The sequence below is a fragment of the Mauremys reevesii genome, linkage group 4 (assembly GCF_016161935.1).
Source record: "Mauremys reevesii isolate NIE-2019 linkage group 4, ASM1616193v1, whole genome shotgun sequence".
Classification (NCBI taxonomy): Eukaryota; Metazoa; Chordata; order Testudines; family Geoemydidae; genus Mauremys; species Mauremys reevesii.
In genome coordinates, this window is record NC_052626.1 from 18,552,727 (window position 1) to 18,611,256 (window position 58,530).

The 58,530-nt window shown below is 43.3% G+C and overlaps 1 protein-coding gene across 3 annotated transcripts; it reads left to right on the forward strand.

Moving 5' to 3' along the window:
- The first annotated feature begins 25,580 nt into the window (after positions 1-25,580).
- TMEM179 (transmembrane protein 179) lies at positions 25,581-54,995 on the forward strand. 3 transcript variants are annotated; one of them, XM_039538480.1, is made up of 5 exons: positions 25,581-25,708; positions 26,315-26,554; positions 33,450-33,587; positions 35,336-35,414; positions 44,398-45,865. In XM_039538480.1, the coding sequence occupies exons 2-5, from the start codon at positions 26,388-26,390 to the stop codon at positions 44,575-44,577; spliced, it is 564 nt and encodes a 187-aa protein (XP_039394414.1). In that variant the 5' UTR covers positions 25,581-25,708; positions 26,315-26,387; the 3' UTR covers positions 44,578-45,865. The 3 variants fall into 3 exon arrangements, 2 of the variants coding, with proteins under 2 accessions (XP_039394414.1, XP_039394413.1); XR_005598409.1 differs by lacking the exon at positions 25,581-25,708 and adding an exon at positions 53,696-54,995 and having other exon boundaries at positions 26,253-26,554; positions 44,398-44,649; XM_039538479.1 differs by lacking the exon at positions 25,581-25,708 and having other exon boundaries at positions 26,253-26,554.
- Positions 54,996-58,530: the final 3,535 nt, after the last annotated feature.

Consider the following 58,530-nt stretch of genomic DNA (forward strand, 5'->3'; position numbering starts at 1 on the left):
GGAAAAGTTTGAAAGCTTAGCCCCCTTAAGGCTCCAAAAACCAGCAAGCAAATAAAAAGACCCTCAAATTATTATTTTTTAAAATCTCAGGATTTGTAAGCCAGTCTCATGATTTTGATGAGGAGGTCTGATTCATGATTTTGGAATGCTTGGGGTTTGTAACACTGCTAACCGCTCTTATTAGAAGGATTTAGGCTATTTACAATATTCTCCATTTTATTTGGAGACCATTTCCTCCAACCCAACCTAGTTCATGACTGAGAGAAACTGGCATCATTCGAGAGGGTTAGAATTCCTTCCTCACTAACTCTTCTTCCAAAGGAGGAATGGAAGACTAGGAGAGGAAGAGGGGCAAATTCTAATCCCATTTGTGTTGGGGTAAAAGTTTCAAAAGTACCTAAGTCCCATTTTCAAAAGAGACGTATGCTTCTAAAGGCTTGACCTTCAAAGGTATTTAGACACTTAGCTGCTGCTTTAGGTGCCTAATTCTACTATTTAAGCACCACTGGCATTTTGAAAGCTGTTGCTTAGCTTCCATCTAACCCTACAGGTGCCTAAGTCCTATAGGCACCTACATTTCCACCAATCGTCATTTTCAAAGCAGCCTCAGAGCTGCTGCTCACAGCTACCAAGGTGCCCATAGGCCTAGCTCAAGACAAAGCCCAGAGGCCCTGAAGCGAGATTTTTAAATGGGGTGGGGGAACACCTGTCTCACCAGCAGGGCCTGCTCATGTAGGTGTGCTCTGAGCCCCACTAATGCCTGCTACCTGTCAGCCTGCAGCAGGAGGGTCAGATGCAGGCCACTGAAAGATGGGGGACAGGAAAGACAGCTGAGGGAACACAGGGGAGCATGAGAGAAGTATGATGCGTGAGCAGAAGAGAGAGAGAGATGATTTCAGCTGCTAGGGGCTGGGCTATCTAAGTGACTGACCTGGCGTAGACACCTAACTGCCAGAAAGGGCTTATGGCTGAGTATCCCCCGTGGAGGGAGGTGCCTCTCTCTGGCCCATCAGCCAGGTGCACCAGGTCAGTCACTTAAACGCCTAATGCCTCTTCTCTGCCCACTCCTCTCCTCTGCATTTCACTCTTGGTTACTGGAGATGGCTCCCCCTTCAGCTTGCTGCCTTTGGAGGCTCAATTGCCTCGGCACCTCGCCTCTCACAGGGCTGAAAATGCCACTGGGCGGCAGAGTGCCTAGGTATGAGGCATTGCTACACTGAACAGAGCAACACCTAGGGACCTTGTGAATCTGGGCCTAAGTGCCCAAGTCACTTCTGAAAATAGGACATAGGCTCTTAAGACACTCCACATTTTTTACCCTTGGCTTAACTCCCTGGAGATCAATGGAGTGACATTGATGTAACGAAGATCAGAATCTGGCCAGGAGGGCTTTAAGTCAACATTTGCTTTCCTTGTAGACTGGGGAAGTAAAAAGGGGGTGGGGGGGTGGAGGGAGGAGATGACAATTGATGGAAGACGAAATGCACCTCTCTCAAGTTTGCCTTCAAAAAGAAAGGGAAGGAAGAATAGACCCTGGTATTCTTAAGCGTAAAACACAATGAAATATCCCCTGGGAGGTGAATTTCAAGTTTCCCCTACCTCAGAGACCTTTTCTGTTCCAAAACAATGCCTAAGGTTTAGAACAACTGTTTATATTCTCTCACTGGGCTCTGGCCTATGCTGTGAGACTGACAGCCAGCTCTGGAAAGCAGAGCCGGCAGCTGCGTTCTCTGCGCCTGGGTGAGGAGAGCGTGAGCACTGCTGTGTGAGGATAAAATATTGATGTGTTTTAGAAATGTGTATTTCCCTACGCACTTACCTGGGGTCAGGCTGTGTGCTCAGTTACAGCAGCATAGATCCCACGTCACTCCATGAACATCAATGGAATGGCCAGATTTACATAAATGATCTGGAAAACGGGGTAAACAGTGAGGTGTCAAAATTTGCAGATGAAACAAAACTACTCAAGATAATTAAGTCCCAGGCAGACTGCGAAGAGCTACAAAAGGATCTCTCAAAACACGGTGACTGGGCAACAAAATGGCAGATGAAATTCAGTGTTGATAAATGCAAATTAATGCACATTGGAAAACAATCTCAACTATACATATAAAATGATGGGGTCTAAATTAGCTATTACCACTCAAGAAAAAGAGCTTGGAATCATTGTGGATAGTTCTCTGAAAACATCCACTCAATGTGCAGTGACAGTCAAAAAAGCAAACAGAATGTTGGGAATCATCAAAAAAGGGATAGATAATAAGACAGAAAACATCATATTGTCTCTATATAAATCCATGGTACGCCCACATCTTGAATACTGTGTGCAGATGTGGTCGCCTCACCTCAAAAAAGAGATATTGGACTTGGAAAAGATTCAGAAAAGGGCAACAAAAATGATTGAGGGTATGGAACAGATGCCGTATGAGGAGAGATTAAAAAGACTGGGACTTTTCAGCTTGGAAAAGAGACAACTCGGGGGGGTATAATAGAGGTCTAAAAAATCATGACTGGTGTGGAGAAAGTAAATAAGGAAGTGTTATTTACTCCTTCGCATAACACAAGAACTAGGGGTCATCAAATGAAATTACTAGGCAGCAGGTTTAAAACATACAAAGGGAAGTATTTTTTCACATGATGCACGGTCAACCTGGGGAACTCCTTGCCAGAGGATGTTGTGAAGGCCAAGACTATAACAGGGTTAAAAAAAATCCTAGATAAATTCATGAAGGATAGGTCCATCAATGGATATTAGCCAGGATGGGCAGGGCTGGTGTCTCTAGCCTCTGTTTGCCAGAAGCTGGGAATGGGCGACAGGGGATGGATCCTTTGATGATTCCCTGTTCTGTTCATTCCCTCTGGGGCACCTGGCATTGGCAACTGTTGTAAAACAGGATACTGGGTTAGATGGACCTTTGGTCTGACTCAGTATGGCCATTCTTATGTTCTTATGTGTAAATGATAGTGAGGAATCTGACCCCTTACAGCCAGAGGCTGTTGGCTTAGGAGGAGGCCGGCATTAGCAAGCTCAGGGGAATATTTATAAATATATTTTTAAAGTGCAGTTCTCCTCTGAAACGTGACTCTAAAAATAGCTGTGCGCCATTGTGTTCCAGCGACTGCTGTATCACATGCTCCCACTTTATAAGGATAAGATATTTTTTTCTGACTGCCAGCCTTAGAAGCTCAATGCCAGATGTGAAAGTGACCGGTGTCCTTGCCTTCTCACATATTATCACTAGTAATGAGTCTGAAGCCCTTGGTGACACCTCTACGGCAAGAGTGAGCAAGCTACAGCCCATGGGCCGGATCCAGCCCCTCAGCGCTTTGGATCCGGCCCACGGGATTGCCCCCCATGGCGCCGTGGGCCCAGCGCCGCTCTCAGAAGCAGCTGGCACCATGTCCCTGTGGCCCCCAGGTGGGGGGGAAGAGGGCTCCGTGTGCTGCCCTCACCTCCAGGCACCGCCCCCCACAGCTCCCATTGGCCAGGAATGGGGAACCGCGGCCAATGGGAGCTTCGGGGGAAGTACCTTGAGGCGTGGCAAGAGCAGTGCGTGAAGCCCTGTGTCCCCCCTCCCTGAGGAGCGGTGCGGGGCTGGGGACAGGGCAGGCATGCAGGGAGCCTGCCCTGGCCCCAGTGCATGCCACTGCCACCCCAGAGCCACTTTAGGTTAGCAGCGCCTGGACGGAGATTGAACCCCTCCTGCACTCCACCCCCAACTCCCTGCCCTAAGCCCCCTGCCTGCACCTTGCACCCTTCCTGCACCCCAACCCACTGCCCTGAGCCCTCTGCCACACCCTGCACCCCTCCTGCACCCCAAGATTGGGTCCCAGTCCCATTGATCTCAATAGGACCCTCACAGTCTGCTTCTCAATGTAAACATGGCAGACTCTGGCCCTCACTGATACCCCAAATGGCAGTCTAAATTGCACATTGGTGAGTGGGCATAAATAGGCGTAATTTACCAGCTGATGGGTAGAATGGGAGGGAGAGCAGGGTGGAAGGGGAGGTTATCTTACACTAGGGATAGTCAATTATTTTTTGTCAAGGTCCAAATTCCTTGGCCAAGGTCCAGAATCCAGAGAAAATAACAACAATATTGATAACAATAAGTAAATAAAAAGATTTCAGGGTCCGTTCAAAAGCATCTGGCAGTCCAGATTTGGGCCCCAGTCTGCATATTGACTACCTCTGTCATCATGTTGGTTTCTCTTTATGGTTAAAACTAATCTCTATGGGCTTGATTGTCTCCTGAGCCTGAGCTCCACTTGGTGCAGGAGAGGGGAAGACTGTGTCAGGGTCAGCCCTGGCCCAATAACAGCTAGAGCTGCTGCCAGGAAGCTTTGATTTGAGCCACTGACACTGGACCTACCACAGGTATTGTGGAGCGGAGCTCCGTCATGACCACTCCCCGCTCCCTGCCTGCCCCTGCCACGCCACCTGTACCAGCACATCATCACTGTATTCCAGGTTCCGATCAATTCTCAGCGTGTTCCTGTGATAAATGTAACATTTATTTATCTTTGTATATTGAAAATGTGGACGTGATCTTATTATGAACAAGCGTGTGATAAATCAAGTGCGACAGTGCGGGGACTGTGATAGTAGAAAGCAACAGGGCTAAAGTACAGGTCCTTGTTGGAAGGGGTGAGATCCTCAACTCTGTGCCAGCCCCTGTATATGGGGTAAAAGGCTCAATGTGGTGCAAAGGGTCTCTACAAGCTCCGAGTCCAGCCAGGAGAGGCTTGAGCTGGTGCAGACACTGGTGATGACAGCCATAAGGCTGCCTTCTAAAGATGTCCTCTCAAGCCCTGGCTTAGGAGGTGGGCCACAGCACACAGCCCTGTGGAGGTTCTGAGCAGCGCTGCGGCCTATGGACAGCTGGGGCAGGCTGCTGTAACTTAGACGTGGCTATCTGTATTATTCCAAGCATTGCAGAGCAGCCCAGGATTGGGAAGGGACAAAGCCACCATACCCCAGTTCCCCTAGGCCTGCAAAGTCTCTTAGATGTGCCACATGGGCTCTTACCCAAGAGCTTAGGTGGTATTTAAGTTGTGCGTTGGGCTTTTGATGGCCCTTAGCACAGAGCTGAATTTTACCCTGGTAGCTCTAGGATTGCGTAGAACTTTGTGATGTGCACCTAACCCTGGTGGGAGGGGGCTGAATGAGTCAATGTGCCTTTTTATTTCTAGCGGGTTCTTTGATGACAGCCATATGGCTCTAGACTTTCACAACACTCCTAGATCTGCAGATGACTTAACATTAACATATGTTCTCTGGATTAATTAAAGATGTGATGATAAACACAGTTTATGTTGCAGTTAGACATTATCACCCATGAATACACCTCCTCAGTCAGTGTTGCAGGGCTGGCTTCTTCTTGCCTGGGTCACCTGCCCCTAAAGCCAGCCCTGGATATAGACATACATATATGAATATAACTTAATTGTTGAGTAATTTTTTTTCAAGTCTATATTAATATTATTTTATAACCTGCTTAATGTTTGTATCATGTTTTTTGCAAGCTTCCCTTTTTTCCTGGTGGGGACCATAATAAGAGAATTATTTCTTAAACTCCGTGTAGAACAAGGGGAATTTGGACTGAGAAGCAGAAAGAAACAAACAAAAAAAACAAAGCACCATTTCAATCCTAAACTCCAGTCTTCACAGCTCAGGCCCATCCTCTTTCTTCAGTGAACTAGTACAGGCTACTAGAGTGATTTTTCTCTTCTTTTTAATATCTGATTTTATATTTATCTCAACCCTATGTTCAGATCCCATGTAACAAAGACTTGGTTAAAATGAAAGCTGTGAAGAAATGACCCATGTTTGTGTGTGTGTCAGGTTTGCCATTGTGTTTTGTTTGTGTTAGAGCTGATCAGAACGTGTTTTTTTTTTCTCCATAGGAAGTTTTGACAAAAATGAAAACATTTTTGTGTTGGTCAAAAGGTTTTTATGGTTTGACTTTTTGTTGAAAACCTGTTGTCCCCGCACTTCCCTGTAAAACAAAACAAAAAAACCCTCTATAATTTTTCAGTTTTCAGCAACCAAAACCCAAAACATTTAATCCAGCAACTGCCAAAAACTGAAAATTTTTTGACCAATCCCCCGACATTTTTCAATTTTCTGCCAAAAATGTTTGAGTTTCAATTTTCCAAGGAAGATTTTTTTTTTGAGGGAAGCCTACACTTTCCACAAAATCTTCCATTTAGTCAAAAATCCAACTTTTCATTGGAAAAAAATGTTTCAACAGGAAATTTTCCTACCAGTCCTAGCTTGCACATTTCTCCAGTGACACTGAAGAAGTTGTGATGCTGCAGAACACTTCACTAGAGTTAGTAGAACGCTGACATGCGCAATGATCCTGCTAGCATGTAATGAGAGGTATTGCAGCCGGTGTGTACTTCTATCCAGGAGGCAGCCTGCTAGCTCAGCAAAAATTATTTACACTTGAATGCATCCTGTCTCACAAGGCATATGCTGCAGAGAGATACCTTAAAAGTAGTTTTAATACTGTTCATTTTCTTTTTTCAACACATGCTACAGTGCAGGTGTCTCATGGGGTATCAGTTTTATACCCTGGCAATAACACAGAAATGCAATGCTTGGCAACAAGTTGTCTCATTGAAAGCACAATTCAGCCAACTTAAAGAAGGAGCCCTTGACTGCTGACCAGGCTGTGGATGAATTGTAGAGCTGTAGGAGAGAGCAGAGCTATCAATAGCACTAAAGGAGGAAGGATTTGACATTTTTATCCTATGGGCATAGACAGAACGCCCACTATCTGCCAAAAACAGACGTGAAACTCGAAAGGATAATATAGGCCATATGGCAGTGCCAACAGTACTCAGCCTGTCTGCCTCTAGAGAGCATAACAAACAAATCTGAGTTCTTTGCTGGACATGTGGCCCAAACACCTCCAGTGTGTAGTCTACACAGGGGCGGCTCTAGGAATTTGGCCGCCCCAAGCAGGGCGGCATGCTGCAGGGGGCGCGCTGCCGGTCCCGCGGCTCCAGGGGACCTCTTGCAGATGTGCCTGCGGAGGGTGTGCTGGGAGGGCGGCAGGCGGCTCCGGCGGACCTTCCGCAGTCATGCCTGTGGGAGGTCTGCTAGTCCCGCGGCTCCAATGGACCTCCCGCAGGCATGAGTGCGGAAGGTCCGCCGGAGCCGCATGCCGCCCCAAGCGCGTGCTTGGCGCGCTGGGGTCTGGAGCCGGCCCTGATTCTACACTTGTATTGTACTTGCCTCTTAAGCACTAGATAGAGGCATCTTATTGTTTTAAATAATAAGGAAAGAGAACCAAGCAACCCCTCCAAGAAATGAAAGAATTACCTTCTTTTTTTAACTCGAGAGACAACTGGTTGCAATTGAAGCCCACTTGAAGAATCCCTTTTACTTTCCACAGCCTGGTAAAAGTATTTTTCTAAGGGGCCTAAACCTTCAAACACTTACAAATGTGGCTTAACTTTGCTCATGCGAGTGGTCCCTATAATTTGAATGGGGCCACTCCTGTATGTCAAAGTGGGCATGTAAGTGTTTGCTGGATCCGGCCCCTTAGAAAACAATGACAAATGACTATATTTTGAGAAGTTTGGCTACAGATACGGAAGCATTTTCACGATGTTGTCAGCTCTCCATTTAAGAAGTTGCGTGCATGTGTATATATATCTTTATGGCATATGCTCCATAGCTGAGGAAACCTCAGCCAAGTTATCGTCCCATGTGTTAACATAATTATGAAAGTGCAGAAAAAATAATAAGGAAACCTTTTTTCTGATTTTATATATCTCTATTTATCTATCGATCTAGGACAGAGTTGCCTCTCCCTAAGATTGGTTTGACACAGGTCTAACGTCACTGATTTCTGTGCAACTACTCCTGTATATATTTCCGGTGGCTAGGATTTTAAAAGGGTCTAACAGCGTTAGGAGCCTGGCTTGCTTTGACTTTTATTGGGAGCTGGATGGCTAATTACGAAAGCCTTATAGAAAATCCCAGCCTACAGGATTTACAGCCCTATAGATTAACATCAGTCCCTTGAACATAAGCTTAACAGGGTCTACTGGTAGAGCTCTTGAAGCTGCCATAGGCAATGGGAAAAAACCATTTTTGCAAAACAAATAGCATACTACATCAGAGTAGAAGTGTAAGGCTTTTAGACTGCTAGAGTGTAATGCTGGCTCCATTGAAGTCGATGGCAAAGCTCCCGTTGACTTCAATGAGCCATGATTCCATCTTTAGATTTGGGGAGCATAATGACTGGGTGTAGATGAGGGATTTACAAGGATTGAGGCTTGTAAATTTCCAGTCAATGTTCATGAATGCAGCAAAAGAGATGTACCTTAACTGATCAAATTTTGCTGTCACTTATGGCAGTGTAATGCTAGACTAAATCTTTTGACTCTAGAGAAGTTAGCTGGAGAAAAGAGCGGGACCAAATTTTAAAACTCAATGAATTGTAGAAAAAAAATTTGCAAATATTTATTCAAAATAGAATGCAAAATGACTTTTGTTCACACACTCGAATGCTTGTCCAAAGTGAATTTCAAATAGCTTATCTGTCTGTAAAAATTCACAATGTGTAATATTCACTGTGTTGATTAGTTGCATGAAGCCATCCAATCAGGGAATAGAAAGCATACCATAGGAATAACTAACCAACACTACACAAACTGGAAATTCCCTACATACTGTGGAAAATTCTGCAGACTCACAGGTTATTTGTGGAAAAATTTGCAAAGAATTTCAAGCAATGGCTACACTGGAGAATGTCATGACATATTTGTGGACAAACAGCAAAAAAAAAAAAAAAAAAGTTGACATATAAATTGTCCATTACAAATATCTGGCTCCATGAATAATAAACCAGAATAACAGAGCTGGCTAAATTCTTCTGCTCTTCTGGGTCAAGAAATATTACTAGCTTCAGATGCCTTTCCATTCTTCACCCATTCAGTGTCTACACAAAATGTTTTGAAGAAAAAATGAGGAATAGCCCAGGCCCTGATGTCCAGGCATTCTCTGATTGTTTGGAGAAAAAAAATGTGACAAATGTAAATGCATAATCCACACAGCTATGCAAATAGTAGGGGGATAATTTGCATAAATATTGTTTGCAAAGAGCAATTAGCACTTCATTTACATGCAGTGAAGTAGCAATTTGCACATTCTCAGGAAACAATTTCTTTGCCCATATGTGTAAATTTGGTGCATTGCAATTGACACGCTAATAAAAAGATGTTAATAGACCAATGTTTTTAGTTTATATCACAGTGTGCTGAAATATTGATTTTGGTGTGCTATTTGTAAAAACAAAAATCTACGGATTTGAATTTTTTTAACTCCCTTGTTTTTTTTTTTAAACACCAGAATTCATTTCAGATGTGTTCTGTTTGCATGCTCTTAAACTGGTGTTTTAATGGGCATTTTTAATAAGATAAATATAATCAGCATTACTAAATAGAATTAATAAATCCAGTCTTCTGATCTTCAGTAAAAATAAGTATATCTTCACATGGCAGTGTAAACATAAATAGTTCCTTTTTTGGTTTTAATCTGGCACTAAATTCACAGTAAAAGGTTAATAAAAATAATAGCTTTCATTTGTGTAGCACCTTTTTTGTCCAGAAAGCTTTCTGAGAGCCAAATTCTATGTTATTGGATGGATTCAGAGTTCTCACTGAAATCAATAGGAGCCCTACGTAGACCTTTGAATGGAAAAAAATTGTCCTGCATATAAAGGAAGCACTTAATCCATCACCTACATGCAGCTACTCTGGAATGGAACATGAACATTTTAATCAGTGCCCAAGAGTGGAACACAGGAAACATGCTGCATCCACCTGAGATAACTCAGAGAATGAAGGTAAGCAAACTGGGTAAATCCTGACCTCATGAAAGCCAATGTGATTTTTGCCATTGAAATCAGAGGGCCCAGGATTTTGCTCATTGAACCACACCTATTGAAAACTATACAAGTTTAAAAATAAATTGATTTCAAGGTAGTTTCCATGTGTCACCTTCTGCATTCTTTCTTACTCATGGACATTTTAGAGAAATATCTGTTGCTGTTTCACCAACAGTGATGAAAGTAAGACATCAAATGTAGAGTTAGATGTGATGCACTTATTCAGGGAGCAAAGTCTTTGTCTCCCATTACCAATTCCCCTGAGCTCTGCAGGCACCAAGGTTTTATATGTTGAAAGTTTTCTTCAGAACATAACCCAGAGTCAGAGAACAGTGATACAACACGAAGTTCATGGTTAGGAAACACAAATGAAACTATGAAATGAGACAAAGAGTCCTGTGGCACCTTATAGACTAACAGCCATATTGGAGCATAAGCTTTTGTGGGTGAATACCCACTTCGTCAGATGCATGTCATGAAATGAGACAATCACAATGCTCTTGAATGCACTCGGAGAGAAAAATGACAAAAGACAAAAACACCTTATCTCCTGTGGCAAACACTTTCACAAAATAGCAAAGAATCCTGTGGCACCTTATAGACTAACAGACGTTTTGCAGCATGAGCTTTCGTGGGTGAATACCCACTTCTTTGGATGAACTTGCATCCGAAGAAGTGGGTATTCACCCACGAAAGCTCATGCTGCAAAACGTCTGTTAGGCTATAAGGTGCCACAGGATTCTTTGCTGCTTTTAGAGATCCAGACTAACACGGCTACCCCTCTGATACTTTCACAAAATGATCACTCCATATCTGACTTCTCAGTCCTTGTCCTCAACACCTTTAAAAGATGAGCCTGGGAGTTTAAACCAATAACTCTGTTTGACACTAAAAATCATGGACTCCATAGAAATACCGGTTTTCTCTCTCATTAGAACAATCTGTAACCCACTACATCCACCCTGATTGTACTGGCCCTGTCAACACTGGTTCTCCACTTGTGAGGTAACTCCCTTCTCTTCATGTGTCAGTATAATAATGCCTGTATCCGTAATTTTCACGCCATGCATCTGAAAAAGTGGGGTTTTTACTCACGAAAGCTTATGCCCAAATAAATCTGTTAGTTTTTCAGGTGCCACCGGACTCCTTGTTGTTTCTGTAACCCAGTAACTTGCTCTTGTATTAATTGTCCACTTCATTCTAAATGGTTTCTTGCAACATGTGTTAACTCCTTCTGTTTAAGCTGTTCCACCTTGTATTTAACTGTGATGCTCTAATTACCTTTCCCAGACTGGAGCACAACTCTGTGGAGTTGAAAGCCTTTCTCTCTTTCACCAACAGAAGCTGATCCAATTAAAGATATTGTCTTGTCCCCCTTGTCTCTCTCATATCCTGGGATCAACACAGTTACAACAACATCGCATACAAGCACGTGAAAAGGCATTTTTTGTCTTCCCCATAATTTGTGCTGTTCGCGCCCCCTCCTCCCCATCCCTCCCCATTGTTAATCTATCAGGACAAATAATAAAAAAAACATGGCATGGCCAAGTTATTTTGGGGTCCCTGCTTGAGACTCCTTCAAGAAGTCCCCTTTGCCGAGGGCAGGTGCTCAGTGTCTCCAGTTAAGCACTGAAAAAACGAGGTACCCATAATCAATAGTCACTGAAGTGCGTCATTAGTGACCAGTAGAAGAGCTCTGTTTAAGAGCAAAGCTTGTCTCTGGGCAAGATCAAAAGCTTGTCTTTTTCACCAACAGAAGTTGGTCCAATAAAAGGTATTACCTCACTGGCCTTGTCTCCCTTTTCACATGCTTGTTAAAATAATCGTCCAAAGAATGAGCTCCTGCTGTTCTTTTTTTCTTAATCTTTGCCCCTGTCACAAGATGACGTCTGCATTGTGGTGCTCAGTACTGTACAGTCTGTGACATTCAAATCCATTCTGTCTCATTATTATGATTGTTGTTGGCACTTTACTTTGCAGACCAAAGATCTAGAACTCATCTCGAAGCCAAATAAAGTCAATTTTTCAAAGTTTTTGCTTTGATCAGTGCAAAATGGATGTGCCCTTGCCATAAGGCAAACCACCACATGGGAACACACACACTAGTTAATTTTAAGCTCAGGTATGAATGACTGATTTGCTGGTGTACTATTATTATTATTTTATTCATCATATGCAACTTTTTTTGTTAAAAGTCCCCACAAAACTTCTAAGCCTCCTGACACTAGTTAGACTAACAATAACAACAGTCTCTTACAGTAGTTGAGTACCAGGTTTACCTAATTAGGTTGTGCATGTAGCCTAATCTGTAACTGGTATTGTGTCCATTTGGTCTCCCAAGGTTAAATATATTTTAGCTTGCTGGGACCTGTCAGAGTTCAGCCCCCAGGGCAGCTACAGCAGAGGGGGTGTCAGTCAAAGTTTTAAGTTTTAAGAACACTTTCACTACAAAACACAAAGAAGGTACCAAAGTGAGATTTCTAAAAATAGCTACAGCACTCAAGCCAAGGTTTAAGAATCTGAAGTGCCTTCCAAAATCTGAGAGAGAGACGAGGTGTGGAGCATGCTTTCAGAAGTCTTAAAAGAGCAACACTCCGATGCAGAAACTACAGAACCCGAACGACCAAAAAAGAAAATCAACCATCTGCTGGTGGCATCTGACTCAGATGATGAAAATGAACATGTATTGGTCTGCTCTGCTTTGGATTGTTATCGAGCAGAACCCATCATCAGCATGGACACATGTCCCCTGGAATGGTGGTTGAAGCACATAGGGACATATGAATCTTTAGCGCATCTGGCACATAAATATCTTGCCACACTAGCTACAATAGTGCCATGAGAATGCCTGTTCTCACTTTCAGGTGACATTTTAAATCAGAAGCGGGTAGCATTATCGCCTGCAAATTGTAACCAGATTCGTTTGTCTGAGTGATTGGCTGAACAAGAAGTAGGACTGAGTGGACTTGCAGGCTCTAAAATTTTACATTGTTTTATTTTTAATGCCATTTTTTGTACATAATTCTACATTTATAAGTTCAACTTTCATGATAAAGAGATTGCACTACAGTACTTGTATTAGGTGAATTGAAAAATGCAATTTCTTTTGTTTTTTTTTACAGTGCAAATACTTGTAAATCAAAAATAAATATGAAGTGAGCACGGTACACTTTGTATTCTGTGTTGTAATTGAAATAAATATATTTGAAAATGTAGAAAACATCAAAATATTTAAATAAATGGTATTCTATTATTGTTTAACTGTGCAATTAATCGCACGATTAATTGCAATTAATCTTTTAATCATGTGATTCATTTTTTAATCTCTTGATAGCCCTAAAAAATACACAAACTCCAGCCTTGCAAAGGCGAGAGAAGTAATACAGAACATCCTGCATTTGCATTACTCACACCCACCCTCTATGGGGATACCTGAGTGTTGGTACCTGGTTGTCTTCCTGGTGTGTCCCCCTGCACTTATGTCAGGTAACATCTTTTATAATGTGTTATGGTAACACCCACCTTATCTTATGTATAGTCATAATGGTTTCAACCCACTTTTCCTCGTCTGCACTTCCACACTTCACTTCTTTTAGGGTCCCCACTTCTTATAGTGGAATTATCCATTTACTTCATACATTAGCAGTTACATCAATTATTGCTATAGCATTGTTGCAGTCAATACTTGTGAGTTTTGGTGTTCCTTAAAATACCCTAAAATATCAATAACTAGCATTTGCAGTTTCTTACTTCATACCAGTCAACTGACTTACTGCATTTGTTGATCACTGTGCTTCATCTTGTGACATAAGATCCACTTGTTTGTCATTTGCTTATGTCAGCCTCCAACCTAGGACTTGATTAGACATGCTAATCTACTACTTTACAGGCCTTTGGCCTGCTGGTCTTCTACTTGCATTACAGCAATAATCAGTGTTACCTTACCTATGTGTGTTACCTTACATTGTACAGAGCTTTAAATATGTCATCCTTAATATATTAATTGACCTTCCCTACATTGCACATTTATAATTCTCAGACAAGATGGGGAATACATTGTGAAACACCTCTTTTTCAGAAATGCAATGAGATAGCATTTTGCAAACACCCTGCAACACTGCAAGCGAGGCTAATGATAAGAAAACAATAATGACATGAGACATTTGGGAGTTATATGACCTTCAGAAAGCCCATGAGCTTATTGATTTCAAAGCCAAATAGGTCTAGGCAATTTTCTGTTGATTACCAATAACTGAATTCAGTGACAGTGGCTGATGCATATCCAATGCCCATAGCTGATGAGCTATTGGATAATTGGGGCCAGCCAACATGTGTCAGCTATTAAACTCACCAAAGAATACTGGTAGGTACATTTAGCAAAGGATGCAGAAATCAGGCTTTGTAATGCAGATGGCTTTATAATTTCCTGGTCTTTGCCATTAGGATGAAAATTGTATCGGCCACATTTCAAAGGATGGTCAGTAAACTATAATCAGGGTTCTTTCTTTCCTTTTATAATGGCCTATAGAGATGATATATCAGGCCAGGTCCTTGGCTGATTTAAATCAGCTTATCTCCATTGACTTCAGCGGGGGATTTGGCTGCATCTTCTGTATTGTCCCGCAGCTTGCATACAGCAATGTGACTGATCAGCCAGCAAGGCATGTTGGAAGCCCTGTTATAGGAAATGGGATGCAGAACATTTAGGGGTAGATTGTGGCATAGCCCTGAATGGGTGTGGAAGGAATTGGGGAGGACAAAGAAGTCTTCTCTCTGTTGAGCCCCAGCGCACGGGCCGGTCAGTCCTAGCCCTTGTGCTCCTTGAGTGCAAGGCCATGAGAGTCAAGTGGGATGGTGCTGTGGCCTGTTCACGTGGTGCCCTGGTGAGCTGAGCTGGGCCAGCAGAGGGGCAAGTGCACCCTGCACCCTGTTATAGGTTGTATCCATGGTTGCTTCTGCTGTGTCTTCCACAATAGGTCCCAGAGACATCCTGTTTGCTTCAGATCCAATGGAAGCTTCCACGGGGGTCATTCATCTCTGTAACCCCCACTGTGGGCTCTTGTTGGACAGTCCCAGTAAAGCCCATCTCATGGGCTCTCTCTGTGACATCAGAAGATGTCAGTGCAGGAGGCTGCATCTGGAATATTGATCCCACAAGGCTCTAGATGTGCACTTTTAACCTCTCCTGGGCTAGTACAGAATTTCTCACAGCTCTTATGTGCTCCCCTCCTCACTCTTTTCTCACTCTCCACATTAAGGGCAAAATCCTCTTCCCCTTCCTATTGTAGCTGCAACCTACCCCCATACACAGGAAAAGACTGAGCTGGGTCCGGTATTGCTGTTACGGGTTCCTTCTTGCCTCCATCTACTCCATAGGCTAGATCCTCAGCTGGGGTAAATCAGCATAATGGCATGACTCCACTCTACAGGAGCTGAGGATCCTCTCCCGCATCCTGATTTATGCACTTTTAAGTCAGAGTTTAATTTTGCAAACGAGCTCTCTTCTTGTTCTTTGCCTTTATTTTTGGCAGGAAATGTCGCCTACGGCATGAGCAATGAAGACTAGCTCAGTGTTAATAATTGTCAGCGAAAATGAAGGGGCTATTTCTCACATCAGACTTTCACCCTTCATGACAAATGCTATTTTGAGCAGATTAAAAATCAGTGCATGGTACAATATGTCACGTATAAGCAAGTACATGGCACAGTAATTGGCACACTATCCTTTAGCTACTGTTAGTGAATGTGCCTCTATAAGTGGAACAGAAACTATTAAAGACAGGCAGGTCAGATCCCCAGGTGGTGTAAATGAGCAAAGCTCCACTGAAGTACATGGACATATGCTGATTTACACCAGCAGAGGATCTGGCCCAGGATTTTGATGCAAATTTGTTTAAAATATCATTCAGGCTCCATATAATTATAATGAACAGAGCAGGCATCTTTTGATATTTCCCTCCCCCCCACTTGCAGTCTCAAACATATTTAATAGTGATGATAAATATTTCAGCACTCGTTTGAAAATATTACAGAGTTTACTTAAGAGAGATTGTCTTTGCTGTTTTTCAGCTCACTTGGTGTTGGGCCTTTGATTACTGACCTTGAGAACCTCCTGGGGAAATGATTTGACCTTAAGATACAAATTAGTCAGTGGTTGTGCATGAAGTGGATTAAAGGAGAAAGCCAAAGGGAGTAAAGGCTGAAATTCTTTTTCAAAGTCATATTAGGACTAGAAAGCAGCCTACTAATCTTCTGAAAAACACTGGCCTGATTGCTCAAGTCAGCCAATGAGTGTTGTGATTGCTGAACACCTCTGAAAATCAGGCCTGTGGGCCAGATTCTCAGCTGCTGTAAATCACTCCATTTAAGTCAATGGAGCCATGCAAATTTTACACCAGCTGTGATGCTGGTCCCATATGCCTACAATTAACACATTTCAAAATGTTAAAACTGCAGTATTTTTACCAAGGGTAAATTGGAAATCTGGCTCTTTTTGGATTATTCTTCCATATGGTGAAAACATCTTGTAGCTATAGAAAAGCTTCCATCCGAAAGGGCTTGATAATATTTATGTGTCACGGGCAACATCCACCACAGAAATGAAGCTACCTGCAAGGTTTGCCATTGACCTGAATAGGGTCAGAATTTCAACCACAGTATTTACTGAGACACAACAACACTGTGCTACATTGTCTAGACACTACTACTGTAACTTTACTTTTGTGGGAATTCTGCGCCACTGCACATGTGCAGAATTCCTGTCTCCCCTTCCCAATTTCTTTGCTTCCCTGCAGGAAAATAGTTTCTCATGGGGAAGCAAAGGGAAGCCACAAGAATGGTCATGTGTCCCTCCCCAGCAGCATGGGTGTGTCATTTCAGGTGCCTGGAGCAGCTGGCAGAGAGGTAAATCACCATGGGGGTGGGAGGTGGGGCTAGGGACACCTGACCAGTTGCTCCTACCCTGCACCATACTCAGCTGCTAGTCTCAGCTGGGCTGGGGGTGGAGGAACATGGGAATTCCTCTTCCCCTGAAAGGAGTGGCCAGGGCTGGGGCCAGGTCAGACCCACCCCCCGAAATCTCCCTTGATGGGGTGGACTAGGCCCAAAGGCCCCCTGCTGGAGGCCCCAGGATTTTGCCACACCCATCCCAAGGAAGGAGCAGTGGAGGGGTCCTCCAAGCAGGCTAAAGAGCCTGTTGGGGAAGCAGCCAATCATAGCCCAGGAGGGCCATATAAAAGGAGCTGAAGAACAAGCTACTAGTCAGTTGCTGCTTGGAGCAGGAGAAGAAAGGATGGTAGTCCTGGCTTCCTGGAAGAGCAGCAGGGCCACAGACGGTTTGCTAGCAGGGACCAGGGAGTATTGAGGGAGCTCCTGACTGGTTGCTAGGACTGAGTAGGGACTGAGCCTGGGGAGGACTGCAGGAAGATAGTGTCTACAGAGAGGAAGCCCTGGGGATACAGCCCCGTACCAGGGGTGGACTATTTAAAGACCAATGCTCAGGGAGGGCTAGAAAGAGACACCACCAGCGGGGTATATCCCAGAAGGGGTTTGTGCTGGTTAACAGGCAGACAGGGTGACTTGGCTGGAGCACTGTGTCACTGACAAACCCACCTGAGAAACACTGAAAGGGGTCACCAGAACTAAAGAACGCAGACATAGAATATCAGGGTTGGAAGGGACCTCATGAGGTCATCTAGTCCAACCCCCTGCTCAAAGCAGGACCAATCCCCAGACAGATTTTTGCCCCAGATTCCTGAATGGCCCCCTCAAAGATTGAACTAACAATGCTGGGTTTAGCAAGCCAATGCTCAAACCACTGAGCTATCCCTCCCCCCAATGCCCAACCAGAAGGGGGCACTTGTGAGGGGTGGGTGCCAACCCAGTTACAGTCCCCCAGCTGCAGGAAGCACCACCTCCCCCTTTGCTTCCTGCCCCCAGGGGTCACTGTATGGGTAGCTGGTTCCTCATCTGCCCAATTCCTGTGCATCTAATCTCCCTCCATACCCAGACTCCCCTGTCAAGCCTCACCACCCTGCACCCAGAACCCCACCCACTGAGACCCCTGCAGCCAGAACCCCCACCCTGCTGGTCCTCACCCCCCCCCGTATCCGGAGCCCCCTGCACCCAAACCTCACTGACAAGCCTTATCCCCTGCATCCATACCCACCCCCCAAGTCCCACCACCTGCACTGGGAACCCCCCAAGGACCCCTGTGCATCCAGATTCCTTTCACCCAGAGCCCCCCAAGAGCACCAACACCCAGATTGCCCACACAGAACCCTCTCATCCCATACGTGGATACCCACACACTAAACCCCTCCACACTTGGATCCTTCTGGGGTGAGCCTGCCTCCCCCACAACTGGGTTGGGTGCCAGGGCTGGGTGTGTGTGCAAAACTCTCCCCCTTGCTTGGTGTGCCTGGTGCAGAGGGGCAGGGACCGGGGGTGTTTCTGGGGCAGGCCCAGCCCTTGTGTTGTATGAGTCATGTCAGGGTTGGGTGCAGCCTCACCGCTGAGTCCATGTCTGGGCGGGGGGTGGGGTGGGCTGCAGGGTGATCTCCTACTTCCATGCAGCCGGTGGCCTGCGTTCCCCACTGCTGTGCTGGAGCCTCCACATTTATTTATTGACAAATAAAATATGCAGAATTTTGCAGAATTTTAAAATGTGCACAGAACTTTTAATTTTTTGGAGCAGAAATCCCTGAGGAGTATAATAATGCAAGTTGTTTTCAAGAGGGACATGGTAAATAGTTTATCTAATTGAAAGTGCAGGGGAAATTTAAGTAGCCAGAAAATAATTACTTTCCGAAGACTTGGAATATGACTGGAAGGCTGACACTTATGCAAAGGGCCATTAGATGTTTAATGACCATAAGGAGCTAAGACCTTGCATTTAAGTCTCATCTGACAGCACCTTCAGCTGCACAGTAGCCTTACAGAAATATTGGAGCCAGGGCTGGCTCCAGGGTTTTTGCCGCCCCAAGCGGGGGAAAAAAAAAGTTGCGATTGGCATCTGCGCCACTGCGCCACTTTCTTCTTTGGCGGCAATTTGGCGGCAGGTCCTTCCCTCCAAGAGGGACCGAGGGACCTGCCACCGAATTGCCGCCAAAGAGCCCAATGTGCCGCCCCTTCCCCTTGGCCGCCCCAAGCACCTGCTTGCTGAGCTGGTGTCTGGAGCCGGCCCTGGTTGGAGCATTGATTAGTTCACAGTCAGAACAAAACCTAGGGAATCATCACTATTTTTTGCTGCATCTGTGTTTGCCTTGTCTATCTCCCACACAAGTACTGACCAGATCTAGTGTTGTATTGTTTATGGAACTGAATGAGATTTCATTTGCTGCATGACCTCAGCCTATCATGTGGCATGATGCTTTAGTTTGAGCAGCAATAAGTTAAGCTCCAGGGGCAAGATAATGGTTGGATAATGTTCAGTTTCCGTTCACAATGGCTTCTTTAATCAAAAGAGATGCAGAATTATGACTTCACTCTAGCTCCGGTTTTGCTCAGTCGTACTCAATGATTTCCCATTCTACTGCTCTCTCTTCAGTTCTCCTCTCCTTTATGTTATCCCAGTCTTCCACATTACTTTCAGATTCAACTCTGTGATGCTGGCCTATCATCTTGCCTGATGCCAGGACAACCTCTGGGGTGCCTCAAGTACAGTGCTTGGATTTTAGTTCTGTCCACACAATCATTGGAAGAATTTGGCATTGGATACTCAAAAGTGTATTGACAATCCTTGCCACTGACCCGGTCCCCCTCGAGGCCACATTACAGCAGCATCAACACATGCCATTTTGGCCATGCATGTCATAGGTTCGCCATCATTCCCTCTCATTATTTTTAGGGTACTAAAAATGTTGTTTTCCTTTGCTGCAACAAGAAGCTTCAGTTTCATCCTAAGCCTAGTGTGTGATGTTTGAAGTCTGTCAGTCACTCATAGCTTCTGTTTATGCTGTTTTGAAAAGCAAAAGAAATGACAGCATTTTTTAAAACGGCGTTTTCTCTCAGCTGAGTCTTGACTTCAATTCAGCTGTGAGCGGAATGGAAAATGTTTGTTTTCTTGGGATATCAAAACAGAATGGTCAATGCGTTTGGACATGTTAATGACATTCAGTTGTCTTGTGATAACTGCTCCATTAACATCAATCACCACTGCACCTTCTCAGGCTGTAATCTCCTAGAAGACAGGACAGATTTGGTTCCAGAATGGAGGCACTTAAAATGTTTTTTTTCCCCACAAAAAGTGCAAAATGTCAAGATACTCCTAGATGAGATGTGCTGAGAGATTCATCCTGCTGCAGGTAGTTGCAAAGAAAAGCATATCTGACAGGCTGCTGACAGTTAGGGTATTTTGTCTATAGACCCTCTGAACTAGTGGCTGTCACCTTCTTAAATATAGTGATTATCGTAAGAACCCTTTTCCAAAATGTGGTACTTATGGTAATTATGCCAGTGTCAGTACTGAATGCTTGATGCTGGGACACTTCCTGTAGTTATCAGAGGACAGTCTTCCTGGGGCAATGCTTGTCAAATTATTAATTATTATTATTAATAACAATAATTTATTCTTTTAATAATAATTTAATAATATAATATAAAAACAGGATAGAATCTTTATCTGGTTTGTAGCACCTAATGGGAAGATTGAGCATTTGTGAAGTATGCTTGTGAAATCTGTAGCCCTTGTGGCTGCAGATGTTATGAGCTGTTGTGACAGCAGCAATTCTAACTTTTTCTCTTTGTCTGGAATGTGGCAATGTTGATCCCATGGCAGACCCTTTCCAGACGTGTCTCTGTGTCTGATTCACGATATAAACAAAACATTTCTGACACTGAGGTGGTGCTCATCTTTTAAATGTACAGTAATTAGGGGTTTTTTTGGACAACAGCAACCATGTATGGAAGATAAATAAATGCTCACAAAAATGTTTTTACCTGATTAATTAATTCATCAGCAACTTTTACTGTAATAAAACATGTCTTAATGAGCTATCTGGAGGAGAGGAAATTAATCACTTATCTTACAAATACCAACTTGAGAGCACTGCTTATGTCAGATAGAATAATTAATGACTTTAGAGGGAGCATGGAGGTGCACAGTCAAAAATGCACTCACCCATCACTCACACTGTCAATCCGGTTCGTACGCCGTTACTTGCCCCCTAGGGATTTAGACAGGAGAGATATGGGGGAAAGGGGAATACATCCAGACTTGGCATATCTGATCTTGATTTATCCTGGTTGTCTTCTGCTTATCAAAAAGGCTGCAGCAGCAAGTGAGCTCACAGCATCTTTTGTTCATGTGAATTTTCTTTAGGGTAAATAAAAGGGAATTTACAAGCTTTGGACTGACTTCTGCATGATGCTGAACACACCCTCTCCATTCCCCAGCTTAAGTCCCTCTGGAGTTTATTCTCTTCTACAGCCAAACTTCACTTTATCTACCTAAAGCCTAAGTATTCTTTCTTCAGAGGAGCTGGCAAGGGACAGCTTCTCTCTGGGTTTGGTGTAATTCCCAGTATGGGTGCATGTACGCATTCTAGCTCTTCTTGAGCTGGTGCACAAAAATAGCACTGTGGCTGTGGAAGTGGTGCTGGTTTGGGCTAGCCACCTGAGTACAGTCCTGTCCAGCTCCCTGGCTATGTCCCTGGGCAGCTAGCCTGAGCCACTGCCCATGCCATGATGGCCACAGCACTATTTTCAGGTGCTAACTTGAACTGAGCTACCACGTGTATGTGTAACCAACTGCTGTGTAGAAAAAAGTCTCTGAGCTCAGGGCGTGAGTGCTGAATCCCATGGCTACTACTCAGTGTATGGGCTGCAAAAGAAGCCACAACCTCTCTGGGCTACTTGTATGGGCTGTTTCCGCCACTGGAGCTGGACAAACATGCATTCAATGCCTGCTTCTCAGGCTGGTTCCGATTGCTTCCCTCTATGTTGACAATGTATGTGAGCTATTGCAGGCTCTTCCCCCATAGTGCACAGGCAAAGTGGAAGCATATTGCATACCTGCTTCAATGGTAGCTCCCTCATGGAGCCCCAGCTCCCTGTTAAAGTATCGCAAGGCTCTTGCTAACCCAGGTAAGGGAGCAGTGCAGAGGAAAGCTCAGGCAGAAGTGGTCCATCAGCCACCAAAGCTGGAACATGAACACAAGAAAAATACTAGTTTACGAGGTTTACAATGGTGTAGGTGACTTTATTTCAATGAAACAGCATTTTTTTTATCTCATCTTCATGTGGCAAAGTTTCAGACAGACTCTGCTCTTTCGGCATGCTCCTGGATCTAGCTGTGTTATTCTTCATTTATGAACACCTTAACATATCCTCTGCAACTCACTCTAATAATGATGATCACTTTCTACTTCTTGGTTGGGGTTGGTTGGTATGATCCAGATATTCTACCTGCATGAGGCAGAATAACCCCAGAAGCTACTGCTGGGACACTGGTTTGGTAAACGCTGCCACCATCCAAATGCAAAACCCCTTTGAGAACCTAGGAAGGCGCACTTGGGAATTCCTTCCTGTGGGGTACCCTCAAGCCCTTTCACCCCTGTCCGAGGAAGAGATCAGAAAGAAAACAAAGGAAATTAGCTGTTGCCATCAGCTAATTAAACAACATATGCACAAACCTCTTAGGACACCAAAAATTCAATCCTGTTCTTAAAAAGGTAAATTTTATTAAAAACAAAAAGAAAGAAAATACATCTGGAACTTTGGCTTTTGCTAGATTTAAAAAAGCTTCTTGAGGTCTAGCTTAAAGGTTACAGCAAAACAAAAGCATTTGGGGTTAGCACAGAGGATCCCACAAGCCTTACAAAATAAAAGAAATAAACCTAATCACATCTTTCTAGACATTCCTCATCTACTTACACATGTGGGGTTTCAGATCAGTAGGTTTGAGGTATGAATTGATGCTTTTTCATACCTGGTTTTAAAGCTGCTTGCAGCATTGCTGCTCTGTGTCTCCGCTCTCCGGAAAACAACAACAGACACAAAGGGAAAGTTTTTTTCCCAATTTTAAAAAAGTTCTACCCTTCCTATTGGCTCTTTTGGTCAGGTGCCCACTCCTTTCCTTTTACCTGTGGGCTTGTTAATCCTTTACAGGTAAAGCAAGTAGAGAACAGCTACGAAAAGGGATTTTATAGCTAATTGGCTGGCTGGGTGTCCATAAAAGGGAGCTACCCTCACACCCCCTTCATTTATCACAGGGGCCTATACAAGAAATATTCTTTTCCTACTAGTGCAGAGAAAGACTTTAAGGTAATACTGCTTGGATATGATTTACAATATGAATGAATTCATTTATTCAATGGAAACCCAATCAGCATGTACCTCTACCTAAAGCTGATACGGTCATACACACTTGAGTAAGTAGCAGCTATATTTGCTAACAAATTGCTGCTTCAGGTCTCTGTCGACAGTTGCTCACATAAGAGGAGATAAATAGCTGTATTTTAGCAAAATGGCTGCTGCATACCTAAATTTGAGGTCCCAGATACTTCATCTAGTATAAGGAGGCCCACTCTCAGTCTCTTCCTCCACCAAACACAAGTGACATGATGCATGATTGGTGTTGAGATTTGGGATGAGATGGGAAGGGATTAGAGATGACGTGTCTTGCAGGGATAAACTGGGATTGGGGTGATCTGTGATTTGGGAGGAGATGGGCTTGGGGTGATCTATGTTGTGGGGATGAGTGGAGATTAGGAGGTGAGTTGAAATGGGAAATGAGTTGGGATTAGGTGAGACGTGATTTAGGATGAGTGGGGATTGGAGTGATCTGTGTTCTGGGAAGTAGGAAGTGAGCTCAGGTGGGGGATGAGTTGGTGTGAGAAGGGGAGTAGCATGTGTGCACAGGACAGCAATTTGCTGAAGAAGATGAATGAAATCTTGCTACCTGTGGTGTCTCCTTGCGGCCCTGCTGTGCTGTGCACCCTTCCCGCCCCCCGCTTCTGCTGGCACAGACTTGTGCAGATCAGGTTCTCATCTGATGTTCACTGAAGTCAATGAGAATCCTTCCAAATGGGTTTTGGAGATCCCTATGGGCTCACTTGTGATCAATGGTTGCATGCCCACACAAAGGCGTAAGGAGGTATAAGGGAGCCCCTTCCTCCTGCATGTGATTTACTACATTGCCATGATCTGCATAGGGGGACTAGGGGAAGGAGGGAGAGCAGCTGCTGCTAGGTTACTACTCTCCTCCTGTGCTGGTGACCGGGGGAGTGGAGGGTCAGTGGAGCGTATGTTTCACCCAGAACAGCTGAGCTGTCCCATGGGGGGGGCAGTATGCTGTGTGAGGAAAAGGGCTCATGCAGATAGCAAGAGGGAGACAAGGACCAGTCAGAGTCCAGCCCTGCTCCTGAGGTGGCACAGCTCTACACTGGGGCTATGCATGGATCCTCCTCAGACAGCATTGCCAGGTTACAATCCAGCTCCATGTGAGCCCCTTCAGATGCTTAAAGTCAGACTGAAGACACTTTCCTCTAATCTTAATTAATCTGTGGTAGGTGATGAGCAGCATGTACTCAAACCCTGGGACAGCACCTTCGATGCAACAGAGATTTATTTGGAAATCAATAAGTAATAATGCACACAATATAGTGGAAGTGCAGTTGAAATGCACAGAGCTAGATCCTGTTCTCTCTCACACCAGTGTTGATCTGGCACAACTCCACTGGCATTGATGAAGCTAGGCCAGTGCAGAAATGGATGTAATGAGACCAGCTTCATCCCCAAAGGGCCAGATTCTGTACCTTTCTTACAGTGTCATTCAGCAGTAACTCCACCAAAGTGATTTTGAGCTGACACACCCAGTATAAGGGATTGCAGAATCAGGCCTGTGATACAGGTCTGCAGCCTCCTCTTTAATCTCTCCCTGTGAGGGGCTCTTTGGGGGTTTATCCAGGCACGAAGCAGCCTCTTGTCTGTAGGTGAGGCCCACGGCTGGATGCTCTTCTGCAGTGGCTTGTAAGCGGAGCAGCAGAGCTGTCCCTGGTGCTGATGTGAGCTTGCCCTATAGCCGATGCAGTTTTTATCTTATTCCCCTAGGGCAGCTCCTCCAGCGCCAAAACACTTCAAACCCCAGCCCTTCCTGGCAGAACGGCTGGGTCCAGCAGCTGGATGGATCCTGCCAATTTTTGGTCCTAATCTCCCCCAATTCCACTGCCTAGCCAGAAAACAAGTGTAGCTGCTTCCTCTGGGCTAAAAATGTCTGGACCCTGATGCATCCTGGTGATACTACTACAACTTCAGTGTGGTACCTGCCTCCTGCTTAGTCCAGTACGTTTTTCTAGCACACACACCCAAATTCTACCAGCTAAATAGAGAAAAGAGGCAGCTGCTCCCTATTGCATGTCCCCTTATAAAACAACAAAAGTGGGTTGGATTTTGTTGGAGTTTTCAAGTGCTTATGTGCCAGGATGTATCAGGGACTGGGTTTTATAGTGGACTAGGAGTGTGTATTTATGCAGTAAAGTGTAGTGGCTTTTGGCCAAAATATCATGGCCCAGGTGTCAGCTCGAGGTATTTGCCTTGCTGTTGCTCTTGCAGTGGGATGTGTTGGAGTCCGGATTGTTTTTCACCCAGGACAAATGGCAGCAGGTGTTGCCTGTTTGGGTGATACCGTCCGGTTACTAAAGGCCTGAACCTGGTAACCCCCAGCAGGCGGTAGGTGCTGAACATGCACTCCGGACCGTTACTGACTCGGGAGCTGGATTTATGCTGTGGAAGTGCAGCAGATGTAATTTCCCTCTATTTAATGGCAAGACCTCTGGGGTTAGGGATTGAAAACAGAGCAGGTGAGCTGCTGGGACACAAGGCTTCGTGCCGGGGGGGCAGGCCCGCAAGGAGCGGCTAGCCCTGTTCTCCACGTGCAGGGCTTGGGGGGTCGGGGCAGCGGTCAGGGCCAACCTTTGGGAGGCGGCAGGTGCTGGGTGTAGGTGGCTCAGCTGGGCCGGGTGTTGGAGGCGCACAAGGCCGGGGCTAGACCCCGGCTCCTTTCGGCCAGAGGGATCTGCGGGGCTCGGCGCCCCACGCTGGCTGGGTGCAGCCCGGGGGTGGCAGCTCGGTTGCACGGGGCGGAGGCCGGCTCCGGCTGCCAGCGGCGCGGCTACACCTGCTCTGCAGGCCTGGAGTCTCGGGGGTGGGGCGAGGACACGGGCCTGGGGCGGCTGCGCCGGAGCCGGGGGGCCGAGGAGGAGAGGCTGGGCTCGCTGTGCAGCTGGGTGGCGCAGCCCGGCCGCGGCTCCCGGCCTCCCGCGCTCAGCCCGGGGGAGGGGTCCCCAGCGCGCATCCTCCCCCCCTGCTCCCCGCCCCCCAGGCCGGCTGCGGCAGGCTCCCGCCATGGCGCTGAGCAACCTGCTCTTCGCCCAGTGCGTCGGCTACTTCCTGGCCTTCCTCTGCAGCTTCGTGGTGGTGGTGCCGCTGTCCGAGAACAGCAACGACTGCCGCGGCCGCTGCCTGCTCTTCACCGAGGGCATGTGGCTCAGCGCCAACCTGACGGCGGAGCGGCAGCGCTTCACCGTGCAGGAGTGGGGGCCGCCGGCCGCCTGCCGCTTCAGCGTCTTCGCCGGGCTGCTCTCCCTGCTGCTGGCCGCCGCGCAGGCCTGGCGGACGCTCTTCTTCCTCTGCAAGGGCCACGAGGAGTAAGTAACTAACGGGGTGGGGTGCGTTGGGGGGCCTCCGAACCTGCCCCCCCCGCCAGAACCTGAGCCCCCCGAACCCGCCCCCCAACTTGCCCTGTCAGAACCAGCCCGCCAGGACCTGCCCCCACCCCCCGGGACCGGGACTGGCCCCGACCGGGCAGGACCTGAGCCCAACCAAATTGCCCCCGGCAGAACCTGAGCCCCTGAACCTGTCCCCAACTTGCCCCGTCAGAACCAGCCTGCCAGGACCTGCTCCCACCCACCGGGACCGGGACCTGCCCCTACCCCGCAGGACCTGAGCCCCCAAACTGCCCTCCCGCCAGAACCTGAGCCCCCAAACCTGCCCCCAACTAGCCCCCTCAGAACCAACACCCCCAAAGCTGCCCCCTGCCAGACCCTGTGCCCCCCAACTTGCCCCTTCAGAACCAGCCCACCAGGACCTGCCCCCACATGCCAGGACCTGAGCCCCCCAAACTGCCCTCCTGCCAGAACCTGAGCCCTCCCAAACTTGCCCCCCAACTAGCCCCATCAGAACCAATGCCCCAAAGCTGCCCCCTGCCAGAACCTGTGCCCCTCCGAACCAGCCCCCCAGAACCTGCCCCTGCCAGAACCTGCGCCCCCCGAACCTGCCCGCTGCCAGAACCTGCGCCCCCATCTTGTCCTCTCAGAACGAGCCCCCAAACCTGCCCCCTGCCAGAACCTTAGCCCCCAACTTGCCCCTCCGAACCTGCCCCCCATGCCTGAGCCGGCCCCCCCATCTGCCAGCACCCATCCCCAGCCGGCTGAGGCAGCCCTGCAGCTGCAGGGCCAAGGCAGGGAAGGGGGCATAGGGAGAGGGGGGCTACGCTCTGCCTCAGTGCGGGGACAGCCAGCGCCCAGCAGTGCCGTCCACACACCTACATTGTCCTGCCAGGGATGGTGGTGAACAGAGGTCACCAGGAAACAAGGTGTTAGCTGGGATCTGGCACTTCCCCCTGGAGACTTCCATCTGGACCTTTGCCTTCCCATTAAGGGCGTGACGTTGAGCGTAAGGAGCGACTCCTCTATTTAAGGCATTGACAACTTAACTGGAGCAGGGTCAAACCTTCAAGAAGTTTTGCTTTCTACTTGATGCTGCTAGGCAAGGCTGGGAGCTTCCGAGGGATGCTCTAGCCTGCCATTTTTTGACCACTGACCCCTTTAGGGTCGGTTGGCAAGGGGGTGGGACTAATTCAGGGAGAACAGGCATTTAAAAAACCAGCTAAGCCCCCTGAGGAGCAGCAAACAGAATTTGGTAGAGGAGTTTGAAGGGTCGGTGAGAGCCAGATATACCTGATAAACATTCTCTAAATTTAGGCCAATAATGCTGCAAGAACAAACAAAACCCTGCAAGAGTAAAAAGAATGCAGGCAGAAGTCCAGCAGCAGAGTGGGGCCTACTCAATTTATTGCGCTGAATGCAATATGAATGATTACCTGTCTTATGGGCAGGGGGTATATGTGTGCATTTGGCTCAAAGAGCTCATGGCCCTCAGAGACCCAATATGGGCTCTTGAAACCAGAGTGACTGAACTAGTGGAGCTAAGGGAGATAGAGAGGTATATAGACAAGACTGCCAGGGACACAGCACAGCGATCCCACCCCCAGTTTGATAGGCTCTGTGCTGCTGAGGAGGATGAACGTCTTGGGGAAGGAGAACATCAAGCTGGAGCAGAGGGAAATGATCCCAGAGCTGGGACCTTCCTTCCAGATGATGTCATGGTATCCTCTCACCCTGAGGATACCTCTCCAGGGGAGGGGACCACGGTTATTAGGAAGAGACAATATTAATGTGGGATTTGATTATTAGAAATATAGATAGTTGGGTTTGTGATGCCCGGGAGAACTGCATGGTGAATTTTCTGCTGGATGTGAAGGTTGCAGACCTCTCAAGACATCTAGACAGACTTACATGCAGTGCTGGGGAGGAGCCGGTGATCGTGACACATGTAGGTATCAGTGACATAGAGAAAGGTAGAAAAGAGATTCTGGAGGCCAAATTTAGACTGCAAGGTATGCTTTCAGTACCATGCGCTGGGCCAGTTAGACAGGCAGAACAACAAGGTCTCAATACGAGGATGAGAGAATGGTGTTTGGAAGAAGGATTTAGGTTTATTAGGAATTGGGGGACCTTTTGGGAAAGGAGGAGCCTACACAGAAAGGATAGGCTCCACCTAAACCAAAATGTAACCAGATTGCTGGCATTTAAAATTAAAAAGATTATAGAGGACTTTTTAAACTGAGGGCAGGGATAAAGCTGACAGGTGCACAGAAGTAAACAGCTGGGATAGACACATCCTGGAGGGGAGGATCTATTAAAGGGATACTCTGTATCCCTGTAAAGAGGAGAGGATAGAAGTTGATAAAGTACAGGTAGGAACTGAAGAGAAACAGTCAAACAAAAAAGAGTCCCATTCAATTACATCACATAAAGGCAGACAACTAAATATTGACAATTTTTATAAGTTCTTGTATACAAATACAAGAAGTCTACAAACTAAGATGGGTAAACTTGAATACCTGGTGTTAAATGAGGATATTGATAAATAGGCATATCAGAAACTTGGTGGAAGAATGATAATCAATGATTATGTGGAATAAGAAATACACAAAGGCCTGGTCTACACTGGGGGCGGGGGAAGGTCGATGTAAGATACGCAACTTCAGCTACGGAATACTGTAGCTGAAGTCTATGTATCTTATTTTTACTTACCTCCCGACCTCGGTGCGGGATCGACGGCCGCGGCTCCCCTGTCGACTTCTCTACTGCCGCTCGCTCTGGTGGACTTCCGGAGTCGATGGGAGCGCATTCGGGGATCGATATATCATGTCTAGACGAGACACGATATATCGATCCCCGATAAATCGATCACTACCCGCCGATCTGGAGTAAACTAAGATGTACGGAGTGAGTGGGAGGCTGTATGTTCTAGTGGCTAGGGCACTGGATTGGGAGTCAGGAGAGTGGGGTACTGTTCCCAGCTTGCTGGCGACCTGTTGTGTGACCTTGGATAAATCATTTTTTGTGCTTCTATTTCCCCTTCCACCCTTTGTCTTGTCTTTAGTTAAATTGTAAACTCTCTGGGGCAGGGACTGTCTTGCTATATATTTGTTCAGTGCCTACTACAACGAGGCCCTAATCTCGGAACAGTTTACCAAGGGGCATGGTGGATTCTCCATCGCTGACAATTTTAAAATCACAATTGGATAGTTTTCTAAAAGATCTGCTCTAGGAAATATTTGGGAGGAGTTCTATGGCCTGTGTTGCACAGGTGGGTCAGATTGGATGGTCACAATGGTCCTTTCTGGCCTTGGAATCTATGAATCTTGGTTGAGACCTCAAGGTGATACTGTAATGCAAATAACAATAGGGTTGGATATTATTCTCTGATATTCTGTGACCACCCTTATTCTATCCAATATTAAAATATGCCCTAACAGATTTATAATAAAACAATAGCTAGCTTTCTCAGGATTGAAGCTTATCCTAAAAGATCTAAATGTAAGAGGAGACATTTTAATACTCTTTGAAAAAAAGTATTTTTAAACAAATATCATAATCTTCAATTAGCTATACATGCTTGATTGAATCCAGATGCATTTTATTTCCTGCAGTTTAAAAACAGCTTATTTGGAAGAAACAGAACTAATAAGATTTTTAATGGTGTATTTTGGACAAGACTTACATGATTTTTGATCTTTTTCCAATTTTGGGTATTTATTTTATTTTGTTGTGCAATTCTTTTGTTGAGATTTGTTCTTTATGAGTAGCTTTTGAAATTCTTCCATTTCAGCTGAGCATTATCCTTTGGGTAACACTATTCATAGTTAATAAAATGCTGATCTGGGTAAGAAAGGATTTGGAAGGCTGCTGGGTGTTTGAAAGCCAAGATTAGGCGTATTGTTATAATAAAATATGCAAGTCTAGTACCACATAAGGTCAAAATATGGATTAAAACAGGACAACATGTAGCCTGTCTAATAAAACACGGGGAAAGTAAAGTTCCACCCCACGCCCAGATTTGTCATTGCAAATCTGAAAAGCAAATGTAGCATCCGAAGAAGTGAGCTGCAGCTCACGAAAGCTCATGCTAAAATAAATTTGTTAGTCTTTAAGGTGCCACAAGTACTCTTGTTTTTTTCATCCTAAGTGAGTTTTGCTGTGTTAACACTGAGCAAAGGTCCATTAACGTTTCAAACATGCATGAGCGACTGACCCTGAAAATGGCCCTTTATTTCTGGAAAGATAGAGGAATTTGTGCTCTTTGGGCATCATAAACAATGTACATCTTTACTGTACTGATTGGAGGTTGTTCAGGAGGAAATTCTGCAGCAATGCTGCTGCATATCCTTGCACTTACAGAGGTTGATGAGAGCATTGCCATTGACTTCACTTGAAGGATGATTGGGTCCATGATGAATAAGAAGTGACTCCTTGTTAAAATATGTGAGGGTATTCACCTTATTAAATAGTATACAGAGCATCCACTGATTGTCAGTCAGATGCATGGCATATAGCTACAAATTACTATAAACAGAAAACTAGCTGAAGATTAAGAAGAAAGACAACAGAACAGCAATGTAGATTAATGAAAGGGTTGCCTGGAAAGATGAGCCTTGCATCACACTGTTATCATTGTTTGCACTTGACAAATAAACAATATGCATGATGGTGCGTTTGTAAGATGTGAAGCTTACCGACTTGAGCTCTGGTAGACCAACCGGAAGGAGCAAGTTTTAGAGTTGGTCCACTCCACTGAGAACACCTTGAGTCCTAACCCCAAGACTGCACATTTAAAGACTATTAGCATCTTGAATTACACCAGAAAGTAGATGGAAAGTCAGTGCCGAACACCCAGTACAGCTGTTCCATGCTCATGCTAACTGTTTCCACTAAGTGGGTGAACCACTGCTTTCTGCAGTAAGGGCTTGATCTAAATCAGAGTCCACTGAATTGATTGGAAAGACTCCCATTGGTCTTTGATCAGCCCCCAGCTGAAGCTTGCAGCGTATACTTGATAAGTCAATCATTTAATTTTATAGTTGACAAATAGATTTGTATATTGCCATTTCCTCTCTCCATGCAATATCACTGTAAGAAGAACTGGTAATGTTTAATTTTAGTAAGGGGCATGATTTACTGATCTAAGCACAGGCCAGAGAGCAGGGACACCTTACTTCTAAACCTAGCTTTGTCATAGGCTCCTTTTGTGGCTTGGTCAAGTCACTTAAATTCTTTCCCTTATCCTGATCCTCCCTCCTCCCCCCAGTTTCCCTATCTGTAATATGAGAATAAATTTGTTTATGTGCTTAACAGGAATGTCCTGGGGATTAATTGACTTGCCCTTTAAATGCTGAGTATTAATCATTTATATTTCATTTTCTCATTATCATGAGTTAAGGCATTTAACATTTACATGTCCAGTGACAGCCAGAACCTCAATAAGAATAGAAACAGGCCATAAGTGTGAATGCTCCAAGCGACAGATCTTGTGTTTCTGGAAGACTTGCCACACCGTAGTCCTCCTGAGAGACCTAAAACAGCTAGAAAATGTGCTGGGCCTATCATGGACACCTCGCACTGAAAGCAATAGGAATTGCCTTTGATCTCATTGGGTGAAAATTGTCATTGGGGGCAGGATTTTATCCCTGATATTATAAAGGGCCTAGAATTTCCCATACTGATTGTTAAGGTTCATCTCCTGTAACAGCAGCAAATAGCTCATAAGGATGAAGAATCCATCATCATTTTTTCTCAAGTGTTCCATTAAACTAAACACTGAAATGCTTTTCGAGTCAGTGATCAAATCCTAACAGGCTGGATAGGTTCTGGCAAGGACAGTCCCAGTTTCTGCAAACACAGTGGGAAATAAGACACGCTTGGCCTGAGGCAGACATATGTAAAGCCGTGAGAGTGGGAAAGACTGACGTTTGGACATGTCAAGGGTGTTGGGACACAAGTGATTGGGGGTGAGGGTAGATTTTATTACTGGGTGAGGGGAAGGTTAGAAGGTTTTCATCAGCTAGATTCCATCAACTAGTAGGGAGGGATGAACAACTCAAAGGATTCCCCATGGTTCATTTTTAAGAATGATGGGGAGGTCCCAGCACCCATCAGCTTGGAAGGTCCTGGATGCTTACTTGGAGGAAATGTTGATGTACTGGTATCCCCAAAAGTGTAGGATCCTATACAGAGCATATGCCTTGAGCTGGCTGTGGATTCTAAACTGCATGTCATAGCTGGTCGTATTCTAAGCTGCAATGCAAGCCCAGATCCTCAAATGGTGTAAATTGACATAGGTCCATTGAAGTCAACAGAGCTATGCTAGTTTACACTAGATGAGGATCTGACCTGCTATGCACACATGCAGAACTGTGTCCTGTCCCATGCTGCTAGCAGTGTAAGTTTAGCTGATTAACATAATTATAGTTATCACCAGTATTTTGTTTTATTTTTAGTTTTCTTTTGGTAGGCAATTTTTGTCCCAATTATCACTATAGTCATGAAATAATTTTAGCTCCAGTTACTATATAATTTAAGTTAATGACATTTATTTTAACAATGGTGATTTTCATCATTAGAGCTAATGAAAGCCATGCTGCGTGTGAGCAATCACACAACTTACTATTTATGATTCAGAGTGGGCCTCCTACATTTAAAAAAAGAAAAATGTGGAAGAGCTTAAGTGATGGGCATAATAAGAACCAACATCATAATCCTTAGTCTGTCAATAGTATTAGGCGTTCTTAATTAAAGCAGATGTGTTTCAAATGGAGACTGGTATCTTTCATATGTGCCCAGTGCATGCTGCTTACAAGACTGCTGATGCTGTGTTTCAGTTGTTTATGTGTTACATTTTTCTTCCCTTTTATTGCAGCTCTTTCTTTTATGCCTTCCTGAATCTGCTGATCAGCGTCTTTGTGGTTTTTGTCATCTTTATTGCTAGCACTATAGTGAGCGTAGGATTTAACATGTGGTGTGATGCTGTTACCGAAAAAGGAAGCATGCCAAATAGGTTAGTACTGAAGGAAAAATTTCCGGTTTCACATATGCACAAATAAATGGAGGTATTACCAAATATAGTTATTAAATGCATGGAAAGAAGACAAGGAAAGGTATTTAAAACCTGAAAGTCTTTCTATAAAGATGTGATTTTTAGATTGGGATCAAAACAACGAATAAACCTTTGGCTGCTAGTCCACATAAAACAAAAGCATTGTATAGTTATTTCATTGATGTTTCATTGCTTATTAGAGAGTCATAGTTACATGGAAAAGCACAAGAAGGATAGAAAGAAATTAACATAAAATCTTTATAGACTGCCGTGTAAAGAAAACCTAGTTGTGATAACGCTCTAGTGACGAGGGAGAATGTGATTTAGTGATCAGAGCAGGAAACTGGGAGTCAGGGCCCCTGAGTTCCAAATCCTAGTTTGGACACTGACTCACTATAAGAACCTAAGTGAGTTATTTAGCCTCTGTGTGCCTCAGTCTACAATCTACAAAATCAGTACAAAATATTGGCCTCATAGTGATGTTGTTTACACCAAGATTCTCAGATGAAAAGCACTGTATAAGTGCAAAGTACTGATGAACAACATTATCTTAAGAGTTATAGAATATATAACTAATAAAATAATATTTGGGTTCAGTGTAGGAGGTAGATAATAGCTTGAGATGAATTTTTCATATTAAATAAATATCCATGAAGAGATAGGAAAAAGTGACATTTTATGTCATATGATATTGAGTAACACTATTACTAGAGCATATATTTATGTTTCACATTGTCATATGTTGCAAAATGCCATAGTAAATGTTCTGTTTAGGGCTGCAACGATTAATCGAATTATTCGAATATTCGGTTAAAAATTCTATCTCAGTTATCAAAAAAAAGCCTAATCGAATATTCGGATAAGAATCCAAGATGGCTGACACCACTGAAAAGGACAGAGAAGAGCCTTCAGAAATCAACCAAGAGATAGAAAGACATCCTCAAAATCCTGGGATTTTTTTCACACCAGTCCGAGTTATTTGTAAAATCGGTAGGCAGCCTCTCTTTTACCATCACTATATCTTCTCTTTGCTGGTGCTTCTGAAACAAAAACACCCACACAATCCCTTCTCCTGAAGCCTTCCATGATGATGTCAAAAGGTAATGGAGGCTCATACACTTCGTTGCATTTAGGGGTGAAACAAACATCTGGGGTGATCCAAATGTGTGTACTTATGCAGGAGGTCTTGGGGTGGGCAGTAGAAAAGGAGGTTTTAAGCATATTATTTGCATAATGAAGGTTATGTTACACATTTCAGAAAATCAATGTTATTCATTTACATAATTAAATATAGATTTAAAAAATAATGAAATCTCTCTTTTACCTTAATGTGAGAGGAAATTGGCAAGCAGCCCAGTTGTGGCAATAATTGAAAGCTTATTTGATAGAATTTTCAACTGCTTACTCTTTGAAGCCTTTATTCTGGTATTACCATTTAGAATAATGGAAACTGATTAGGACTATTGAACAGTTTGTTCTGGGAGTGGACATAAATAAAGAAGCCTATACTTATTTCAAGGGGAGCAGAATAATTTTTCTGATGGCAACATTGTTATACCTATGTTGTTTATAGCTATGATCTTTTATTTTTATTTAGAAAATCATTCTAGCAAGGGTACAGTGGCTACTTCATCTTATGCTTGGTCTGTTTATTTGGAATCTCTGAAATAATTTTCTTTTTTCCCCCCCTAAATGCCGCCGCCTTGTAGCTGTGAAGAACTACAGGATATAGATCTTGAACTGAATTTAGAAACCTCTGCCTTCTATGATCAGTTTGCTATTGCACAGGTAGGTCAGAACAAGATACAAGAATGTTTCAAGAACAGGAGTACTTGTGGCACCTGTTCTTTTTGCGGATACAGACTTAACACGGCTGCTACTTTGAAAAGAATGTTTCAGTTCATTAGCCATTTGGACATGGACCTGATGCCACTGATACTGAGCCAGCATCCACTGAAATCAATGGAAGTGTTTCCATTGACTTCACTAGGTGCTGGTTGGATCCATAGTGATGGGCATGGTTTTTTTTGTAAAAATTAAAAATAGATAGCTTCAGATGTTGGCTTGTACCTATGCTTTTACTGCTTATTACTGAAATGTAACCGTCTCAGCAAGGCTCAATCCTGCAAAATGCTGAACACTTTGGCCCCTATCCAAAAAAATATTTAGTCTGGGATTTGTCCAAGGAGCCTATGGGAATTAAGTACCCAACTCCCACAGACTTGTGTTGGGATTTGGATGCTTACCTCCTTTATCCCTCCTTCCCCCCTTAAATATATCAGCCTTAAGCAGTGCTTAATTTGAAGAATGTGAACAGTCCCATTGACTTGAGTAGGACTTCATTAGTGCTTAAAGTTAAGCATGTGCTCAAGTGTTGTGGTGGATTGGACAAGAGGACTCAACACCTTGCAAAGTCAAACCCTCAATAAGTTTTCGATAAGAGCATATAAACGACCATACTGTGTCACACTAATGGTCCATCTAGCCTAGTGTCCTATCTTTGACAGTGGCCGGTGCCAGATGCTTCAGAGAGAATGAACAGCATTGGGCAATTTCAAGTGATCCATCCACTGTCATCCAGTCCCAGCTTCTGGGACACCCAGAGCATGAAATTGCATCCCTGACCATCTTGACTAATAACCACTGATGGACCTATCCTCTATGAACTTATCTAATTCTTTTTTCAACCCAGTTATACTTTTTGCCTTCACAACATCCATGGGCAACAAATGGCATAGGTTGACTATGCATTGTGTGAAGAAGTACTTTCTTTTGTTAGTTTTAAACCTGCTGCCTATTAATTTCATCAGGTGATCAGTTGTGTTATGTGAAGGGGTAAATAATGCTTCCGTATTCAATTTCTCCACACCATTCATGATTTTATAGACTTATATCAAATCTGCCTTAGTCATCTCTTTTCTAAGTTTAGCAGTCCCAGTCTTTTTAACTTATCTTTGTATGAAACTTGATCCATACCCCTAATGATTTTTGTTGCCCTTCGCTGTACTTTTTCCAATTCTAATATCTTTTATGAGATGGGGTGACCAGAACTCTCTCAGTACTTAAGGTGTGGATTTACCATAGATTTATACAGTGACATTATGATATATTCTGTCTTCTTATCTATCATTTTCCTATGGGTTATAGACAGTCCACTAGCTTTTTTGACACTGCACATAGGGTGAATGTTTTCAGGGAACTATCCATGATGACGTCAAGATTTCATTCTTGAGTGGTAACAGCTAATTTAGACCCCATAATTTTGTATGTATAGGTGAGATTATGTTTTCCAATATCAATCACTTTTCAGCACTGAATTTTAAAACAATGTAATTGGAACATCCCATTGCATCTTAATTTCAAGGGAGTCCCTTGGGTATTCCTACTCGAGAGAAAATTTGGATGAACTCCTTTGCTATCATCTTGGACATCATGTTTCTTGGGGGTATGGCTTCTGGGTGATGGGTAGTGTAGTCTAGAATCATGAGCATGCATTGATGTCCTTGGGCCAACTTCTCCAGGGGGCTATCAGGTCCATCACTATCCTCTCAAATGGGACTTTAATAATCTGTAGGGGTACTGAGGTTGTGGGCCTTGCAATTGGCATTCAGGGCAGGAGGTGCAATAGCGTCAGACCTCCATGTGGACTCTTGACCAAGAGAACCTTCATAGGATTCTGTCTAGGGTTTTATCCACCCCTAAATGTCCCCCAAACAAATGATTGTGGGATAGGTCTAATACTGCCCTTTGGTATCCTCAAGGTACTAGCAGCTGCTCCAGTTCTTGCTCCTGTAGTCAGATTATTCTATATAGTAAGTCCTTTTCATCACAAAACATGGCCCTGGGCCTTTGGCTTTCCCCTATAATGGGACCCCACTCACTTTGACAACTTCCTTTCTAATACTGTGGTACAGAGCATCATTGGCTTGGTCCTGTCCAAAATTCTTGTATGAGGGACCGATATGCCCAAACTAAAGGGGGGACTATTTCTGTTTCACCCCCAGGATTGGTCTCAGTTGAATTGGGCCCAGCCTCAAGTTCATTAACTATCTGAGTTGCCTCCCTGCCTGCTGGATGAGACTGCTTACCCACGAACACCACCTTTTGATTCTGGGCCAAGATTTTGGTCCCCATTCTTTTGTTTGCCTTCCTTTCCTGTTTAATCATCTGGGATTTCCCAGTTGCTGAAAATAAGTGCTGGCCTAAAGGGCTAAATAATAGAAAATGAGAGGTGGGCTATTTTATGGGGCCATGATATCAGCTCCATGATTATTGCTTTCCTCCAACCCTTCCATTGGGAGTAGATGTCTGGGAAGAATTGTTCTCTGAGTGCAGTATATAGAAGACAAGGGATTACTCCCGCTGTCACTTTTGTTGTGTTTCCCTGAACCTCTAGTTGTATGGGATTGGCTGGGTAGTAATTAACTGCCCCATGTATGCAGGTCATTCCCATGCATTTGGTTGGAGACAGCTGGTTCCACGCCACCAGTTTCCCAGAGACAAGTGTAACTGCACTTCCTAAGTCTGCTAACACAATGGTCTCTGTACTATTTGTTCCAACTGGCCACGTAAATAGTGTATGGTGTATATGTGTATAGTGACTCCTTTTCTTTGTCACCCAGACTACACTGCATGGGCCTCTCAATTTTAGGACATTGAGCTGCTATATGACCTAGTTCCCCACAAGCATAACATCAATACACAGCCTGGGATAGCCTCCTATTCTTTGGGCCATTAGGTCTTATCCTGTGGCCTTCTCTCGCCAGTTCTCCAAGTCCCTTTGTACCCTCAGGCCACTCTTTGGCATCCCTCCACCCCAACATAATTGTATTCGAACTTCCGGAGGTCTGGGCCTTCGGGACTGGGATTGATCTCTTGGTCCAGCACATATTTTATCCAGTAGTCCAAGAAAGCTCTCTGGCGATTGAATGCCTCGCTATGAGGGCGACCAAATCATCATAAGAGGAAGGATCATTTTGGGCAACCCACCCTCATAGGTTTTGGTGGTAGTCGTCTCATGAATCTGTCCAAAATCAAGAGTACTTTTCTATACCGTGGGTCTCGTGACACAGCCACTTCTGCATTAGGTGGATCAGGTTGATCTTGATGCTTTGCTCTCACAGGACCTCCACTCATGGAATCTCTGGGTTCTTACAGCTGTAGTCACTCAGGATCTTGCAAGTATTTTAGTTTTCAACTGGGAGTAGTCTTTAGCAGCTTCCACTGCAGTTTCATAGTGGGCCTTCTGGGCTTTTGCACACAGGAAAGGAGCGAGGATACTTGCTCACTGGTCTTGCGGCCAGGCTGTTCTTTCAAACATGAGGAGATATGCCTCGATGTAGCCATTGGTTTTACCACAGTGGCCTGCACCAGTACCCTCATCATATCATCCGTTGTCGGGAATTATCTGTCTCGCCCTTGGGTTAGTCCACTGCATCAAATCCCACACCTGACACCATGTGTGGCAAGACACCTCCCTTGCCTTGTCAGCCTCAGAGTTTCTCCCTCTGGTGATGGGGGCCTGGAGTATATCAGTCCTGCTCTGGAGGTTATTATTTCTTCACTTTGGTTTATTTTTTCAGTATTTACAAGGTGGGCGTTAGGGTAGGCCTCTTAAGCAAAAAACAACACAAAAGAAATAAATTTCCTTGCCCTCTCCATGGGGTGTTGCCTTATTATGCAGACTTCTAGTTGCTACCGCTTCCCCAAGCAGAAGCTAACTTGGTTGTTTCCCATATAAGGAGGAGAACAGCCTTCCACCTAGGAGAAGCCTTTTCTCCATGCTGCCCTTAACCCTGCTGCAGCTTGTTTTTCATCCCTCCTGCCTCTCACCAGAAGAGGGGGTTTTAAAGGTCACTGGCAGACTCAGATGTCTCTCATTAACCTGAGATAATCTCTTTTCAGTTCATAGGGAAAGGGGTCTTCACCATTTTAGGGTTGACATACCTGCCTTCCACCACTCTCTTACAGCTGTCAGGTCTGACTTTGGCAGAGACCGTAACCTATTTAAGAAAAGTAGTTAAGGAACCTTAATGACATTCTGCCAGCTATTGGCCTGATTCACCATTGCATTACTCCAACATAGGCATTGCCAGACTGAAGCCAACTCAAGATCCATCTTGCCCAGGATCCTGCCTCTGACAGGGGCCAATACCAGATGCTTCAGAGGAAGATGTAAAAACTCCACAGTAACCATTGTGGGGTAAACTGACCGCCCCCATAAATCTCCTCCTGGTCTCTAATAGAGATTGACTTAAGCCCTGAAGTGCAAGGTTTAGTATTTCTTCCAAAATGTCCATTAACATTAACTATGGTAACTCTGGATATTCTTTATCGCCATATAAATGGCCATTTCCCTTTTGAATCTTGTCAAGGTTTTTGCCTCAATGGCTTTCTGTGACAATGGTTCCAGTTTAATCATAGAATTGTGAGGTCATCTAGTCCAGTCCCCTGCACTCATGGCAGAATTAAGTATTATCTAGACTATCCCTGACAGGTGTTTGTCTAACCTGCTCTTAAAAACCTCCAATGATGGAGATTCCACAACCTCCCTAGGCAATTTGTTCCAGTGCTTAGCCACCCTGATGGTTAGGAAGTTTTTCCTAATGTCCAACCTAAACCTCCCTTGCTGCAATTTAAGCCCACTGCTGCTTTTCTTATCCTCAAGAACAATTTTTCTCCCACCTTCTTGTAGCAAAGTTTTAGAAGTATTTGAAAACTGTTACTGTGTCCCCTCTCAGTCTACTCTTTCCCAGACTAAACAAATCCAGTCTTCCCTCATAGGTCATGTTTTCTAGACCTTTAACAGTTTTGTTGCTCTCCTCTGGACTTTCTCCAATTTGTCCAAATCTTTCCTTAAATGTGATGCCCAGAACTGAACACAATACTCCAGTTGAGACCTTATCAGTGCAGAGTAGAGCGGAAAAATTACTTGTCATGTCTTTCTTACAACGTTCCTGCTAATACATCCCAGAATGACGTTTGCTTTTTTTGCTACAGTGTTACGCTGTGGACTCATATTTCGCTTGTGATCCACTATGACCCCCAGATCCCTTTCTGCAGTACTCCTTCCTAGGCAGTCATTTCCCATTTTGTATGTGTTCAGCTGCTTGTTCCTTCCTAAATGGAGTACTTTGCATTTGCCCTTATTGAATTTCATCCTATTTACTTCAGACCATTTCTCCAGTTTGTTCAGATTATGTGTTCTGTGTGAAACTATTTCCTTTTATCAGAGGGGTAGCCGTGTTAGTCTGGATCTGTAAAAGCAGCAAAGAATCCTGTGGCACCTTATAGACTAACAGACGTTTGAAAGCTCGTGCTCCAAAACGTCTGTTAGTCGATAAGGTGCCACGGGATTCTTTATTTCCTTTTATTGGTTTTGAATTTCCCACCTTTTAATTTCACTGACTGTTCCCTTGTTATTGTGTCACAAGCCAGAGAAACAGAAGTTCCTGATCTACCTTCTGTAGACTATTCATTATTTATCATATTCTCGCTGTCTGGCTATTTTGTGAGGTAACAATCACAATCTTTTCAATCTCATTCAATGAGTTTTTTCATAACCTTGACCATTCTCATTTCTAGTTTTATGTGTTGTAACTCTGTTGAAATCAATGGAGTTACATGGGCTTAAAACAGGAATAATACAATGGTGAATCAGGCCTTACATTTTTATAATTTTCTTTTCATTGTAATAGCCTCTTAGAGGCTTGTAAAATATTTTCTCCCCCTACCAACTTTATCATTCCTCTTTGGCCAATACTTTGTTTTGCCATGGTTCCAGTGCAGGAAAAACAAGTGCAAACTAGCTGCTATTGTGTCACATCTATTTATCTATTCTGTGCTCATCGCCATAGTATATGACCGGCCACTCGGACAAAATGTCATAAATCCTGTCTTAGAAAAGTCACTGGGGGCTCTGACATTCACTTTAAGGTGAGCACAACTCTGGGAACAGTGTTTGTTATTAATTTTCCAGTCAGAGATTAAAAATCATCTGGGTGGTTTATTCCTCTCAAACTACTACTATGTTAATATAGGACAAATTCTGGTCATATCAATACAAATTCTGCTTCATCAGCATTTTCCTTATGTAGGTGTAACTTCATTGTGTTTCCTTTGCTATATATCAAGGGTCAGCAATCTTTCAGAAGTGCTGTGCCGAGTCTTCATTTATTCACTCTAATTTAAGGTTTCGTGTGCCAGTCATACATTTTAATGTTTTTAGAAGGTCTCTTTCTATAAGTCTATAATATATAACTAAACTATTGTTGTATGTAAAGTAAATGAGTTTTTTTTAAATGTTTAAGAAGCTTCTTTTAAAATTAAATTAAAATGCAGAGCCTCTCTGACCAGTGGCCAGGACCTGGGCAGTGTGAGTGCCGCTTAAAATCAGCTCGCGTGCCGCCTTCGGCACACGTGCCATAGGTTGCCTACCCCTGTGGTAGGATATGACTGAGTAAATTGGAATTATATATCTAGCTGCTGACACCGGGGGCATTATGGACAAATTATGTGCAGAGGGAAAACCTTCTTTTGACTATAATAGAGAACTGTGCAAAAAAAAAAAATTTCTGCATCATACAGTGTGTGCCAACATATACAGAGCTCATCTGGGAGTAAAGTTTACTTTGTAGTAGTACATAGGAGAACTAGCCCCAAACAATCTGTTCCTAATTCCCACTACTGATTTAACCAGGGGCAGCCTATGCTGCTTTAACTACTGCACATACATGAATGAGGAGTGAAGGTGCATCTGCCAGATGCTTTTATGCTGACGAAAGAAAACACAATTTCAGGGCACGGACCTGCTAGTGTGTAAGGAAACCCTGAAGTAGATCATGTGAAAAAAGATCTCAGTGGGGAACAAATCCCTGCAGTGCTATCTGTTAGCTTCAGCCAGGGCCAGCCCCAGGTTTTCTGCCCCCTCTCCTTCACTCCCTCTCTTCCTCTTTGGCGGCACTTCAGCGGCAGCTCAAAGAGGAAGAGAGGCACTGAGGGACCCGCTGCTGAATTCCCGCTGAAGACCCGGATGGGCCACCCTAATAGTGGACGGAGTGCCTCCTCTTTGTATTGGCTGCACCAAGCACCTGCTTCCTTAGCTGGTGCCTGGAGCCAGCCCTGGCTTCAGCAGAACTAGCTGGTGGGTTTTCCTTTGGCCACAGTGATAATGGTTCTTCAAGGCAAGTAGAGCAAGAATGGCCATCCCTAATGGTCCAGGAAAACAGGTCCTTGTATAGCACACTGATGGCTCAATACAGCTGTCCATACCCAAGCACCACTCTCAGGGAATACATTGGGAATGTTTCCTGAATAAAAATTACAGAGTTGGGCACTGGGTAAATTTTGCAAGGAAAAACTAACCAGTTTGATGACAAAGTTGGATCGCTGGCATTTAAACACCATTCAGCTGGTTCTAGCTTGTCCAGAACTTTTCTTTGATCTTCACTCATTAACTAAATTATGCTAGATTTATCTAGAGTCTTTTGTGCTGAGTAAGTCTCAAAAGGGATAGAAAAGCCACTTAATGCAGACTTAAGTCTATGTTGAGACCATTTAAGAGTGCTACAATTTTGATGTTGCACTAATGACACAAAAACACATATGAGATATTACAAATTAGCCCAAATGAGTGAGATTTTAACAACTTCTCATTCCATATCTTTTTATATAACTTATTTCATTGCTATTTTTAAAGACATTTTACATTGGTGGACTGAAATGTCAATGAGGACAAAAACGTGGGAGATTTTCAAAAGTCTGTTAAAGGTCTAATTATTAGTCAGGTATTAATACAGAAAGGAAGGTTAATACATTGCCAATGAATCTGGAAGACAGAAGTGCAGCTGGTGAGACTCAAAGATTTTGCGCTTACCCTGCATGTATTTATACCTGACTCAGAGAAGCTTCACGATTTTCTCTGTATTACTTTAAATTGCCACTCATTTCTTATCTGTCTTCTCTGACACATATGTTGAAGACACCAAGATGCCAATAATTGACTGTACCTGGTAAATGGGACACATTTGTAAGCTGTAATGTAGAATACATCTTGAATTCCGACAGGTTTTACACAGCCCCTCCACAAAAACAGAACAGACATTGCAACAGTTTCTTCATTTTGTTTTGATCATAGCATTCCAAAAGTCAGCAAGACTTTAAAGACATTCTGCACCAGCTATAGCTTGGTACAGAGAGCATGTTAGCTAAGTATTAAGAAAATTGTTTGTCTTGCCCTGTCTCTCTGGAATGTCTCTGTACCTAACACTGAAATTAGAACACTTCACACCTCCCTCTTGATTTAACATAAGTAAGGAGCATTTTGAAAGGAGCTTAACATAACTGCAATTCATACACAAACATATATGATATATATAGTAATATTGTATATGATATTGGCTAACACTGTAGATCTTACAGACTTTCTCTTATCTGGTTCCATACACACTTTACTAGACACAGAGGGTTGATGGCAGCCAAATACAGCACAAATACTTAAAGGTTTAATGAGTTGAGTGTGTTTCACAAGATATAGTAGTAATCATATTATATGGGCTTATCATTTTTTTTTTTTTACTCTTACTTTTATACTAAATGTAAAGGAGGTTACCAGCCTGAAAAGTCTGAGAAACAATGGGCTCGATCCACCGCTGGTGTAAACTGGCACAACTCCATTGAAGTCCATCCAGATGAGGATCTTGCCTTAAAATGAGGGTTGGCTTTATCTTGACAACACAACATTAACCTCTCTGCCATCTCTTTTCCTGCCTAGTTTGGTCTCTGGGCTGCCTGGCTGACTTGGCTGGGAATTACCATTTTGGCCTTCCTGAAGGTTTATCACAACTACAGGCAGGAAGATCTGCTAGACAGCCTGATCCATGAGAAGGAGCTGCTACTAGGACGATCCTCTTCACGAACCTTTTTGCAGGATGAGAAAAGTGGCATGATCTAATGTGTAAGCCACTCGACAGTGCAGGTTGTAAATTTTGCAATTCATTATCACAAGCTGAAATCAAGAGAATTGGTGAGTGTGTGAAATCATTGCTTTCCGAACTGAAATTTAATTTAGAATTACACAGTCCTGTAATGAGAAATTGTCAGAAGCCATATTTCTGTTAGGATATAGACAATTAACTGTATGATACAGTAGACTTACTTTCCTGTACATACTGGGAGCAGAACTAATTATGCCTGTGTGTGAAGATGGCTGTCGCTATCAGGGTTCTAGCATGCTTTCCCTGATTATTGAGGGAAGGATGTTTTCTGAGAACTATGGTAGCAAAACCTCGCTAAAGACCGCCCATTTAATGTAGTTTGTAGCATGATTTTAACATTGTTCTAGCTAGCACTGTTCTGACCTATGTGTGGACAGGGCCTTTGCTACCCCAAAATTTGGTGTATACATACAAAATATTGACAACAGTTTTATAATCCCTGCTCCCATTTGATTTGATCACTTTAGAACATATGGAGCTGTGTACCTGACTATATACTTAATGTTAGATAGAGTGAAATTCATACAATGACAGGTTATTACAGCATCTTAAACGTACTGTATATTTTTGGAGGGATTGTAGAGCCTATTTATGTTTATGTTTCATCTTAGACTTTGGCATGGCAAACATTTATTACTGCTTTGTAAAACGTAGTCTAGAGGGCAGTAACTGCAGCTTGCGTAATAAGAGATTAATCTTAATATTATTATATTAATGCTTGCTCATTCATATATGTAATTTGATCCCTAGTACTATATACTATTCAGCTTCAAGTATTAGAGTTTACTTGTGCTATTTATCTCAAACAGGCTATGTTAAATTATTATAAATAGCTGCATAGTAGATGTATGAATGTCTCTATCAGTATAGTAAACTGTAAAAACTGCTCAGTAATCATATAGCTGGTTCTTTTATGAACTGGGCTATTTTCCCCGACATTGGCCAGGGGCCTTTAATAGCTGCTCCAATATTCAGTATTGCTACCCTGAAAAGGGAAAAGAGCCATTTACTTTATGAAGTCCACTAGGGACTTTGCTCTTGCTCTTGATTTTACACAGAAAGTGCTCAGACGCTAGGATAATGGGTGAGATTATAAAACCCTACAATATATCAAACAATTAGGAACATAGATAACTCAAAGGGCAGTGGAATTATTATGCTTAAGAATGAATGCCTTGTTAGTATATAGAGAGACAAGATGGACGAGGTAATATCTTTTATTGGACCAACATCTGTGGGTGAAGAGACAAGCTTTTGAGCTTACACAGAGCTCTTCTTCGGGTCTGAAAAAGCCTGAAGAAGAGCTCTGTGTAAGCTTGAAAGCTTGTGTCTCTCTCTTACCCACCTTGTCTCTCTATTATCCTGAGACCAGCATAGCTACAATAACACTGCAAACAACAATTGCTAGTATATAGGACTATAGTCATCAGGTACAATAGGAATCTGACGCCCAGTTTAGCATAGTGCTTAAGCAAATGCTTAATTTTAAGCATATGACTAATCCCACTGATTTCTGAAAACTGCTGAATCAGTCTGAAGGCACAAAAATCACCCAGAGTTACAATAGTTCTATTGCACAGATTTTGCTGTGTTTTATATATGGACTAATGGCCAAACTGTTCCCATATGTGGGAAAAACCTATGTAGGGGATGTGAAACTCTGTGAATTGTTCAATCAGGGGAGCTGGCTCTTGGAACCTGGCACATCATAGAGTTCCAGATGATTTCCAGAGACCAGATCTGTCTGCAAAGGGTTTCTAGAAACAAGGTCCATCTACATAGAGGCCCTGTTTACATGCATTGGTTCCTACCCACAACGGAGCAAAGTTCATGCAAGAGCCATACTGCCATGGCATTCTCCAGCTGTAAATTCACATCAGGAGAGGGTTTTACGAAGATGGAGATGGAGACCAAGTTAGTTAGTGCCAGTTTAAGATTCAGCATTAAGGCCCCCATCCTGCAAGTTACTTAAGCACATACCTAATTTTGAGCATGTGATAATATCACTGACTTCCATGCTGCTATTCACATGCTCAAAGTTAATTTAAGTAATTTGCTACTTACTGTTGATGTAGAAAGTGGATGTCTGCCCATCACTTCCCATGCTAGGCAACAGACTGTCCTGTTGGAAATGCTTCCACTGGTTCTGGACAAGAGTATGATGCTGTGAAAATGAGGCTGTCCTTCCCCCCCACTTTCACCCTGCTTGCCTCCCCGCAGGTGCCTGGCTGTCTTGCTCCAACCCACTGTCCCCTCAAAAAGAAGGGAATATTTGTCCCAAAGTTTCTAGTCTGTTTGGTTTTGCAGATAACTTTTATTCTAGGAATTAAAGCCCTTTCACTATCCTGTTCTTCAGCTCAATAGACTAGATCTGGGATTTTCAATAGAGACTAAGGGAGTCTGGAACCCAATAGGAGTTGGACACCTAAATCCCTTAAATTCCTTTGAAAACCCCAGCCCAAATTAATATAATACAAACAGATGAGATAATGTCTCTATTCATCTGAAGCATCCTATCTTCAAAACTTAGTTTTTGGTACATAATTTCTCCAGAGTCTTATTCTACCCTCAGTTGCCTGTTTACAAGAGTTCATTGAGTGCAACAAAAGACAGAATTTGGCTCCTAAACGTTTAAGCTAGTTTGTTAATGTGAAAAAATTCAGAAGACTACTCTGGAGCCAGCAGGCAAAGGGTTAATTCACTTGTAAACTACTCTGGTTCCCACACTGGACCAGGTGGAATGAGTTGAAGTATCTAGTTAGGATGTTTCAGTAGGGGCTTAAAAGCAAGGACCTTTTCAAGTAAAGCTCCCTAGTAGTTAGAAGGAAGAGGACAGAGATTAGCAGCTATGAAGCTAGTTTAGGCAAAGGCAAACTTCTGAGCTAGATTGTCAGAAGTAGTTTAGTTTTAACCTAGCTGGGCCTTTTTGTTTGAGAACAGTTTTACTCTAGTTTTCAGTCTGTGAGAAAGCTCTCTGCCAGCTCATATTCTAAAGCTGAAACACCCAGGCCAAACTACTTGTGCCAAAGTGAGGGCCTGGCCATATTTTCTGCCCTAGCATGAGAATGTGAACTTGTTCTTTTATATTTTGCAACATACAAGTTAGACTCTTTCTAGCTGTAAATTACCAGGGCATTGTTGAGTTGGGTGCTGTTATTTATGCATTACCATTCTGTGACCTTTCAAACTCTCCTTTAATTTGCATCCTCCAAAACCATGCCTGAGACCCTAGTAGTTTAACAAGGTTGTGCATTTAATGTAACAAAACTCAGCTATTTTTAGGATTGTAAAGGGGAAGTGTTTAATTTGCTAATGGGCATATTGATGTTTAAATCAGACTCAGAAGACCACCTTTTTGGCCTACATAAAATGGCTGATAGTAATGAAGGTAGAGTTTACATGGCACCTTATTTATTAAAATGCAAATAGATGCTGTTCTGTTGAATTGCTACAACACCAACAAGGTATTGACACACAAGTAACCTGCTATGTGAGATACATTCCAGATGCCCTTTTCTGTTAGCAAAACCACTTGGATTAAGGGGTTATGGCCATTGCTGACAGAGGACATAGTGCTAGAAAAACCTGATCCAGCTGAGAAACTGTAAAAATCTGGCTTTGTTTTTTTAAAACCAAAACTCTTTTTTTTAAAAGAGAACTCAACTAAAACAATAGTTTGGAGCAAAGTGTTTTTAAAATGTCAGAAAAGCTTTTAAAGTCCTGTCTCGTAAATATTCAAAGCATCCTACAGTGTTTGATCCCTGAATCTCCCACAGGCACCGACCGTGTAGGTAAAATGCTGCAGCTTTGCTTTGGGAATTTAGGAGATCATGCTTGTTGATGCTGCTGCTGAGAGAAATATGTACTATAACAAATGAAAACTCAGATAAACATGGTTTGTTGATGGTGTTCAGAGGTGTGTGTGTGTGTGTGTGTGTGTGCACGCACACACATGCCATGTTAAAGGGGTTGTTAGGATAATCCCCATTATTAAACCATGATTTTGATGTAAAATCCCCTGTAGACAGTCAGAGAATGTCAGAATAGCTTAAATTTCTACACTGCCTTTTTTTTCTCCCCCCCCCCTCCTTTCTTACTTATCTGCATGATGCCACTTAGGATATAGATACCTCTATGTGTTATCAAACAATTTCACTGTTAGGAAATAGTAATCAGTCACACTATCCCTCAAGATTTATCCTCACTTACACAGAGTGTTAGGGATTACTGTTTATACTTTTGTATAATCTTCAACAAGACAGCATAGTTAGATGAAGGTAGAAGTGTTTATAGTTTGTAGATTGAAATACATTGGAATCCTACATGACTGGAGGGTGATATTTCCTTTTAACAAAGTTCTTAATGTAATATAAATGTGCATTGACTCTTTGATGGAAGTATTACTATTAATTAGGTCATAGTAATTAATGCTTATTCAAAATAGGTGACAAATACCTTAAAGTATATTTTCTTAAGTCTTAATCCTTCAATTGTCAAAACTGATTCTTCTTCTGCAACAGCCTAGCAAATGATGTAAGACCCAAAGCAATTAGCATGTTTTTAAAAAAATCCACTTATTGGGGAAGAAAAGTAAATGCAAGGAAGGGAAGAAAAAATGTATATAAACTGTGATTACACACTGTTAGGACTGTAGAAGGGAAAATTCATTAAAAAACCCATTGGTTTTATTCAATTAGATGAGAGAATCAGAAGCCAGATCCCCAGCTGGTGTAAATTAGTGTTGCTCCATTGAAGTCAATAGAGCTATGTTGATTTACACCAGCTGAGAATCTGACAACTTATATTTAAAAGCATTTGAACACTTGTTTCCCCCTGCAGAGACATAGATGCAAATCTCTGGTTAAATTGACAAGGGCTTTGGTACTAAGTCACTGAAATGGATGATAAAGCTGGTCAGTCTCTGGTGGCCAATTATATGGTATCTGGGATATCAGGACTTTTCTGAATGTATTTGTTTTTCTTAGAGAGAGTACTTATTTAGGGCCTGATCCAAAACTCTCAGAAATCTACTGGAGTGTTTCTACTGCCTTTGTTGGGCTTTGAATCAGAGCCTGATCCTACAATCTCGGTGCACTCAAAACTCTCATTGATAGCAGAAAGATAATTGAGTGCACAAGGAGGGCAGGATTGGACTCTCAGTTACACTGAGCCTCTATTGAATTTCTAGTCACAGAACTTCTTGCTTCTTTATACAGATTTACTATACTCATTTCCCAGTGCTGCTGCTAGCAGTTAGCCTCTACTGATTTTTGAGATGCAAGAAATCAATGACAGACTGACGTGTGAAATATTGATTTTCTGCATTGTCTTTAAACACATCAATCCACATAACAGTTTTGTAAAGTACAGTTTAAAATGAGAAACCTCCAAACCAGAATGATCTGCAGACTATTTAATACAAATCATGTGCATTTGGGTGTATGTGTTATGCTGTATACAAACACCTTGTTTGTAATTCCTCTCCTCCAATGTTTGCATCCCAAACATTCTATGTAAATCACTCACAGCTGCCTGAATGGGGTCTCCTTTATGTATAACATGAGACAATTTGGCTGATCATACAAATGGGTCAGAATTACATTCTCTTATGAAGATATAGTTTGGGGTTTGATTAAACTTTTGTCTCTACTTCCAAATCAGAGCCCTGGGAGTGAACACACTTGAACTCAGAGGAAAGTTTATATTAGGATGAAGATCTGAAATCTGCAGCTAGGGCTGCCCAATCACTAATCTTTGCTGATGGAAGTGTTTTATTTTGTCTAATTAGGCTGTTTGTTCTGCAGGCAAAAACCCTAGAGACTGCAGTGCCCTTTTTAAAGTTTGTCCTAAGAGGAATACCAGTTCATGCACATTCAGTTTCTACTTTGCACACAATGAGAAAAGGCACATGTACCTAACAATGTTGGAAATCTTGTTTTAAAATGATTTTATCCCTGATTTCCTCAAGGCCAAAATGCACTGCATTCTCATTCTTTTCCTCCTTTAGAAAGAGTAAACTACTTCTGCATCATATTTCAACCTTCACAGACAGACACACAGCTCATAAACATTTGTATTTTTTTTTATTAGAGTGACCAAACCCTGATAGGATCAAAAAAATTTAACGCTTTATGGAGAAGGACAACCTTCTGATTTATTCCAGGCACAAAAGGATCAAGCAATCATTTCAGTCACTCAAAAATCCAAATCATGGTGTCTGAAATGCATAAACTGCAATGTACATACATTGTGCAATAAATTAGATGGATGTATTGCAATGTAGCCATAAAGCTGGCTGGCTGATAATGCCTCTTTATCAGTGTTGCAAGTGGAATCCATTTCTTACTGGTATGGGGTGGGGGGCACGTGACCTCCTCACATGACTCCTCCCTTTCCTGCCCCCAGTCTGGGGCCCCATGCTCTCCCCATCCCCTCCCCATGATCCACCCCCCTTACCTGGGGGAGGGGCATTGTCCTCCTCCCACTGCACAGGAGAAGCAGATGGTGGAGCCGCCCAGTGGCCCCATGCCCACAGCTGCTCCGGTCTGGCTTTACTGCCCCAGCCCTTCCATGCAGGGTCTCCTCCATCTGTACAGCAGCCAGCCCCGCTGGAGGACAGGAGTGGGGTGGGCGGGCTTGGGCGGTACAGCAGCTGCTCTGGAGGAGGTACTGGTATGGGGCTGCCCTGTGGCCCCGCATTCTGCTCCTTTCCCCACTGCGGTTCCCAGGAGAGCCTGGCAATTCAGGGCTCTCCCAGGAACTGCAGTGGGGAAAGGAGCAGAACAACGGCAGCTCATCTGGTGGCTCTACTGCCCCCAGCCCCGCCCCCCATAGACCTGTCCTCCAGCATGGCTGCTACTGGGAGCTGGAGGACCCACAGTTCCATGGAAGGGTGGGGGCTTTGCTCCTTTCCCTGCTGCGGGTCCCAGGAGAACCCTGAACCACAGGGCTCTCCTGGGAACCACAGTGGGGAAAGGAGCAGAATGTGGGGCCACCAGGCAGCCCCACACCAGCAGCTCCTCTGGCACAGCTGTACCGCCCCCAGGCCTGCCCCCAGCTCTGTCCTCCGGCGGGGCTGCTCTACGGACGGAGGAGACCCTGCATGAAAGGGCTGGGAGCAGTACAGCTGCACCGGAGGTACTGCAGGCGTGGGGCCACTGCACGTTCTGCTCCTCCTCTGTCCGGTACACTATAAATATCTTGCTAGTACAGTGGACCGGACCGGGCCGCCCTACTTGCACTGCTGCTTTTTATTCTAATATTGGGAGAAGTATTTGTATAATAGTGCTTTCTCATGGAATTCTGTTAAATGAAGCTCTTGAGTATCTTATGTCTGGACAAAAGATTGTGTTTGAAGTGATATTGCATTAGTGTGAATGTAAATACCCCAATTCTTAAATATTTCTGCCTCTAATAGCTGCTACAACTGTTTCAAGCATCATGGTTCCAATTTTCAAAAAGATCCGACTAAGTCCTATTTTCCAAGACGACTTTTAAGCACTTAGAAATTAAATCTCATTGACATCCAGTGAAACTTTGGCTCTTAAGCCAAAGTCACTTTTGAAAATGAGGCCTAGGCTCCTAATTCACTTAGGATCTTTTGAACATTTCTACAGCTCTTTCATAAAAGCCCCAAAGCTGTTCCTATTGAAGTTAATTGTAAAAAGCACATTCATAGATCCATTGGGGCCAAATTCTCTGCTGGCATACCTCCAATGAAGTCAGAGGAGTTAGGCTAGTGGAATAGTTGACCCATCTATTTTGGCTATGTCTACACTATGAGCTAGGTTTCAGAGTAGCAGCCATGTTAGTCTGTATCCGTAAAAAGAACAGGAGTACTTGTGGCACCTTAGAGACTAACAAATTTATTTGAGCATAAGCTGTCGTGGGCTACAGCCCACTTCATCGGATGCATAGACAATGAAGTGGGCTGTACCCAACAGAAGCTTATGCTCAGATACATTTGTTAGCCTCTAAGGTGCCACAAGTACTCCTGTTCTTTTTATTATGAGCTAGGGGTCTGATTCCTCTGCTTGTGTACACGTACTCACACTAGCCCTCATTGAGCTAGCAAGAGTATTTAGTGTAGCTACAGTAGCATGGGTAGCAACAGCGGAGGCTGGGTATGTACTCGGCACGGCTAAGCCATGCCTATGCTGCCCCTACTGCTACTTGTACTATCATGGCTACACTGCTATTAATACGCTCACTAGCTCAGTGAGCAGGGAGCCACACCCCTAGCTTGTGGTGTAAACCTAGCCTTACAGGTTCATCGAGCATGAGCTCCTTCATCACAAAGTCCGTAGAATTTCACCCTGTAATTCCTGCAGGGGAATCAATTATTCTTCCCTACTATGTACGTGAACCCTATTAAGTCCAATAACTTGTGCACGAACTAGAGCATATATTTTAGGAAGATATCTGGACTTGATTTAAAGACTCCAACTGATGATGAATTAGCCACTTCCCTTGGTAAAGTGTTCCAATGGTTTTAACTCTCACAGTTAAACACTGACTTCCCTGGTACGTGGTCAAGCCCCTCAGAGCTGAATATACTCTTCTTGTTATATCATCAAAATCCTCTTGCAAATGACTTTGAACAGCCCCTGCTGAATAGCATCCCTATGGGGAGAAAAGACCGCAGTGAAGCTCATAACCACTGCAGAATGATGGTATTGCAAAGGAAAGCCATTTAAATAGGGCAGAAAAACAAAAAGGGTTTGGCAGTTGATCCTGAGGATACCTCATGGGTGTTAGGCTGCAGAGAAGATTTGGCTCTACTGCCATCTAATTGATGTTACTCTAATCAGTGAACCAAACTTTTACTCTGTTTCCCAACTGAAACTGCAATTTAGAAATCGATAGTATGATCTACAGCACAGGGCTAAAAGGTTTCTGCAGGTTTATTTAAAAAAAAAAAAAAGAAAAAGAAAACAATACCACTGACATCTATTCCTGGCTCATTTCATCCTCAAGATATCCCTGCAAACTTTAGAGTGAACAACAGATCAAAAAGAGTTGTACTAACATTGTAGAACCACTCAATCCTTATTCCTTTGTGTCTGTTTGAGACAGGAACTGCTCATGGGAACTGGAAAATGCACCATCCACATAAATCAGAATGCAAGTGAATAGCAAAGAAAGTTGTTAATGTATTTCACATGAGGAATTTAAACATCCATGTTCAAAGCATGAAGGTCCCAGTTCTTCAGTCCCTAAGTAGCCAAAACTAGCAGTCACTTCAGTCTTAGTGTTACCCATGTGGTCAGTGTTGGTGATAGCTTTACATACAGGAGGTGAAACAAGTCTTTTTGAGAAATGTGCTGATCTACTCTCAGCTTTTGTAGGGCTTTAACTATATCAGTCTGACCCCCAGTTATAGACACAGTTATACTGGTGTAAAAGTGCTTAGGTCGATATAACACTCAATTTTTTTCCTGAGTTAGCAAACTGAAATATCTCTGACTCTGAAAGCTGTGCCTTTAATTTTGGCATTTCGAAGTATAACAAATAATGTACGACTGGGCCTTTTCTCTGTGTAGCTTGTGATTTGTGAAGTAAAACAGAGTGTGTGTTCTAAAATCACTGTAAATTCTCCATTATTAAAAGGAGAACATTAACAAGGTCATTGTAGATTTAAAGGGTGTGTCTTTAGTATGTTACTGCCTGCAGAGATTGAAAGTGTACCTTTACTGCTTGTTTAATGCGGAGCCTGAATGCATCTGAACCTCTTCCAGATAGATGTCCTGTGATTTACATATTTGTGAACTACTGTCTCTTCTTTTCTTGTATCCACTTGGAAAAAGCTTTGAGAGCCTAGATGAACATTATTTTTTCCTGCTAAAGAGGTCTGTGCAATAGCTTCTTTAACAATTTTAACAGTTTTCATAGTTCTTTTAATCTCTAAAACCAAGAGTGGGCCAGATCCTTAACTGGGGTATGTGGCATAGATCCATTTACATCACTGGAGCCAGGCCTGTTTACACCGACTGAGGATATGGCCCAATATATTTTAAATATTAGCACTCATGCATTATGCTATCTATTGCTGTGTTTATTAACTGCTGATTTGGTGGGGTAAACTGCATGCAATTTCACAGAACTGCAGAGTCTGAATAATGTTTGTTGTTGTTGTTTTTATACAGTAGTGAAATGGATGCAGTTTACTTGTGGCAAATCAGTTACTAGCATTTTAATAGAATACTTTGTAAACATTTGGCAAAATGGAAATAATGAGCCTGATCCTTCTGCCAGTGAAATCACTGGCAAAATTTGCGCTGGCTTTGAGGGGACCAGGATTGGGGTCAGTGTAACTAATGTGCCCTAGTATTATTGTTACTGAATGAATGTGTTTTTATATTGAATGCTTTTTGCTGGACAGTGCATTGCGCTTTTATGATTTAGTGCTATACACAAATAAATTATTTGAAAATTCAGTGTTTTTATGCCTGTCTTTTGAACTTCTACTGGAATAATTTTACTGTAGGGCGTTATTATCAGCTAGTGAGCTCCAAGAGTCAAAAGAGAGATCCTAGTTTATAGTAGCTGAGATTCTGGCCTGCAGTGTTTGCAGCCTATCTGTGTAATCTGCCTGTCTCATAAGGACAAAATGATCTTTGCTAGCAGTACATGTTTTAGATTCCTATTGCTAATATTGTGCTCATTCTGTATGTGGCATTTCCACTGTCTGGCTCCCTGTACTCCTCATTGGGAAGCTTCAATATTACAAACATGCTGGTGACTCCTGTTAGCCTTCCTGACCTAGAGAGTATTTTCATTCCCCCTACAAACTGTTGGAAGCCTTTGCAAACTGCATTACCTGATCTTTCACTGGGACCCATTTCAGCTGAGAAAAACTTGCATCCCAGTCATATAGCTGAGGTAGAAATGCCACGTCCAGTGGAGGGGAGGCTAACATTAAAAAACCAGCAGCATCCAGGATTCAGTCCACCAACTGTGGGTCCTTTCAGTTCCAAGGTGTTACATTCCAAGGTGCTACATTTCAGGGTGTCCTGTAAATGTAGCTGATGAGGAAAGGATGCTGTGATTTCTATATACCATGCAGGACCAACCAGTTACCAAGTATCGTAGTGGTATCACCTTCTTGCTTGAGGCAGGCCCAGAATCTGAACCATGACAAGTTGATTTTCTCTTTGCGGCATAAATAAAGTAAATAAATGGGTATGCTGCCCTGCATGGTGTGTCCAGTGGTTGCTGAGAGCCAGGACTATTCTGGGATAGTGAATTAGTAAGGAACTAGTCCATTTAAAGAATGCTTATTATTTACCTCAGAGGTTCCTCAACTGTTGTTCACAGAACACTTGATAATTCTTCTGAGAGAGCTGTCCTCTCGCATGGTGCTCACATCTCTTTCCAAGTGCTAACATAGCATTAAATGACAACAAAAATGACTGTAATGGGCTGTCTGTCCCCCATTAGCTGGGCTGCAAGTGGGTGTGGTGTGAAAGAGAAAGCTGAGGGAATAGGATTAAAACCAAATATTTGTTTGGTGGGTGGGTTGCCTGTTACCAGCTCTGGAGGGGGCAGGCATTGCTGTGTTACGGCTTGTGATGCATCAAAAGTTTGTTGGAATTTTAGACAATGTGGTCTCATCTCATTCCTTCAGATACTCCTGAAGTCACAATCCATAGGTGTTCTCCTAGTATTATGTTTCCAGGTAAGCAACTGCTATAGTTGTGACATAGGGGATATGCACTCATCAAGGGGAGATGAGACAGTTCATGAAATTGCAAACAGAAACCCTGCTACCCAATCTGTCTACTAACATGTGGTCCTAACTGTGAAAAATATTGGGAACCTCTGATTTATCTCACGAACCATATTGATCTATTGGTTACTTTGCTGATTTCATCCAATCTCAGCAAGTTCTCACAAGGAATTAAATTAATATGAAAAGTTTTGACAATTTCTGATAAATCATGTATTTTGTTACAATCCTCAAGAGGAATACAACTCATCATGACCTTTTGTCCTGTGACTGCCTGGCACCTTTTTAGCTTTTCTGATTTTATGTCCTATCAAGGCATTACTCTTCACCTCTTGACACCAATCCATCTAACGTTAACAATGAAGATTCCAGTCCAGTTAACAATGGTGCAAGTACATCTGGTGATGAATAAAGAATAGTAAGAGAATAAACAAGTGAGTCAGACAATGTGTGTGTGAGAGAACATCTGGATGGATTGGGCATCACCTTATGTGTGAGGAGAAAATAGAATGGATAACAGCAGAGGGGAAGTACGGTCTAGTGGTTAACCAAGAGATTTGGGTGCCCAAGTTGATGACCTGTCCAACTTTCAGAGGTTCAAATATTCCAGGAGATCTGGGGTCAGGAGATTTGGGAGGAAGAAGTTGTGGGATCAGAGGTTCCTGGCTCTGTTACTGACTTGCTGTCTTAACCTATTTCAGAGTCGCAGCCGTGTTAGTCTGTATCCGCAAAAAGAACAGGAGAACTTGTGGCACCTTAGAGACTAACAAATTTATTTGAGCATAAGCTTTCGTGGGCTACAGCCCACTTCATCGGATGCATAGAATGGAACATATAGTGAGGAGATATATATACATACAGAGAACATGAAAAGGTGGGAGTTCCCCTACCGACTCTAAGAGGCTAATTAATTAAGATGAGCTATTGTCAGCAGGAGAAAAAAAACTTTTGTAGTGATAATCAAGATGGCCTATTTAAGACAGTTTGTCTCTTAAATGGCTCAGCCATTCCCAGTCTCTACCAATGTGATATATGGCATCATGTGCCAGCAATGCCCCTCTGCCATATACATTGGCCAAACCGGACAGTCTCTACACAAAAGAATAAATGGACACAAATCTGACATCAGGAACCATAAAATTAAAAAACCAGTAGGAGAACACTTCAACCTCTCTGGCCCCTCAGTAACAGATTTAAAGGTGGCAATTTTGCAACAGAAAAGCTTCAAAAACAGACTCCAACAAGAAACTGCTGAACTTGAATTAATATGCAAACTAGATACTATCAATTTTAGGCTTAAATAGAGACTGGGAATGGCTGAGCCATTACACACATTAAATCTGTTTCTCCATGTTAAGTATTGTCCCACCTTCTTGTCAAACTGTCTTAAATGGGCTATCTTGATTATCACTACAAAAGTTTTTTTTCTCCTGCTGACAATAGCTCATCTTAATTAATTAGCCTCTTAGCGTTGGTAGGGGAACTCCCACCTTTTCATTTTCTCTGTATGTATATATATCTCCTCACTATATGTTCCATTTTATGCATCTGATGAAGTGGGCTGTAGCCCATGAAAGCTTATGCTCAAATACATTTGTTAGTCTCTAAGGTGCCACAAGTTCTCCTGTTCTTTTTGTCTTAACTTGGGCAGGTCATTAGATTTATCTGAGACTTCTGCTGTAAAATGAGGATAATACCACTTCCCTCACAGGAAGGGGATTAGGCTTAAATAATTTCAAAGGCCTAAAATACATACTGAATATAATTTGTTTGAGACTGATATCTGTTATGTATAACTGACCTCAAACATTTTTAGACCAGTTTTAAAGGCGGTTACCTTCTTGTGAATAAATAGCACGCTATTAAATGTGGATTTCATCTCTGCTTCTTGTCCTTTCCAATCCTTATTCTGGAGTTGCCATTTTATCTTCTTAACTCTCTGATTTGTCTTCTGAGAAGTGTAAAGCATTACATTAGCATATCAGCTAGCAGGTCCCCTCCTAGACTATTGAAGTTGCTGTATGTATTACCTGCACTACCACGCCATGGCTCTTGCTGAGCAAACTGCCCTTTCAAAACAAGCCCCCTGTTTTCAATGTGCCTCTTCCAGAAATTACAGTTCAGCTCCAGAAAAGTTGAGCTAAACAGGGAACAGACACATCTATGTAGACAGAGGGAGGGG

Bases quoted from the DNA above. Each gene is read 5' to 3' on its own strand.
- TMEM179 (XM_039538479.1), top strand. From the start codon at position 26,253: ATGGCGCTGAGCAACCTGCTCTTCGCCCAGTGCGTCGGCTACTTCCTG. The intron at 26,555-33,449 runs GTAAGTAACTAA...CTTTTATTGCAG, and splicing joins CTCTGCAAGGGCCACGAGGA to CTCTTTCTTTTATGCCTTCC. The intron at 33,588-35,335 runs GTTAGTACTGAA...GCCGCCTTGTAG, and splicing joins AAAGGAAGCATGCCAAATAG to CTGTGAAGAACTACAGGATA.